The 57,006-nt window shown below is 38.3% G+C and overlaps 3 protein-coding genes across 3 annotated transcripts; all 3 read left to right on the top strand.

Annotated features, from left to right (window-relative positions):
• Window positions 1-3,335: 3,335 nt before the first annotated feature.
• Window positions 3,336-14,169, top strand: LOC124155864 (phenoloxidase-activating factor 2-like). The gene is made up of 5 exons (XM_046530018.1): window positions 3,336-3,626; window positions 5,268-5,606; window positions 10,449-10,720; window positions 12,624-12,787; window positions 13,693-14,169. The coding sequence occupies exons 1-5, from the start codon at window positions 3,472-3,474 to the stop codon at window positions 13,885-13,887; spliced, it is 1,125 nt and encodes a 374-aa protein (XP_046385974.1). The 5' UTR covers window positions 3,336-3,471; the 3' UTR covers window positions 13,888-14,169.
• A 4,422-nt stretch (window positions 14,170-18,591) lies between these two features.
• On the top strand, window positions 18,592-42,651 carry LOC124155190. The gene is made up of 11 exons (XM_046528908.1): window positions 18,592-18,695; window positions 18,794-18,982; window positions 21,271-21,606; window positions 23,193-23,464; window positions 25,579-25,742; window positions 26,820-27,031; window positions 36,498-36,704; window positions 38,351-38,686; window positions 39,356-39,627; window positions 40,807-40,970; window positions 41,955-42,651. The coding sequence occupies exons 2-11, from the start codon at window positions 18,813-18,815 to the stop codon at window positions 42,156-42,158; spliced, it is 2,337 nt and encodes a 778-aa protein (XP_046384864.1). The 5' UTR covers window positions 18,592-18,695; window positions 18,794-18,812; the 3' UTR covers window positions 42,159-42,651.
• A 3,769-nt stretch (window positions 42,652-46,420) lies between these two features.
• On the top strand, window positions 46,421-55,619 carry LOC124155863 (phenoloxidase-activating factor 2-like). Its single transcript, XM_046530017.1, has 6 exons — window positions 46,421-46,518; window positions 47,306-47,514; window positions 48,718-49,083; window positions 50,645-50,916; window positions 52,350-52,513; window positions 54,772-55,619. The coding sequence occupies exons 1-6, from the start codon at window positions 46,462-46,464 to the stop codon at window positions 54,976-54,978; spliced, it is 1,275 nt and encodes a 424-aa protein (XP_046385973.1). The 5' UTR covers window positions 46,421-46,461; the 3' UTR covers window positions 54,979-55,619.
• The last annotated feature ends 1,387 nt before the right edge of the window (window positions 55,620-57,006 follow it).

The raw sequence follows: 57,006 nt of genomic DNA, 5'->3' as shown, positions 1-57,006 counted from the left end.
TCCAAACCGATCGGTGCGGCACCGATTCGTCGGGTGCGACGTCACACCGACTCCCGGTAAGAAGTCGTGCGATTCTGTACGAACCCGGTCGGTGCCGCACCGACGAGAGGACGGGAGATCGTCGGTAGCCGTACCGACAGCAAAGAGGTGTCGGTACGGCCACCGACTAGTGGGTTTCATGAATTCCCCGGTGCGCATTGTACGTTTTATTTTGTTTTTACCTCATCACCGAGTAAATAATGAGGTTTTCTCCAATGTTATCTTTTTCTGCCCCTTCGAATACGCCTCTATAATTCACTGTGTCATCATCTATATTAATTACCTTGACAGAAATATAAGATAATGGTTAATAAAAATGAGGTTTGCTAACATATAATGACTTTCTCTCATTTATGTTACCGCACTTTCACTCGCTTGTAATAGGCTTTATTTCTCTCTATCATCATTTTTTTGCTCCTTTGACATAAAAAAGATATTTTTGATTAAATATGAGTTTTGCCGCAATGTTATCACTTTATATCACTCTGAATAGGCGACTGTTATTTCACTCAATCATCAATTTGGCGTTTCTCTCGGCATAGAAATAAGATCTTTTTATTTAAGTATGAAGTTTGCCACAACGGTATCAGTTTCTTTCATTTGTAACGGGCAACTATATTTCATTTCATCGTCAGCCATTGATTCCCTTGACGATAAAAGAAGATATTTGTTAATAAGTATGAGGTTTACCGCAATATTATCATTTTCTCTCACTTGGAATGCGCAACTTATACATATGTATTTCACCCAATCACAATTTATTTACTTCCTCGTCATTACACTTCTTTTAATTGCACCCAGCTCCATATTTTTATAACAATTTCCTAACTTGTTCCTCTAATATTACATTTGCATTTGAATCCTACGTTCACGTTCCATGGTATGCTATTTTCGTCTGCTACGGTGCCAATGGCATAACCTTCCGTTGATAACATTTATACGGAACTTACTTAATGACAACTATATTACCAAATCGTGAATAAATAGCATTATACGGAACCAATATTTAAAAAAAGAAACTACGATCTCAAGGATAGTTTCAATAATTCATTCCAGCAACAACAATCTCCATCACATACAAACTTTATTGTGATGTTGTAATATTGTTTCCTTCGATTCTGTAGGTACAGCATTACTACCACACATTATATAAGCATTGTCAACAACTTATCCAATATCGTTTATCTTAATCTAGCAATAAGTCGTAATTTCCGCAAATAAAAAGATTGAGAATGACGACAACAAACTGTGCCAATGAGTCTTCACTTGTTTTTACCCTTCTTTCATTGGTGGAGACACGTCAAACTTCGGATATATTCGGATTTTCCCTGTTTGGGAAGGAAGGGGAACCGTACCGACTGGTTTGAAACCGACGACCTTACAGAATCGCTGAAAGTGTCGTCGTCGGTGCGGAATCCGTTGTCGGTACGGTTTGATGTCCAGTCGGTGGGCTTGAAAGGGAAACCGACCGGTGCGGCACCGACGAAATACAGAATACGGCCCCAGAGCATATACTCTTTGACTAGAGACGATGGCGCATACCGCGACGCCATGGAATATTTACCAAATTTGTCGAAAGATACTTTATTTGACAACCTGATTCGCTATTTTTTCTAAGTATTTTAACACTCCATTACTCCGTTATTTCCTTGTTCTTTGTGAATTTTTACACCCAAAGCTATATGTAAAACTCAAGTTCAAAAATTGTTTATTCAACAAATAGATATAAAACAAATACATATAATGTTGTACTGAGCAGCAAAATAAATTTAACAGCATTACCCTCGCGGAGATGTTTAAGCTGGCGCCTCTTCAGCATTACTGGGTTGAAACATTGGTATCGCCCCGATATTCACCGAAGGACGGCGGAAAACCCGTAAAACCACCGCCAGGTCACCACAGTAAAATAAAATATAAATATTAAAAGAGTAGACTGAGGATAAGAGCAATGTATAAAATTTAAAATACATAACTAGAATATTTTTCCCACTACTTGAGAGCTTTATCTTCTGAGGTATGCGATGCGGTATTTTCCAAATGTCTATTTCCAATAGTTCATAATAGCTCACATGTTCTCTCACAATAATGGTAGAAATCACAATTCCTCAATTCGCTTGAAACGACGTCCGAGTCAAAAGTTTTGTGGGTGGACGTCATCTCAAGGGTACAAATGCGTCACAGAATGGGACGCGTGCTTTCGCGTAATGGGGAGCGGGGAAGGAATTGTTTAGGGTGAACTGTCGTGACGCGGATCCAGGTAATTAGCGAGGAAAGGCGATGGCTGGCTTAGCGCTCCTCGTCCACTCTCCCAAGAGGATACACATACATACCGGAGGCCGTAGTCCATCCCGCTGAAGTTGGATCATTGTTGCCAATTCGGGCGTACTTTCATAGGTTTTCAAAAATGTTTGCGCCGCTGCTATGAGAAGGTGCGCATAGTCAAAAAGCTGAGACAGCTCGCCATGGTACTGAATTTACCCCACATGCAACAAAATTCATAGTTTTATACTATACACTGAAAATTTAAATATTAGGTCAATATGATTTATTCTTATTTCGCAAGAGATGAGAAATATCATGAATATTGTAAATGGAAAATTTATTTATCATGCTGTGGCCATTTTAATTATGATAACGCTAAATAAAATTGCATTTTTATTATTTATTATTAATATTTACAGTTTACATGATATTAAAAATCGCGAGGGATAGCACAGAAAAGTTATGAATGTGATTGATCACATCATAACGATTATTTTGTCCTCAGATAACTATCCAAGAAGGGAAACTTGTCTCTTAAACAAATTATTGTCAATTAATATACCCCAAACTAACCTTTACCTACCTATTTTCACGGCATCATCGTCCTATGAATCGTGCCCTTTGACGTCAACAAGGTCACCGACGGTGCTTGTCTGCTGAAGGTCAGTTCCTCCAATATGCTGCAAACGTCAAACAAATTATGACCGACCCTCAATCTGTGAAGCTGAATGGCTGTGGAAGTCACCGCAAATTTTAGCTAATTTGACCAGAAATATTCGACTGATGAAGGCTCTTAGGGGAGAAACCTAATGTATTTAATGGTATATGCCGCAAATGAATGCTTCCAGTCTGGAAAACCAATGGGGTAGTGGGTGAACCTTGGGGAATTCTTCCTGTGTTCTCGAAACATTTGGGGCCCATTGAAAGTTGAGGGGAATAGGAGGGATTAGAATGACGTGGGAGGTAAAGGCATGGGGGTGTGAGGGGAGGGGACTTCAAACCTCTGTCTCGTACGCCGTACGCGTTCAAAATCGTTTCGTAAATCCTTCTCCTACCCCAATGGGCTGGATTTCACTCCTGAGCAGCTAGTCTTGGGCGACAGCTGGATACCTTCCTGCTCCCGCAGTGACGTATCGCCGCTTGCTTGGGTGAGGTGCCTGCGTTGCGAAGATGAACAGGATACTTCATTTGCTGTGTTTTGTCGGCCTCTTGGTACTTTCGGCAGCGGACCAAATTCCAAAGACGGACGACTGCGAATGTGTCCCTTACTACCAGTGCACCAACGGTAGCATCATCGAAGATGGAGCCTCTCTCATTGACGTCAGGTAAGTCTCATTCGAAGCCTGTGGTTATTGCCAAGTCTTTATTCTTATTTCACAAGAGATGAGAAATATCATGAATATTACGGATGGAAAATGGGTTTATCATTCTGTGGCCATTATAATTTTGATAATGCTGAATAAAATTGCATTGCTATATTTATTCTTTATATTTACAGTTTATAAGATATTAACACTTGCGAGGAATAGCACAGAAAAGTTATGAATGTGACTGTGTTAGTGACTGAAATTCTTTTTGTAGTGAAAAAACCTAGCATGGGTGTGAAGGAAGTTTGCACTTGACGTGAGCGCACACGGAATATTTGGCAAATATTGTGGTTTATTGCGTAGTGCATGTTGGCAAGCACGAAAAGATGAAAATTTGTTATCTTAGAATTTCCCGAATTATTAGATTCAAAAATGTTTCTCGGGTTTTCCAACAGTTCTCCATGTCTCCCGACGTTTCGAGCAGCGACTTGCTGTTCATCCTCAGGGTACCTTCTGAATCAAGGGTATCTCCTGATTCAGAATTCAGGGTATCTTTTGATTCAGAATTCAGAAGATACCCTCAGGATGAACAGCAAGTCGCTGCTCGAAACGTCAGGAGACATGGAGAACATTAACCGGTGGAAAACCCGAGAAACTTTTCTACAGATGAAATTTTTGTTCACATCTTTTAACGTTACTAAAGAGGGAAAAATCTCTCATCCACTGCCTGTAAAAAGGAATTTCATCGAAATTTTGATTCGTTGGAATCGTATTAAAGACACAATGTAATTCGGAAATGTCATAATTAAGATGGGCCCGGCATGATAAGCACATTTTCCAATAATAATATTCATGATATTCAATTTCTCTGGCGGAAAGGGGATGAAGCAAGTTAGCCTAATATATAAATTTGCAGTTTATAGTATAAGGTAGGCATTTTGTTTCGGCTGAGGTACATTCAGTGCCATGGCGATCTATCACAAGATCCCTGCGTCATCAGTTGAAACCAAAATGATTGAAATGGTGCGACATGATGAAGTCTGCTATCCTACTAAAGCATATTTTTAGGAAATCTTCATTTTGCCGGCCTCGGTGACGGCAGGATTTAGTACTCGCCTGCCAACCTGAAGGTCGTGTGTTGAAGCCCCGCCTGGGATTATTTCCCCTAACCAGGGCATGGTTATTTGCTGTCTTCCATTGTTAATTAATTTATTTATCAAATTGTCCACATACAGCATAGTTTGCCATTTTATAGTGGCACAGTATAACAAACTTTAAAAGTACAAGCACAATCAAACATAATAAATTCAAATAAATAACAATGCATTGAAAGTAAACATATTGACCTTAAGAGTTTCTATTGAGGTAGGAAAGAGCGCGGTTTGTAAAGGAGTGGTTTGGAAAGGAGAACGGGTTAATGTGATCTGGAAGGGAGTTTATGAGGGAAGAGAGGAGGGAGAGGATGGAACGTTTGGTTGGTGACAATCTGGGAATGGGCATATGGAGGAGCGAAATTGCTGAAGCTAACATTTTAAAGAGAAAAAAGTGCTGTTTTTGGGGTAATGAATATTAATAAATAAGTAAAATTTTTGTTAGTTAACGTCATCTAAGGGATGTAACCTGTGTTGGAAGGCCTTCTCATGTCTTCTTTGTTTACAGGAGAAGGGTTGTTGGGTGTGAGAACTACTTGGACGTGTGCTGCAAAACCCCCTCGATCAAGCACGAGCCGCAGGATGAGGGTCGCGAGGAAGAGGCGAATGATTTCGAGGACAGCGTGTACGACTGCATAGGGCCGTGTGGAGTGCACCGCCCAAAAGGGGTGGCCTTCCGCATCCAGGGGGCGACGGACGGCGAGGCGCAGTTCGGAGAGTTCCCGTGGATGGCGGCGCTGCTGCAGAAGACGGAGGGTGCCCCTAAGAAGGGCCTCCGGCGGTACCTGTGCGGCGCCTCGCTCATCCACCCCCGGGTCGTCCTCACAGGGGCACACTGCGTCCATGGGTGAGCAATATCGGTATTTATCTATAGTGTCCTGATTACGAAAATGATAATTTTTTTGTGGCGGAAAAACCAGCAAATTACCTAAAGAGCGAAAAAATTGGGGGAATAAAATTCTTTGAAAAGTGATCTTTTGGGTATTCAAAATATTTGCATGATTGCGTTTTCCATAATATTACAAACATTTTGAGTACCCAAAAGATCACTTTTCAAAGAATTTTATTCCCCCGATTTTTTCGCTTTTTAGGTAATTTGCCGGCTTTTCCGCCACAAAAAAACTATCATTTTCGTAATCAGGACACTGTTATGAGTGTATTGGACTAAAAAAATCGTAAAAACACGCGTGTCCGGAAAGTACATAATTACTGCAATATCTCTGAAGTGATGACGCTTTCTAGATTTACTCCGCGTGTCTCCATTGTGTCGGCCGTCCCGTCCGTTGCTGTTGGCAGGGGTGCCGATTTATAAAAAATATTGGGGGTATTGCCCCGGGAAATTTGATAAATGATGAGTTTTAAAGTTTTTTTAAAGCATTTAAGAAGAGTCATATGATCAACAGTAGAACCCTGAAAACTCGACTCTCGAAAACTTGACACTCCGGGGAAAATCGACAAGCCTGACGCATTTTTTCCTCCCCCCCCCCCCAAAAGAAATTCCTGTGCCCCGCGTATTTGTTCGGTTTTCTGTGCAATTATATTTGAGTTATAATCGGGTCTTGAACTAGGGCGGGACAGAGCATAGACCTTGAATATAGCTAGATGGCGCTTTCCACTACTGAAGCATAGGCGGGCGGTGAAGGAAACATGAGGTCACGTGCTATGTGGCAAAAAAAGTGGCGGCGTTCAAATCTTTTTAATCGCATCGGCATAAAAACCAAGAATATTGTGCTCAGCGATATCAATATTTACCTTTAATATGAAGAATTGCTAATTATACAATAATAAAATGTAGCATTTCGGTTAATGCGGATCAAAAAAGTTTCTAATTACCTTAAAATACCGATTTTTTCGCGGGGTTTAAAAAGAAACTCCTTGCCGATAACCTCATGTCATAACGTAGTCTCACATACAAAAAGGATAACGGATTCCCATTAATGGTGAAATTTATTCTTTTCCAAGCATATTTTACTATATTTTTGAGCGTAGAGAGGAGAAAAATGGATAACATGGCGACGATGATTATGACCTGGGCAGTATCTGCAGGTGAAATTATGAACTTACTCCTTCTCATTCATAATGCTATGCGAGTACCATCAAGTTACGCCTGAGAAAAGGGTATTTAAGGCTGGTAATATTACGATAATAGGGACTAAGCAGTCCTAAATTTAATGAAATGTTAGATATGGAAATGACTCATACGTAAAGAAAAGCACCACTTGTACATATTATGACCACCTACCAGCTGTTTCTCATAATGGTTCCTCAATCAGAGGCACTGAAGAAATTTACCTTCACGTATTATCGGAAGCAATGGCGCAATGCGGGGGGGATACAACCCCATCCATCTTTTCACACCTTCTTCACCTGTTCCATGCTATATTCAAGGTCTATGGGACAGAGGGCACGTGCCTCGGGTGGCAGATTTCACGGGGCGGCAATATTAAAATAGTTTAGTTTTTTAAATAATTTAATTCTGCTAATTAAATTATTTAACAATAATCATTAATTTATAAAATATTAAGCAAATACATTAATAAAAATCCTTTGTAGCAAACATGCGGTGTATAATTTAGATCACCGCATCTCAAAAAATAGTCAATGTATTACATTTTAGTGGTGGGGGGAGGTGGTGAAAAATAGTTAGGGGAGGAGACGGCAAACTGAGCAAACCCCCCCTCCCCTGACCACAGTGGCGTAGCTAAGGGACGTCCGGGCGGTCTAGACTCCCCCTACGAAATATAAAAAAACGATTACTTTGCTTCATTATAAAAGGAAACAAAATATTGAAAAATCGTGAATTCTTAAAAGATTTCTTTGAAAAATGGAAGTTATTTTGATTGTGAAAACTGTAAAAAATTAGTTTAACACCCATTAATTAGTACCATGTTTTTCAAAAAATTTTCCTGGACCCACGTGGTTTTGGACCCCCCTCCGAACGAAATTCATGACTACGCCACTGCCTGACCAAACTCCTAGATCCGGCCCTGGTTTTCGTATAGAGTTGAATGGAACGATGGTTGGGGATAACGGATGGAACCTTGGTGGGGGATAACGGATGGGACTTCGTTGAAGTTCTCGCGGGCCACTGTGGCTGTTGGTGATGTGTTTCGGGTGCACTCCGTGTATTTGTTCGGTTTGTTGCATGACGTTTCGCGGCTTTTGCTAGTCCCTTTTTCATAGGGAATGAGGATAGTCTTTCTGTGGAGCGTATTTATATGAAAAAAGGTTGAAATGGGAGAGTTTCAAAAGGGGCTGTGGTTTAAAAATCAGCCACGAGTGGGATAATATTTAATTTTTCTTATAAAATAATTAAACTGTAATAATTATTTTATAAATTATTAAAAAATATTATAAATAAAAATTATTTATAGGAAACGTGCCGTGTATAATTTAAACTACCGCATCTCAAAAAAATTGCTTACCCAGTACTACTACTCCGGAAATAGGTGCACGGAATACGGAAGGGAGAATTTTGAGAGGGAGTGTGGCGTAAAAATCGGCCACAGGTGGATGATGCTCTAAAAGTATGCAAAATAAAAAAAAACTCTTACACCCCTCACCTTTCAACCTCCTTCCGTATAAATACCCTCCACAGAAAGACTATCCTAAATTCCCTATGTAAAGGTGACACGCAAGGGCCACGAAACTTCGCGCTGAAACCGAAAAAATGCGCGGGGCACACCCGAGAAAAACGTCGCCAACAGCCGCAATGATCCGCGGGAGGGTGTATCGTTCCATTTACTCGACACTAACACTCGGGCCTGAACTAGGAGTTTTGTCAGGGAGGGCAAAGATCAGTTTGCCGCCCCACTCCCGTTATCATTCCTTCTACCTCCCAGGATTTTAAGAACGGTCCGTGATCTAGTGGCTACGGCGTTCGGCTACGGTTCCCAAGTGCCCGGGTTCGTAACCCGAAGGGGGCAGTTATTTCGGTCGGCCTCGGTGACGCCGGAGTAACGTCCCCGACAGCCAGTTCGTGGGTTCGAATCCCGCCTGGGTGGGTTAACCTCCATCCAGGACATGGGTCTTTGTGATTGTTAAAATAAGTAAATTGTAAGAAAGGACTAATTAGTCCAATATTCGCTTGAAATAAATACGACATTATTATTATTATTTATAGTATATATATTATTTTATTAATATTATAATTGTTACTTTTCTCCTCCTCCTCCTTAAAATTAACACAACCGTAAGCTATTTTTTAGATGCGGTAGCCGAATTTAACCATTGCATGATTGATATACCTACAGAATGTTTATTGATATTATAGTTTATCAATTTGTATACTAATAATTTTCGTTTAATTTTGATGCGTAGTTTTCCGCGGCGTTGTCTAGATGATGTCTCCATGTTCCTGGGTTTCACCGCGTGGATTTTCTTTGTGACGACAGTTTCGGAGACGCCGCGCCGGTTGGAATACCGGCGAAACTGTCGTCACAAAGAAAATCAACGCGGTGAAACCCAGGAACATGGAGACATCATTTTCGTTTAGTAATTCAATTTAAAAATTTAAGTAATTTAATAAAAATAAATTTTTCAAATTTTGCCGCCCCATGAAATCTGCCCCCCTGGGCAAGTTCCAGGTGTTCTAGTTCCGGGCCTGACTACAAATCAAATACATCTGCATAGAAAGCTAAATCTAATGGTTTTCCCATAGTAGAAGTATATTATTATTATTATTATTACATAAATTGATACAAGTCGACCATGAAGTCGGGTGGTAACATAAATCAGGAAGTACATTAAGGCAAAAATATAAAATGCAAAGAACCAGCTTGGTTGATAGGTTACATCACACACAAAAATATACATAAACCAAAATACAAAAAAAAATATATCAATGGAAGGATAAAAAATATACCAATATAAACCCTTTCAGCGGTCACCCCATATTTTTTATGTTTACCCATTGGAGTTTCATTTTATGTTCGTCTCTTCCCTACTGTGAAAAATTACTCCAGTCAACATAATGAGATACCTCAATGTGCTCAATTAAATTTTGTCAGGACTCATTTATGCTCCTTGCCTTTAGGTGAGGCTTTTGCGTAATATGTAAAGAAGATAATTTCCCCCGGGAATTTAACTACAGTTTTTACTCTTAATGCATGCTTTTAATAATTTCCACTAGACAGTCCAATAAAGTATACAAAATGTTTTATTTTCATCAACAGTAATGTTTCTTGGTGTATTATCGTCAGCGCCACTAAAGTGCCCTTTGCAATTCAGGCCAATCGAGTTTTTTAGGGAATGATATGCTAAAAGAAAATTTTACTGGTCCCAAATTCTATGCAAAAGGATATGTATTGATATCTCTTTGCCGCGTTTCCTAATTATGGATACATTTTCTTTATTGAATATTTAATCCGTATTTAAGAATATCGTGGCTAGCCACGGTGATACCATTACTGAGTTGCGCGCAACATTAGCAAAACTGGCTAAAGCATTCGACCGGGAATCGGGAGATCCGGGTTCGAATCCCGGTCAAGGCAAGTGATTCTTTAGATTTTTCGCATAGCTCATATTGTATGGAGAAATAGTTGTAATTAAGTTTCCTCATAACTATTCCATGAATTATTCTATCGCTAATTTTTAAAAAGCCCCCAAATATGATTAGACAATTTTATAGGACTGAGAATCTTTCCGTTCGGCATAACCAGCTCAATTTTTCCGTTTTCCTTTTTTACAGCCACAATATCTCGTCGTTGGTCGTGCGTGCTGGGGAGTGGGACTCGCAAACGAAGAAAGAGATCTACCCGCACCAAGACAGGGAGGTCGCCAAGGTGATCATCCACCCCTACTTCCAGAAGAAAAATCTGTTCAACGACGCGGCACTCGTCATCCTCTCTGCGCCATTCAAACCAGCTAAGCACATCGGATTCATCTGCTTGCCCCAACAAGGAGAGGTGCCCCAACCAGCGACGCATTGCATTGCAAGCGGATGGGGGAGGGAGAACTTTGGTAAAGGAAATTGAGTGGGTTGGAGGCCGAGGGGTACAAGTGATTTCTCTTTTCTATACAGAGTTAGGTACAGAGTTTAGGTATAGATAACAAACGAGATCAATTACATACTTAGTAGTGCATTCGATTTTCTCCTCGATGTCAGCACAGAACAAAGACTCACTCGCTTCCTTCGCAACCAGGTTTTTGTGTATTTATTCTAACAATTAAATTTACCAAACTCTGTTGAGAAAAAAACCATTGTACCCCTTGGCTTCCAACCCACTCAATTACAGAGGAAACCAACGCTTAACCATGTATTTATGTATACCGGCATGGTGAAAACTTTACGGAGTCACCCACAATACACAAATTGTGCGAAAATTCCACCGAAAAAAAAAAATTTGCCTTGACCGGGATTCGAACCCGGATCTCTCGATTTCCTTTAGAGTGCTTCAGTGAGTTAATCCGTCTTCCCCTTCTGTGGAATTTTCGCAGAGCTTTGCGATGGTTCGAATTAGGCTGAATTCACACGGAGACGGAGTCGAGAGAATGTTCGGCAAGGCATCTGGTCAATATACATCAGGGAATAGCAAACGTGTGGGTTAAGGGTGGATTGAGATTGCTAGATGCTTTCAGCTCGTGGAAATAGTAGAAGTATTTAGTTTATAGGGTGTGTCTGCGGCTAAGGCCACTTTGCACCATTTACTGATAGGAAACGAAAGAAATGGTTGTAAAAAGACCACTCTGGTCTTCCAATATGGAAAAAACTAAAAAGAGTAGCAATTATATTTCATTAAAAAGTTCGGTAGAAGGTAAAAATCTGACGAGTTGAGTGACAGCTTTCAGCTCTCGTTCTCCATGCAAATCCTGCTGTATGTTCGATTCGCCATACGACCTGATTTTGCGATCGTTTTTTTATATTTAAAATTTTACCGATTGTCACTATATATTTATACGTATTGTTATTTTTTATCAACTATAATCCATAATATTTCATATAAATTAGCACTCGCGGATTGGATAAGGCAGATCTTTACACATATAACTCGTCAGTGAATAATTCCGACCTGATTTTGCGATCGTTTTTTTATATTTAAAATTTTACCGATTGTCACTATATATTTATACGTATTGTTATTTTTTATCAACTATAATCCATAATATTTCATATAAATTAGCACTCGCGGATTGGATAAGGCAGATCTTTACACATATAACTCGTCAGTGAATAATTCCGATTCAAAATGCAATAGAATTCACTTTGCAATTGGTACCTAATAAGGAATTAATTTTGTAAAGCAATAATACTCGGTTTTACATTTTTCTAAAAAACCTGATCGTGTGCCAGAATTTTACTTAGTTCTCACAATATTTTTGTAATCAACTCTTCCCTACCTAAATACGTCTCCTATGCCACGGTCTTTATCTCTTTCACTACTCCTTTATACCTCATAATAAAAGTAAAAGCTGCCTGCTCGGTCTATCATAGGTGTAGATTTGAGTAGATAACAAATGGGCTAAATGAGCGTCTCTAAATGTTAAAGCAAATACTTATGGTATGTGTAAGGACGGAGCCGATAAATAGGTCAAAGTACAGTCTATTAAACAGCCAGTGATGTCTTATCTTTCTTTACACTGTCTGTCTTTCCAAATTTTTCCTTCTATTAATGTTTCTATGATAGAAAGGCCTTTATATAATTTCCTTATTTGTTATCAATTGGTTGTCTGTCAGCACTTAATAATATCTCATAAATATATAATTGAGGTATCTATTTCCTGTTTAGTGCTCGCCGTTTTTTGACTCAATCTCGGCAATAGTTGCCTTCAGGAATACTGTCGTTTATTATTCCAAACATATCAGCAAAAATTAAATTTCATGATGGAGTTTTTTTAAAATAAAAATTATTGATTTGTCTTGCAGTCAAGGAGGGAGGCTACAGTGCAATCTTGAAGAGAGTTGACCTTCCAGTTGTGGAACGTAGTAACTGTCAGCGCAATCTCCGTACGACTAGGCTTGGAGCGTACTTCAAACTTCACCAATCATTCATATGCGCTGGAGGAGAGGAAGGGAAAGACACATGCAAGGTAGGTGATGTGAGAAATGAATACAACATGTTTACCACCTTGATTTTTTTGTGGGAATAGAATGCGCTCAGTATTTTTGCTTAAAATGAAAATTATCTTTAACGGGTGGAAAATGTTTCATCTTCGCAATTCTTGTCGGCTCTTACAATTAGCTCTAGATAAATCATAGTTTTTTCAAATCGCAGCTTTCTAATCTCTTGGTACCAAACTCGTTTCCAAGTAGAAGACCTGTAATGTTTTACTAACTTCCTAAATTCAATAACTGTAGATGTACCTTTCATAAGGCAAAAGGGATAAAATTCATAATTATGACGAAGATTAGAGTTACAATTTAACTATACACTTCTATTCTCTTGTAATCTTAAGGCACGTATGGCCTTTGTGACTCCATTAACCATACCAGGATCGTCGATCAAAAGTTGAATAATATCGCTGGCGAAGGCGGTGCTACTCAATCAATGCATTGAAACATGCCCTGATAGCCACCTCGGTAAATCACTCCTTTTTTGTGCAAACTACGAGTATCATCTCCCCACCTCCCTGAGCAGCCAAATCTTGAACCAGTGCCTGATGATGAAGCGACGAGCCTTTAATCTTTACTTCCACGTAACTCATTTGGATATAGTAAGAGTGTTGCTTAAATATACTATGGAAGACCTACGTTATAAAACACGTCGTTCCACGATAACTCTCTACATCTCTCGATTGCTACACAACCGTCATAAAGTACTGTACCTGATGATGATTGTATAGCAATCAAAACACGCGTTGTAAACTGTTAAAAAAATAGTGGGTAATACGATATCGCTGTTTATCATTCATAGATATTATTATATAGAGATTTTATAGTTGTCTAAAAATTTGTAGAATGCTGATCGAATTCGTCCCATTTTTTTCCTCATTAGGGTGACGGAGGTAGTCCATTGGTGTGCCCGCATCCGGATGAACCAGAGCGCTACGTGCAGTCCGGTATCGTGGCATGGGGGATCGGCTGCATGAGTAAAAGCCCTGGCGTTTACGTCAACGTGGCGCTCTTCAGGGATTGGATCGACGAGCAGATGCACGAAAACGACCTAGACACTACTTTTTACTCTCTATGAATCTATTGACAGTGGACTTTGCTGAAGGAATGCAGTTTTGCACTTCTTACTCTTAAAAGTCTAATTAAGTGCCAAAAAACTTTTTAGTCATTTTTTTCCATGCCTGAAAATTATCTTAAAGTGCTATTTTATGCCATTGATTTCCATTTTTAAGTGTAGAATACATTAGTTTTTACCAGAAGCAGGGAAATTTGAGAGCTGAAGACTAAAAGACGAGCCAATTGTTTATAAATGTAAATATTATCAGATCTCAAGGATGTTTAATAAACTACTTAGATATTATATTGTTATTTTTATTTACTTAAATGTTGGATATATCAGACAGCGCCTTGTGGGCGCACAGTCGAGTTTTGTTTAATGTTAAATGGCCTTTTTCGTTAAAATAACGTAAACTTCTGGAGGCATCTTTCGCAATAAGTATTATTTTAACTTCTAATCACTCTAATTGAAACTCTTTAAAAGTGAGAAAACTTAAGTTTATAATGAATGGATAATGGAAAGGGTAACATGGTAGATGATGTAGACAGTGAAAGATTACTCCATTTTGTAGAGGACTTTATTGTCTGAGTTAAGCTACTTTAGGAAATTTCCAATGCTTCGTTAAAAGTAATAAATAATTTATGGTAATTATTAATATTTCATGGTAAACCTATTAATTTTAGGCTGAAAATAATAGATAGGAAATGTTAGCGGTGGCGCCCATTCGTTTGAAGGAATTGATAACGTGTAGTTAATGAAAGTTCCACCAAAAATAACAGCTCTTCTTGAGATTCCACTTATTGTTGAATTTTATTTTCCTTTCCATTAAATCATCTTTACTTCTAAAACATTATTTCACTTCACATAAAATTCAAATGTATCTATAATAATTTAAGTTTCATTCTCCCATTCAGTGACAAATAACGTGGTTGTCCATTCCCAGCTGCGCGATGTATTGATTGATGTCTCTCTCCATCAGGCGCCGCAGAAAATTTTCCTTCGCTCACAGCCCTTTCGTCCAATGGTTTTATTCGATTGATTTATCAAAGGTATACTTTAGCGAGACATATTAGAATTTTTTTAGCTAAATTGTGTTTTCATTTAAAAGGGCATTACGAATACATTGCTTTTATGCAACGCTATCTGAGCATTACGCTGCGATTTTTTTCGTATCCCCTGGAGTTTCCCTCTCTCATCAAAGAAGTTGTAGTGGTACAGCGTCAGTAAGTAGCATATTTTCTTCTAAAATGCTAATTCTTCTAAATGCTAATTACGTTTGTCACGCATTTTGACTGCTGAGGAAAACGTACGGGGAAGAGTGACACATCATTAGTAGTTTTCGGCATAGCTAGAGAAAGCGGAGATTTTGCTGTGTACGGCCTATGGGGGCAGATTATATATCTTGAGCCTTTCAGCCATTTAAACTTGTTAATTAAGAACTGTAATGCGTATTCCTAAATAAAAATATTTGTTCATTGAATATAAATTTCAGTTATGCCTTTAAAACATGTCTGGATTAAATCCTAGGGGAAGGTCATCCCACTAATGAAAGGACTCCCTTGTAACAGGCAATTAAAGTTAGCGTCTTGACCAACACATTGGGTAACCCACATTACATCTACGTATCGACCTCCTGGATATAAGAAGACTTTTGCCGGTCGGGCGAATCTTGACTATTGTTGGCGACTATTTGATTGGCTAAAACACATGCTATCATCTTAAAACTGTAAGGATACATAGTAGGCCATTTTCAATATTCGCCTTTTTCCAAAAAATAAAATATCAGCATTTGCAGTGAATTCAGATCAGATCCTTTGCAGTGATTTTCTTGCGAAAACCAATCGCTTTATTTAAAATCACTAACAGATATTGAATTGCGTGATATGATGCGTGAATTGATTTTCTTTTACCAGAATTCCGAGTGCAAATATTCCGTAGCCAATGGGCATTTGTCAGTAATTTAACATCGCCAATATTATCGAATGGTCTCGAGAATAATTCGGCCTTTTTTCATGAAGTATGTTAGCGCTGGCTGATTACACGCAGCAACATCGTTCGGGCGTCAGCAATCGCTGCTGTCGAGAAAGGTGGGGTAGACCCGAGGTGAGGATATCCGTTGTCCTCGCCGGAGCATCAGTATGATTCTTGATCATGACTCATGGTGACTATGGCTCGTGGGTCACTGCAAATGCCTTCTATTTAACTCAACTTTGAAAAGTGACACAGACCAAGCTTACGAGTCAGCCAATGGGGTGGGAGAGAGGGTTGAAAGAGCAGGAAGGGGATGGGCTGGGTGTGGTGTCTTGAGTGATGGCTTCCCACCCCGTGGACTCCGGTTCAAATCCCGAAAGTGGCAGAGAATATCAGACTGCCCGATCCCTGCTTGAATGTAGTGTGGAGGGAATTTCAAGCGCAAAACTCCGTCCGTTGAATTGGCCGTTATGTTGTAGTCCCCTTGGCGCCTTTCGTCAATAGCAGGCTAATGCCGACGCCGGGTTTGTCTCCACCCTTCCTTCCATACCCTCTCTTCACGGCGCAAATAACCTGTCGGTCGTTTCCTCCAAATATCACACCAAGAGCCTGAGAGTGGTTATTGAATGAGAGGAAGGGGGGATATTACATACTGGGGAATAAAGCTTTCACGGACACCCTTTCCATTCATCTTCTACCAGTTTCATTGAATTCTTAACCAATACTTATTTTGGTTTTAATGTGTGGTGAATAATTTAAGCTTTATGAAATATTATCCGGCTTGACTCCGGATGTATGATGTATTAACAATAAAAATTTTGAAAAACCAATTGTGGCGGAGTTGTTTATTAAAGTGTGTAAATAACTATTGGTGTTTTAAATTTTATCATGGATATTTAAGCATTTATTAACCCATATTAGTCTACCGATTGGCTGCATCTCGCCATTCTAAGCATATCAGGCTATTTAAGAAAATCCTCACTCCCTTGTCAAATAACCACCAACGATACCATTCAGTGTAGGCTATATCGGTAGAGTCATTCCGAGGAAACACATTTATATATCACCAAGAAAGTTCAGGTTAGCTGATATGGTAATATCTAAACTAAGGATGACTGTGGGGCAGTATAGGAAAACCTTAATCATAAAGCGATGATAAAACGGAATAGAAAGTTATGCTTTGCCGAAAAGCCCTTCAAATATTTTAACCAATAAGCATTTCGGTGTTAGTGTGCCATCAGTCGGTATTTTTGAACGAAACATTTCCGAATATACACACGAGAACGTAATGCCTTTGACCGGGGCTGGATAGGTATCTCTCACACTTCTTGCGGAATTTCAAAAAGGAAATCGGTTATGGAAAATGTGGACTGAATAAAGGGAACGTTCTATCTCTGGATGAATATGTTGCACGTAAGAGCATACCAAAAATTCGAATAGGATTTTTCTTCCACCTCTAATTACAATTTCGGGGCCTCAGAGGAAACTCTGACCTTAAATCACAGAATGAGAGCGATTCCAAAAGGTAAAAGCAGATGTTATCTAAGTACGTGACGCAGATCAAATCGCATGTCCGAATAAATTTACGAGAGAGGGATTTCTTTGACTGGTTAGACATATCTCTTACACACCTCTTGCAGAAGTACATAGAAAATCAGTTAAGAAATGTGAAGACTTAGGAAAGCCAACATCTTATCTCTGTGTAGGAGCGCATGGGGACAGAAAATTCGAATATAGTCTCTAATAACGGTTTCGGGGCACCAGAAAATCTTTGGACGTAAAGCTTAGGGTAGGTGCGTGTCTAGATGGAAAATTTTAGTCAAAAAGCATTTACGAAAACAGACGTGAACGCGATTATTTTGACGGCAGAAAAAATATCTCCTCCCATCGTACCACACCAATTTATGAATAGCAATTAAAAATGAGAGATGATTGAGGAACTTTGGCCTCTAATCCAAAGATATTGCAATAGATGGACCCCCAATGGACCTCTTGATGTGCTGTGATCTACCGCGCATTTTAATCGGTTTAAACACTTCGCCATTACCGTCGCTGATAGAAGAGCGATTCATATTTCCACAGAGTAAGTATGTACATACTTACTCTAAGGTATTTCACATGAAAATAAGCTATCATTAGAACCATCAAACGAAATTTATATTAGATATCATACATTTATCCAATTCATAATTTTTCAATGGAATTCCTCGCGAGCTCGAGTACTCTATTGCAAACATTGATTGATTGCATTCCGCTCAGATTTGGACTGCGAACATTTTTGAACACCGATTTAAATGTGCCCAATGTGACAACACAAATCAAGGTTCCCTGGGATGGAATTATGTAGTGATTAGTAAGCCAAGAGTCGGCATTTTTGGACAAAACATTTCCGTATGCACACACAGTAGAACGTGATTTCTTTGACGGAGGATGGAGGATCTTCCACGCACCTTGCGATATTTCAAAAGGGAATCAGTCATGAAAAAGGTGGATTTTGAATAAAGGGAACGTTCTATCTCTGAATGAATGTGATGCACGTACGAGAATACCAAAAATTCAAATAGGGAAAAACTCGAACTCTCTCTTCCATTTAGTCCCATGAGTATTATGTCTGCCATAGAGAAAAGCGATCTTCGTGGTTCATAAGAATTTTAATGGAGCAAATGGGGAAATGTTCCTTTAGTGGTCACCGGGAGGACCTTGGTCGTGAAGTATAGTGTAACTGCGTTCCCATCACTCTATTCCACCCCCTCTTCCCCCTTATTCCTTCCACCTCCTCCACCCTTGAGGGATCACCAATAAATTCGCCCACAGTTTACTCCCAGTTTCTTTCGGTGTGCAGGAGGAGATCGTTTCAGGTGAGAGGGTATGAGCTGAGGTAGTTTTTGGAGTTGAGAATTCTGCGTCGCTAATTCTATTCGTACTCGTGATATAACTGAATTATTCTCATTAATAGAGTTCCAGGTTTGTCTACAATGGGTACTACGACGAGGAGTATTTGCATTTTGGTCGGATTGGCTGTTCTGACTAGGATGTCCGTGGGTTATGTTACGGTTCCGACTCCCGATGGCTGCAAATGTCTTCCGCATTACCAGTGTGCGAACGGAACTGTCATTGAAGACGGTGCAACTCTTATCGATATCAGGTATTACTTTTTAATTTGTTATTCGTATTTCACGAGTTTCTCACATTAATGTGTTTTAATTGTACTCCCTCATAGAAAGTATTTTGCCTTGCGAATGAAGTTTGTTAAATTCTTGTCGCGAAATCGATAGGGTATGATTTTAGTAACTGTCAATTTTCCAAATAGCATGGTGCTATGTAAATGACAGCCAGCGATGCAAGATAATATTAAAAGAATAATGTAGAATATAGTGGCCAATTAAAGACCGTTGAAGTCATCCATATCGAAAATGGAATGTTAAGGCTAAGTGTTTCGGTCTTACTTTTATAATATCGTGCGTAACTATTAATGATATGTGCACATGTAATTCTGATATATCATGGGTTTAACTTTAGTAATTACATTTCTCTTATGGTAGCTTTTCAAATAGGCCAAAGTAGGGAATGTTCAGCACTACGGAATATCCATCGGCTCTAAATTTTCGGATTTGTTCTTGAGGTATATATAATTGACTGTTAGCAATGGTATTTACAATTTGATATTGTGCAACCGATTCCAACCTTACAATATGCAGAGAAGATGAAACCTTTATTCATTAAGAATAAGTTCTCATTGTTGGAATTTTGGTGAGTAGTTAATTTTGGATATCTATGTAATATCTGAATTTTGAATTAATTTATGCATCTTTCATCAAAGCAGCGATTACTATTCACACATTTTAGACGGTTGTCCCTAAAAGTTTTTTTTTGTAAATTTTGGCTTTAGAACTGTATTTTCCTTTTGCACATGAAAACATTTCTGGGATTGAAATGGATTTTTCCTCTTTTCTCGTCCCCTTTTATGTTTCACTTTCACTTTACTCTCTCGTATCCATCGGAAATTCAAATAATGTCCACTAATCTTGTCATATCTGATATTGATTAAACACGCGTTAGTTTTTAACTCAGCATAGTGTCCTGTGGTATTTCCAGCGTATTTATATTTTATGCTGAAATGATCCCGTATCTACATCTGAAATGGTTTTTTTTAGAGGAGGAATTACTGCTCGACCGCTCGTATTTTGTATTTATTCGTGCATAATTACTTGATCGACTCGGCTCTGAGCTTCAATTTGCTAGAAATTGAATATTTGAAGTTAATTCTACGACGTGGAGTCAGTAAAATGCGTTAGACAAGGTGAAAATCTCTTTAAAACTTACTATGCCATAATACTACTCCAACCTTCATAAATACGTAGAAGACAACTTGTATTGAAGACGGGTGCTAATAATAATTACAGGGGTGTACTCCATATACCTTGAGTTTCACAAGCATGGTTTTGTTATTAAAAAAATCAAACGTTGGAAATGAAACACTTCGAGGGGCAGTAATCAGTGATAAAATCAGATTCAATTGCAATAAGGCTGTTGAAATTTTAATTTAAACTACAATTTACTCTTTGAAAATGTAACCAGCAGGATTACAACTAAGACGACAATTGCTTATAATTTTGCTTTTGCTTATGATGCATCGTTGCCAATATTTTCTTCAACAAGGAGTGCTATCATGCATACAAGCATTTTACTTACTATTTTATGCGATTGCATAAAATAGTAATGCAAATTATTTACGTAAAAATAAAATTGTTCTGCCAAAAATTATTACCCGTGTATGAAGTAAGTGTGTTGAACTTCCTTACGATCAGCACGCGTGGAATACAAATTTTCTCTTTTGATTACTTTAATGTAACGTTTACTCGCACAAACTTTGGAGTATATAACAAGTAAAAATTGTTTTATATTTCATCGCTTCCGAGTAAAAAATAATCAAAGATGTAATCTTCAACAGCAATTCAAATATTTCTACTGCGTTACATCACATTACTGGCAGTAATGCTCCTTTCATTTCTTACGTCGGCGTATCCAGCGGGGGGCAGGAGGGGGCAGCTCCCCCCACCTAGAAGCGAAAATAAATTTAGTTCAAATCGAAAGTTTTGAACAAATTTTCTTTGAAAGAGAAATGATTTAAGTATTAGACATCGAGACAGGGATCTTTAAAGTAAAAATCATTATTCATCGGAGTAAATAATAGTAAAAACTAATAAATTACTGTCATATTTTCTTAAAAATTTCATTTCATTAACCTTCTCTGTGCTAAAATGTTACATGATGGCTTCCCCTCCCTAGCTTTGATCATGGGTAATCCCTTGATTTCTGATACTTCTATCCAAGCCTTTTTTCTTACGTCAATGTTATGCTGTTTCGAGCCACCAAAGCGAATCGTTCGTTTTTTCCAATTCTAATTTAAATATTTATTTTTCTCTCATTTAGGATCAAAGTTGAAGACTGCGAGAACTATTTGGATGTTTGCTGTAAGGTTCCCAAAGCAGAGAATCCGGATGATAAGGGTAAAGTGGATTACGGAGAGAAGGACTCGTGGGGGAGCTGTGGGGTTAGACATCCGGAAGGCGTGGCTTTCAAGATCACCGGAGATAAGGACGGCGAGGCGCAGTTCGGAGAGTTCCCCTGGATGACCGCAATTCTCAAGGAAGTCGAAGTGGAGCCTGGGAAGGGCGAAAAGACGCACAAGACCTCTCGCAAATACATTTGCGGTGGCTCTCTCATCCATCCAAACGTAGTGATGACAGGTGCACATTGTGTCCACAGGTAATTAATTGGCTGCTTCGATTTTACTTATGAGATCTGATGTACTCGTGAGTGAGTGAAAACTTTATTTTTTATTTTACCCACCGTGGTGATAGATCTCACTATTGTTTTTAATAGAATATCGTCATCAAATTACTTTTTCTTTAAAATTACGGAATATTGCAAAAGGGCATATTTTATTGGATTGAGTCATTAGATGTGCACATTGAAGAAACAGTGCACATTGTCTTCACTGGAAACTGAAAGTTTATTTTTTCCCTAAAATACTTCTATTTCGTGAGGAGTAAGTGTTTGAAAAGCAGTTGGTAGATTAGCTATGGTTAAATAGGTTATAATTTTTCGTTAAATCCTTCGCCGGTACCCGTCATGTTAAATAAAAACTTTTGGGCTATGTCGCCGCGACGCGTCTAGTGACACTTGGTATAAAATAATAATAATATAATTTTATTTCTGTTGGTTAAATTATGCAACATAGAAATCGTCAGGCATACATACATACATAAATATATACAAGGCATAAAATAGAGGGTCACATTTTACAACAATCAGTCATTATCAAAATATTCTGCTAAGGTGTAGTATGCTTCCTTAATTTGGAGCTCCTTTAGACATTTTTTAAAATTGGATATGGATGTAATGGATTTTATGTTCGGTGGTAAGCTATTGTAGATGACTGAAGCTGAGTGAAGTGGACCGTGCTGAGATGAGGACAGAGAGTAATGGGGCAGGTGAATGTTATTATGATTACGAGTGTGGTAGGAGTGTACTTTGTGGTGAGCTGGGAAATCTTCTGGGTTTTACTTTACAAATAGGGCACAGTTTAGAATGTAGAGGGATGGAACAGTAAGAATTGACAGTTTTTTGAATAGGGGTCTGCCAGGGGTACGTGAGGGAAGGTGAAGCATAGCTTTTAGGGCTTGCTTTTGGAGAGAGAAGATCTTTCTGGAGAGAGAGATTTTTCTGGAGAGAGAAAAAGTTGGTTGCGCGGTATTGAAACCCGAACGAGTTAATTTGTAAATGTAAGAATGGTTTTTGTGGACCGGAACAGATAATGTATGAAAGTATAAACCAAGTTAGTACAAGTAGCGTTTTCTGTGTATACTCACGCACATGTTGTTTACTTGCGAATTTTAACGTTCAATTTAGAATTCATACATTTAGCTTTGATCGTACTGCCGGAGATAACAAAGGTTTCCCGATAAATGAAATTGCGTCACTCGCTAGTGCTACTCGTTTGCATGTTTATCTTTTTACATTGTTCTAATCTTCATAGATTTATTTTATGAATTACTGACAGTAAGCAAGGTCTGCTTTTAAATGAATGTACACGGATTTATTTTAACACACGTAAAATATTTGTGACCGTGTGGTGTGCAGATGGCGATTTTTTTGCATACTGATGAGTAGTCAACCCTTTCGGAAACCCTAGAATTAGCTTCCAGGGTGTTTTTTTATTTGTGGAAGGATGAGGTTACGCTATCGTAAGATTTTTTCACATCAATCCAGGCAATTTTTAGGCTAAATTTTATTTGGTGCTCGTGATGTCTTTAAGCCTAATTTATCTTGTTGTCTTGTTCTAACTATAGCTACAAGGAAGAAAAACTAATTGTGAGAGTTGGAGAATGGGATTCTCAGACTGACAAGGAGATCTATCATCACCAGGAAAGGGATGTGTACAAAATTATAGTCTACTCCGGCTTCGTAGACGACTCGCTGCATAATGATATTGCTTTGCTGTACTCCATCGAACCCATCAAACCAGCTAAGCACATCGGAATCGTCTGTCTACCCGACAAGAAACAATCACCACCTCCGAAAACCAGGTGTTTGGCAAGCGGGTGGGGCGCAACGGAATTCGGTGAGTCACAGAAATATGGTGAAGTTCACAAGGGTTTTTCACCCGGTGAGTTGATTGTAGGCCGACGTTTCTACGGCTGCCTCATCCATCGTCTTTATGTTCTGAAGACGATGGATGAGGCAGTAACATCACCTATGTTCTCAAAGTGGAGTTAAAGTAAAGCTCCAAAAAAATGTCCTTCACAAACGAAGGCAGATAAAAAATTGTCTGTCATTAATTACCGATGATATCGATAAACCACAAGAAATGTATCCTCATTTCCAGTTTATTTACTCTCAGCTGGTCAATTAGGTAACACAACACTGCAAATTTGAATGTATTGACTTATTTCAAGGACAGCAGGGGAGGCCTTTTGAGGGCCCTAAACCATTATTTCCGAAGCTCATATCCCAAGCAGCAGAAGATAGGCCTCGGATATCTAAATTTGATTGATGTATCCGAAACATGTTATTATTACACCATGGATATTTTGACCACGTTTCATGGATATTCTATTTTTAACATCTACAACGAGTTGTAAAAATAACTTTGCATAAAAATCAAAGTTGTAATACCTATCAGATATTAAAAATTTGCAGGCCTCGGTGGCGGTGTCCTAGCCTGTAAACCGTAGGTCGCGGGTTCGAATCCCGACTGGGTAGGTGGTCCCTATACAGGGCGTGGATGTTTGTGTCGAGATTTTTTAATCCTTCGTTGTAAAGGCCCCTATGTTCTGTTTACGGGGAAGTTGCAAAAAAAATTGTTTCAAACAGTGTCCATATATAGCATATGTTCTGTATAGATTTGAAGATCCCAGATGTTTTACTTGTATGCCTGGGGATTACAAAAAACATTATACAAGCACATTCACTATCTATTCATTAGATTTTGTGAAATGGACCTCCATTTCCATTGTTGGACATACCTGCAATGTTGTTTGGTGGGTTCTTTGGATATTTGACAGATATCCATACAACGTTAAGTGGATTAACATGGATATTGCATGGATGTCATATGTTAACGCAGACAATGTTGGGTGGATGTTGTTGGGATATTAATTGCTGCTTATTGGTTATTCATTCCTTATTATTTTAATGAATATATTTTGATAAACGCTAAGTAGGTTATAACTGATAACTTCAGGCTTGACTATGTGAAACCTCGCTATATTGGAAATAAAATGAAAACTTTGCAAGGTTCACTTGTTTATTTAAATAGGCACGACCCAGGTTTCGAAACGTAGTTACACCTGAAGATGCGACTACATTACGAAACCCGGGTCGTGCCCATTTAAATACACAAGTGCACCTTTCAAGGGGCAAAGTAGGTTGACAATAAGGGAGAATAGACTCGGAAGCCAGAATATCTGTTCCTCTGTTGAAATTATTCTATCGTCATCGATCATGGTAGACCTCATTTCGAAAGTCTTTTCGCTCTTGTAATTACATAATCAATCCAAGAATGGTTTTTGTTAATCTCTATCGTATCAGATTAGAATCTATATGGGGCACAGATCAGAATCTATATCGTATCAGATCTATCATATCAGATTTCCCAGCCACCCCTTCCACCTACCTTCTTCCTCCCGATACCACATGATATATAAGGATGTTTGTTTCTTTGTAGCCTTTGTACCTGATGATGACGCCGCTGCGTTGAAACTAGTAGTACCACAAAAATAAATTGGTGGATTTATACATAGTTTGTTCGCTTTTATTTATTAATGGTTTTTGTATTACTCCGTTTCTACTTCATATTATTTTTTTAAACTTACAGATAACAACTTCCCATGTCCTTATTGCTATGCTTCATCATTATCACATTACCTTGCAAACCTTAAAATGACGGTGCGTAGTAATCCCGAATGCTCAATATTTAATTATCGGGTGAGCCCTCGGTTAAGCGTCGGATTCAGTACCGAAAAGTTCCAACACTTTCTCCTGGAAAGGGTTCTTCTGTTGTGGTTTCTGCTTATTTTTTCCGTGGACTCGGAGGATAAATTACATATATTTCACGAATACGGTATTGTGCACAGTTGAGATGGTGGAAGCATAATGTTTTTAACTTTAGGCCCGATGTTCCTCTTCCATCTTGGTAATACATCCTTCCATTAAAGTTCTTCATATGCTCTTCAGGAAAGGACGGGAAGTACAGCAGCATTCTGAAGAAAGTGGAGTTACCCGTGGTTGAGTTCGAAGAGTGCCAGGACTATCTACGCAAAACCAGGCTGGGATATCACTTCAAACTGCACGAGTCCTTCATGTGTGCCGGTGGCGAGAAAGGAAGGGATACCTGCAAGGTGGGTAATCCTGAATTCCCTTCCATCCCGTCTCCCTAATTTGATCTCCGTTGGCCAACCACACCTACCCTGCATGACCTGTTTAGGGGCATTGGTACAATAAAATGTTTCTTTTTGCATTATTGACTTTTTTTTAATCACTCAAACTTAGTTTTTCTATAAAATTTATTATTTTTATTAAAACACAACCATGATTTCGGCGGTTAGAGTCACCATCTCAGAATATGACGTTAATCGTCGAAACCATGGTCGTGTTTAAATAAAAATAAATTCTGTGGGAAGCCAAAGTTTAAGTTGTTCACCGAAAACGTTCAGCAAATTTCACAAAGTATCGACAGTAGTACTATACCAACTTTATATCGACGTTGTATTTTAATACTAGTCCTTCAATCATGCATAAGCCTGGATTTTTTTGTTATTCCCATTAAGTGCATACACTATTTAATTTTCGTGGCACGTTCTCGTCGCTATCGCTTGCTCTCTAGTCATTTTGATACCTGTTGGCTTATTAAATTACTTTTTCTAGCATTCACTTCATTGTTAATTGAAATTTTTAATTTCTGTCCAATGAAATCTATTACCCTTGTCATTCTAATCCCTTCGGAATTTCCTAGAGGTGTTCCATAATAAACCTCACTAAGGGGGAGGATTTTTTATTAAGTTATATGTTTATTTACGGAAATAAAATGTGTTACCCCAATAGTGAAGTAAAATTCACGTGAAAATGTATCAGGGAAGATCTCTTTAGGAAATGCTGTAAATATCGAAATGAACATAGGACAAAACTAATAATAGGACGGATAATAATACCTATATGGTGTATTGTAACAGGAAAAATTGAAAAATAAAGGAAAAAATCAAATACACTACAATAATGAGTGGTATTATGCTTTAAGTGTGTTACCCCAACCATCTTTTCGATATACAGCATTTCTTAAAGGGGCGTTCCCAAACACCTTTTTCGTGCAAATTTCACCTCGCTAATGGGGAATAAGTTTCACCAGGGCACTTCTTATATCCCGAATATGTTAATCCATATTAAAGCTTATTTAGTATTAAATTTTTTCTCCTGCACAGGGCGACGGCGGCAGTCCTTTGGTGTGTCCTCATCCATATCACAAGGACCACTACATTCAGGCGGGCATCGTCGCATGGGGCATCGGATGCAACGACCCTAAAGTCCCAGGCGTCTATGCAGATGTCTCCAAATTCAAGGAATGGATCGACGAGAAGATGAAGGAACTTGACCTGGATAGCTCTTACTACTCCTTGTACAAGACTCAGTTCACATGAATTTCACCAAAATATTTTGCAGAATTCGATTTCATACGAATTGTGGATTTCGTGCTAAATTTACTCATTTTTATATGCGATTTGTGTTTCATACATATGGTCTTATTTCTGTCCCTCGCCGACAGCTTGCGTGGTTAACGCTGTGATACGGAATGATTTGCCATGATCAATCGCTGTTCCTCGAAGATAGTTTTTATGTACCTGAATCAAATTCTTCTATGGCTGTGTATATATTTATATTTTAGTTGTATCATACCATGACATTGAATAATAATCACTTTTTACGAAATTTCTTGTTTCTACCTCATTAAAACTCATATTTTCCTTTTACTGAACTTTTACGTAATCGCCTTACTTGCGCTATCCCTTGTTACTTTGTGAAGATGCTGAAATTACCGCAGATTCTCAATATTTCTGTTGTAACTGCCTCTCCAATCTCTGTACGTAATTTTCTCTTTAAAGTAAGAATATTTTCAATGCTATTTTAGCACACTAAATTTCCTTATCTTCACGCCACAAGTCTGACAGGAATGGCTCATTTTTACTCGGGCAGGTTGACTTTTCGAATGAATATTTTAACGTGTTTTAATATAATCTACAATACCTTTTCGTCTGCTGACTTGAATGTAATACAATTGATAATTCAAATTTTTTACTTCAAAAATAACGACTGATTTACGAAACACGAATGATCTGGGGATTATGATAATTTATCATGCTCTCGTAAATTACACATTAATTCCAATTTCTAGAGTGAAAATATGCTCAGACTCCTCACTGAAGGAATGGAATGGAATCGCGCCGGAGGTAAACCGTATCAATAAATCCTGAAAATAAAGGTAAATTATCTTACCATATCGTACGTATCGTATTGGTTTTCAACGAGATTTTGAGGAATAAAAGGCAGTTAATTAATGTAGTTAAAGCTAATTTTATTGCAAGAAATCACCCTAAAATCACCGTGCAAGTTCAGATGAAAACTTAAAGGTTTACAAAACGGAAATATTTTCTATTGTGATTGAAAAATGACATTATTTTGGTTGAATACTGAATGGGTTTCGAATTGTGGCAGAAGGATTTGATTTGAAAATTTGAATTGTTGGCTTAAATTGAAAAGCAGCTATCGAGACTAGCGTTGATAATATTAAAAACCCAGTAGAGCATTGCAAATTCATTTTCAATCCAATAGAGTTTTGCCAGTTAAATGATGTTGATAAGACTTAATTCCATTTTTGCCTTGAAGAAATAGAATCCACTTACCTACGGTGAAAATACCTCGATAAACCGTTGAGAAAATTGTTAGAAATTTCAAGGAGTGATCCATATTTTGAATTTTCCGAAGGCTCAAAGTTGAAACAGAGAGTGAGAAAAAATTTCATCTATCCACATTAAAAACGGTAAGAATAAACACATTCAGGACAATAATAAATTCACTCTGCTTAAAATAGAAAATCTTTTGATCACGCCATATCAATCAGTATCCCTAAAAATAATTCACGGTGATACGTAACCATAGACAGCTTTCCGTTTGTCTTTTTGTAAAAGTGCGGTATAGCTTTGAGATACCGATAAAGCTTAAATTTGCACAATTATTTACTATGCATAAATTCGGGTATATCGGCTCAGATAGCTGAACTCGTGAGTGTTGAACATCATGATTGTTTGTGACGTGGAATCCCTGTTGCCAGTCATTGAACAGTGGACAGGGAAGCGAATATATGAATCATGTTAACGCTAGTTTATTTTAAATCGAAACAAATGAACTGTGTGGAGACTCGTTCCACCCACTAGCTCTCCCTACTCCATCAGCCTATTCCCAGAATATCCCAGACCAATCGCTTACATTCATACCGCCTCTCTTCTATTCTAAATTCGCTCCCTCGTTCCATCGATTCTTATTACCTGTCATGCAAGACATTCACCGCACAAGCTTCGTCTTATCTGTCGGCCAATCGAATTATTTCGCGTCATTTATGTTCCTTCCTCAACTGATTAATGCTTTGTTAGTTTTTAAATTGTTATTGCATTGGGTCTCATTTATGCTATTGTTAAAAATTTTCACTTTAAATTGGCGTCACGGCTGTATGTGAAAAATAACTTAAATAAATAAATGAAAACAATTACAGTGCAAACGAGCATAAGAAAGAGTGAATAGTGGCTTAAGCTTTTACTTGGCAAATTATTGAAAAGGGTGGTTCAGATTTGTACTGCAATTTAGCGCGGAGAAAATCATCAAATAAAAAAAGTGAGTGGAGCTGAAATAACACCCCTGGCCCTTGATATGCAATCATTCTATTCCGGCACAAGGAAGAAAGTGCATTTATAGCCTTTCGCTCGCCTTTTTAGAAAAAAGTGAGTCCGGGTACCGGGTACTATAGATGCGAAGCTTTTTCTCCTTACACGGTTAAACTCTCCTTGTATAACCGAGCAACCGTTTCAAAACCATCTGTCAACTCTGACAAAAAATTCGACGACATGGAGTCGGAAATGTAGGAAAAAGGGTACGGCTCGCCGAATTGTATTTCTGTTTACATCGAGCAAACCGGGCGAGGAATATGCAAAGGAAAATGTAAATGTTTGGTGTGAAGGTATTTTCAACTTAAATTTTGCAGATCATTTAATGAAAGAAAATCATCATCACACAATGACTTCAATTCCAGTCTCTATACTCACTATTAAGGCAAAAAGCAAGTTTCTTGGATAAATCGGAAACCATGTGTGCCGCATTAACGCGTAAATCTGGGTGTTGTAAATGACCAATTCCACTCCTACTATTCCCCGCAGCGAACCACACTACTTGACAGCGATTCGAATCCTTCACCTTCCTAGCTCTACAGTGGCACGCAATATCCCACCCGTTTTCACTAAAAAACCAACCCTCTACCCCCCCCCCCTCTCCCTTTTGCGTCATGCTAAGGCACCATCACTCAAACCCTAATCCTTATCTAAGAAGTGTTATGAGAAGTTGCGAGAAGTAGGCTCAACCACCGTCAGAAAATATGGGTCGTGATTGAAATGAACTCTTTTGCATTCATCATAGCCATCAACAGCGTCTAAGCCGTAGCTTGCCCATTTGGATCACGGGGTAAAAAACGGTGGAAAATAGGGAGATGGGAAAAATGGGGGACATATCTAAAAAAATTGTGAGAGTCATTCAAGCTTACCTCATCGGATTTATCGAGAAAGGGAAATCAGTAACGTCAATTATAATGCATATGCTCCGCTGGTATCGTAGTTTGGAGCTTACCCAACGAAACAGGATAATATAAACGGCTCTCTCTGGTTATACGCAGTGGCGCCGACTCCATGGGGCCTGAAGGGGCCCGAGCCCCCTCAAAAAATTTCATTATGGGGGAGAGGAAAAAATGTGCCGGGCTTTTCGATTTTCCCCGGAGTGTCCAGTTATCGAGAGTCCAGTTTTTAGGGTTCCAATGTTGATCATATGACTCTTCTAAAGTGCTTTAAAAAAACTTTAAAACTCACTATTTATAAAATTTTGTGAGGCAAGGCCATCGGTATGGGCCCCCTAATATTTTTATAACTCGACAACCCTGGTTACATGTATGTAGGGTATTGGTGTTGGTTCCGTAGTTTGTTTAAAGTATCATCGTAGGATTTTCCAGCAAACTAGCTGAATATTTTTTTTTCGAGAGGAGGGGGAGCATATATTATACATTATTTATCTTTGTGACGGCAGGTTTGAAGACGCCTGCTGCAACGAAACTGACGTCACGAAGACGAATCGACGAGGAAGACAACTCGGAAACCTAGATGCGCCTACTGCACCGCCTTGCGGAAGCCTCCATCCAAATTTTCACGGGATTTTCATCGTATCAAATAGTTCATGGATGACGCTCCGATGTCCGAGTCCAGCATCGAAACATCAGCCATGGTGGCGTCAATAGACTCGGTGGTGAACGCGAGAAAACTGTCTACATGAGAAATAAACTTTGGCTGGTAGCTCTGCAGAAGGTACCAATTGACCCTCGAATTAATAACTCAATGTTCACTGCATTGCCATTGACAGGTGACACAGTATTTGGTTTTCATATTTCACCAAGAAAATAAATTCTTCAGTGCTTGAAGGGTATCGTAGTTTGGAGCTAACCCAAGGAAACAGGATAATATAAACGGCTCTCTATGGTTATACGCAGTGGCGCCGACTCCATGGGGCCTGAAGGGGCCCGAGCCCCCTCAAAAAATTTCATTATGGGGGAGAGGAAAAAATGTGCCAGGCTTTTCGATTTTCCCCGGACTACAAATCAAAAGTCGCCATGCAAATCTATTTATGTGCCCGTGAAGGTGTTTTTTTTATAGAAATTGGGATTACTATTATTTTCTATGCTGTTTATTACACAGGTACAGTGTTTACTATTCCAATTCGTTCTGAGTTTTGTCATTTTTTTCGGAGAAGTTTTTCTCTGCATTTCTTATACGTGTACCTGAAATCGATTCCTTAATGGCAGAGTTACGCTTTCACGTCCTATTAATAGTAAATTCCCCACATCCATTTTATCACCTATCGATCAATATAAAAATATATTCCTTTTAGTCATTCTTGTATAAAACCTCTTCGTTCCATTCCGTCCATTCCACCTTCTCTGTTTCCCTTAAAAGCCTTATCTCGACCACTTAAATCACCTACTCTCGTCCTTCTCTCCCTTGGGCCACTATTCAGCGGCGTTCTGTGCGAAATAATTACCTCTTCGCTAGACCTTACTCACACACAGAATCTGCGCTAATGCGATGCATGTAGCTCAGTGGATAACTAAATGAACTCTTTTTGAACTAATGCGTCGGAATGAAAAGATATGCTACTATGTGGAATTTGATCGCATAAGTTGGCATGTTTGCATTATACTATTTCGATATTGGTTATGCTCCCACACTAACATGCGCGGGACAATGAACTTATAATTTATTAAACATCAAAACTTATTTCATGCCTAAGGATCCATATTTTCAATGGCCCTATGTCGTATGCCGTGGTCGTTAGTCGCCCGCCGTGAGGATGCCGCGTGCGTATTTGGAGCGACAAATTTATTACGAAGGATCTAAGGTTTTCCCGTCGAATAGACTAGAGGAAGAGTTCTCGGGTTTCCAGCCAGGTCCAAGGGTTTTTCTGCACCGACGTTTCGAAGGCTAAGTCTGGCATCGTCTTCAGGGTGAATGAAACTGCAAAGAAAGAGCACAATATCCTCATAATACTAGTCCGTATCTCTCTGTCCTTATCCTTCGGCCTTTCACTTTCCAAGTAAAAACATACCTTAATTTTTGGCGTGAACGTGAAGCTATACTTCTTATTCCATCGAAAACCGTGTTATCTTGATAGAAAATAAAACTTTGTATTCATATTTCCCTTGCTATTGGCTGAAACGAGGATCCTCTGGATTCACTCTGAGCGATTTAATCATTTGGGTCGAAATAACCGAACCATCATCCCCACGAGAGAAATTTTCAGATAACCTCTTGGTAATTTCACAGGTTAAGAGGACTTTCACTTCCTGTCGGTCGGTGTTTTTTTTGCAATGAATAATTCGTTTAAAATTTAAGATATCATCTTGAAATTTAAAGAGTATGTAGAGTAAGCCTTACTAAACATTTACCTGTGTGTTAATTAAAAAAAATGCACCTCGGAAAATGTTGACGCAAAATTCTCTAATTTGAGAAACTTGTTCCTGTTGTCAAAGGTCAAAACGTCACTCTAACCACGTCATCGAACTGTTATAAGCACCCGATGGTGGTTGCCAAGGCAATAGAAAACACCGGTTTCGGAGATATTGTCCTATTTTTATTAGATTTAGGAGATACACTTCTAAATTTAATTTCAGCCAATTGGCAACTTCACCCTATTTTGTCAACAGAATGAACCCGAAACTTTTTGACATGACAGTATAGAGAGATTTCTAATACCCTTGTCTCTTAATCAGTGGTTTTTTTGCCATGATCAGATGACTGGTCTTTTCCTGTGACTTATAAATAAATCTGATTCATTTATAAGTCACGGAAAAAGACCATGCTAACGAGAGTGATTCATCTATTTAAAGCCATCGAATTGAATGTTCGGGATTCAGTTTCGAGTCCAGTTCACGATAAAATTTTCCCCGTGATATTACCGTCCTTAGAGTGCTCTTGTGCGTCTCCGTTAGGATTCGCCTATGGCTAGTCCACGGGTATTTCCTGAAATTTGACTGTGCAGGTGCTGGTGGAGAGAATTGGAGAAAGGTTCAATGGACGTAAATGGAAAGGAACAAGGAAGTTCTGGTGAAGAATGGCAAGAGGAAAGGGAAGGAGGAGCGTGGTTGCTTGCTCGGGCATCTACTTAAGATTTTGCTGCGGCGAACTCATGAATGGGGTTGCTACCACGGCTGTACCACTCGAAACAAATTATTTCCGTGCATGTAAATACAAGGAGGCAATGCAAATGTGGTTTTGTTAAGCGTAACGAGCAATTAACGTGAGGTCTAACGTAAAAGTAGATGGAAAAAAACTAGGGCAGAGGGAGCAATTCACTATTAGGGCAGCAAACCGGAGGAAAACGAATACATGTACATCTACATGATACCCTGCGATCCACCTCTAGGGTGTTTGGCAGGGGGTGATCAATCACCAGCATGCAATTGGATTCCCACATGCACATCACACGGTCCAAAAAACGTTACGTATACTTAGAAATAGATATACATAGAATACATACATAGAATAAGCAGTAAGGATATTTAAGGAAGATAATTTCGTTAGCAAAAAAGCGTTTATAAATGGTAAAAAGCTTACGAGATTATTGCAATGTATGGGTGGCATGGCATAAAAGGCCTGGATAGTCCAGGACTTTACGAGACAAAGTCCAAGAGTTTTGCCACGATTATGCAATGTCGTGTTTAGCGTACGTGTTGCGTATTGCATGTTAGGGGAAGTACAATTAAAACTTCTGGGACATCTTCATGATGGTTCACCCCCTACCAAACACCTCTGTAGGTGGCTTGCAGTGCGACATGTAGATGTATGCTGCAGCTACGGCAAGTTTTGATTCGTCGAAAAGGTCAAGCATATTTATTTACAGGCACTTACATATGGGACATAGCATCTCAACTGAGCTTAAGTTTGGCCCACAGAATCTCGGAGTTCAACCAAATTTTTAATTGCGTAAAAAGAACAACAAGCAGGTATGCCATTTCTATTCGATAGCTTCAGGGAAAAGATTCATTCTTGACTTTAATAATATAGATGCTCTATATTATTAAATTACTTGATACAACGGAATAAATTCACCACAAAAACTGCCACAACCAAAATTTTGAATCTGGGAAGACAAAATTCAGTGGGGATGATCGAGATTTTCATGCTGGATGCCTCAAGCTGACAATGACCACTGAAATGCGCAAATTTTAATCGCAATTGTCGATATTAAAATAGTACTTCTAAACTAATCAAATTTTCATGCAAATAATATTACGCGAATAATCGTTGTGACAAATCATTATTAAATTCATCGGGTACTATCAGGTACTGTAACTTAAAAATACTTAGTCGCTGAAAATTTTACAGAGGTATGATAATAGTAATCTAATGTTTATTACTTCTTGGTAATACCATTAAGAGGACAATAATTTACAACTCATTATACATGTGAATTGATGTTTACTCTCTTAACCCAAAATATCAAATAAAATATGAACAAAAGTATCCTAAACGTAAAGAATATTCGATTCATGGGAAGGAATACACGTAAAATAAACCCCAAAGAACAATGCAATAAATTTTAAACATCACAGATAGATTCTATGCTTTTAAATTGGCAAAATTAAAATTCCAAAAAAGTGAATAAAATCATATTTTATTGAATTACGTAAATGTCATATATAAATCTAGCTTGACAAAGTAGGCTTAATGACATTTGGCGGCATTATGTGAGGGGTAATGTAGGTCTGTTTGGGCACTCCTTGTGTAAAGAAGTCGAGAGGGGGGAAAATGACATCCGTAAGATAGAGGTTCAGAAACATACATTAAGTTCAACAGGAAGACGCCGAGCAAGTACTTTAGGATTATATAATTTAGGGGTTGTGTAGCCGCATTAAACCCCCTCCCCACTGGTTTGACATAGTTATTACCATACCCCTAAATATTTTTCAGCAACATAGTAAGTATTTTTGAGTTACAGCACCTGATATTAATTTCTTTATCGATTTGTCACTATTATTATTTGCGTAATATTATTAACATCAAAATTTGATTAATTTATAATTAGTTTTTTCAATTATATCAACGGTTACGATTGAAAGTTGTATATTTCAATGGTATTTTCCAGCATTCGGCATCAAGCATAACGACCGGCCTCTCGCCTCCTATATTCGCCTTTCTCGAGAAAACCGTTAAGATTAGCTCACATGGCTCTTACTATTTATTCAGCCTTCCCTCATTCTGACGTCGGGACTCGTCGGGACTCGTTTAATACCCCCTGTTTTAATTGTACGAGCTGCATCTTTGACGCCATTAGTGTCTATGACGGATACAAAAGAGTTCATTTCGACTGCGACAGGTATCTTCTGACAGCATATAGTTGACGCAAGGGAAAATAAAAATCCTCTGCACAAATCTTAGAATGCAAGGAGGAAACCTCTGAGAGAGACAGGGCCTGAGACTCCTTATCTCGATGAAAGAGGGTAGTGACGCACGTGGGGTTTAAAAATTCGGTGTTTAGACGAATGGGGTAGAGCTTCTGTGAATAGTTTTCATGCGGATAGTCAATCGGGTGGGCATTTCCCACGGGCAGTGCATTGGCCATGCTCTATAGTACCCCCTATTCCTTCTCAGTAACCCCTTCCCCATCCCATCCATACTCCCCTCTCGGCCTGAGCCAATATAAGAAGATTTCGCCATAACACCGAGGCATTCCTCTTTCACGCGCGGGCGAAGTTCCTTGAGGTGAGTATTCGGAATCGTCTGCTCTATGTTGCTCGTTAGTACAAGATCATCTCTTAAAGGCTTCAGGAAACTAGAAAAATAAACTAAAAAATCGGTTGCACACGAGCAGTAGTTGGAGTATAATTTGAATCAATGTGTGTAATACCCGTTAATAGGGATTAACACTTCGTAAATTAAGTTTCCGTTCTTTTAATCGGTATCTGCCTAAGTTTTGACTTTTCGGTTCTTTATTTCGACATTGCATTGGCATATATCAGTGTTACTGATACAATTTCTGCAATACCCGTTTTTATAATGACCATGGTTAATTTATTTACTTCATTGATAGTATCTTGAGATGAATATTCGAATTTCGATTTTAAAAACGCCTTTTTGAATTGTCTAAATTATTTTTAATATCTTTTCGAACGGTGGCTAAGTTTTATTCCTTTATGTACGCCTTCATGTGAGTCCAATGAGGGGTGCATTCAAATTCGGCCACTATTTTAAGTAATTAGTGATTATTTTGTTTTCATATCATTATCATCCATTATCCTCTAGATTTTCTAAAATGCATGCTGAGATGGCGAGGAACATTTGCTTGTTTTTGGGTGTAACTACCCTCCTGGTGCTGACGGCGGCCTATGAAGATCCTTATCTGAAGGGATATGAGGTGATTCCGACCCCTGAAGATTGCAAGTGTCTTCCATACTATCAATGCTCCAACGGGTCCGTTATCGAGGATGGATCTACTCTCATCGATATCAGGTGAGTTCTTTAAAATTTAAAGGTCATTTTTATTAGTTAATTTGTTAATGGATATACATTGCGAAGTGTTCAGCATGAATATGCGAATAGATTTGATTTTATGAGTGTGCTAGCGATGTGATGAAGTGTAATTCCTTCTCGAGGGTTTTTTAAAGAGCTCCTTGTGAATATTCAGAGTAAAAGTACGCCTGAAATTCATGTATGAAATATATTAAGGGTCCAGCTGAGAGTTTTTCTACTAACGGAATTAGCGGGTATTTCAGTTTCTTTCGGTCATACTTGAGGCTAAAAAACTATGCTGCTCTTTTGAAGAGTAAGTCGTTGGAATAGCTTTTAAAGTTGATAATGAAGAGTTTTTCCTCATTTTTTCTTAATAGAAAGTTAGATTTTCTTATTTCAAATGACTAGGGCTAAAATTTTAGTTAAGTACTTTAACGTCCGGCTGACGATTTTGGGATTTGGAAATGGATGTTTTTTTGGGACAGCCTATTGTGTGTTGTGCATGTGGGAGTCCATTTGCATGCTGGTGATTGATCACCCCCTGCCAAACACCCTTGAGGTGGCTCGCAGGGTATTATGTAGATGAATTCGATGATTCGTGATGATGAATTGAATATTCGATGTAGATGAATATTTTAATTAGGATTCAACTAGAGATCTCATCATGCCTTCAAGAAATGACCGAACTTTGCATTTTAACGATAAATTAGACCTTTCGTGAAGCATCAATATATTTTACTAAGTAGTAGACGTGGAGTGTTCACCATTAGTTTCTTCCCTCCTATCATACTGCACTAGTTATCTTATGATGGTGCCTTTTGAAATTAAATCCTTGCAAAGGATATAAGAGCTAACTTAAGGATGAGAAAATTTTATTTGGCAGACGGAATTTCCATTTTACTCGTGTGCGAATCCACATGATAGTATATTAATAATGTTTGGCTTGACTCGAAGATTTTTGAACTTTCTGGTGGCTTATTTGATTTCCTTTACGGCGTTCTCGATGCAATAATAGGTATTCGCTAACGTTACATTAAAGTATCCTAATATTTAGTTTTTTAAAATGCCTTTCGCAAAGAATTGATCTAGATGACATAGCCAAATAAATTCGTAAGAAGGTCTAATGTCCCCAAAATCATTAATACATTAGCTGTGGTATCACATGAGATCTTATATTTAAAAATGCCAATGGCTTTTAGTTAATTGCTCTTGTTTTAAGAGCTAATTTTTTCGTATTCGGCACGCTTGGGGGAAGAATAAAATGGTAGTATAAAATGGTATCGGGATTGACTTAGTGGAAAAACGATATATCCATGTTAAAAACGGGAAATGCTGATTTCTACACTTTAATAATAAACTCTACTACCGACAATATTTTCAACTATTTAAATCGTTTTTAAAGTTGAAAAAGTTTTCCTTGGAAATAGCATAGAATGTCGAAGCCATGGTCCGTATTGGAGTTTATCATAAATGGGTGGAAACTACCAATGTTAGTTATTATCATGGTTTTATTAAGAATTAAAATGTCTGATACTGGTGATTAATTCCTAAATAAATGTAACTAAAAGTTATTTTCTATATCTTAATGTTGCTTCAATTTTGGCATGCATTAATCTCATTCCTTTAACTGTTGCTTCCATTTATAGGATAAGAGTAGAAGCTTGCGAGAACTACATAGACGTGTGCTGCAAGCTTCCCAACGTACTGAAGCCGGAGGATAAGGGCAAGAGTGATTACGGAGAGGAGAAATCGTGGGGACGCTGTGGCGTGAGACACCCTAAAGGTGTGGCTTTCAAGATCACCGGAGATAAGGACGGCGAGGCGCAGTTCGGAGAGTTCCCCTGGATGACTGCAATTCTCAAGGAAGTCAAAGTGGAGCCTGGGAAGGGCGAAAAGACGCACAAGACCTCTCGCAAATACATTTGCGGTGGTTCACTCATCCATCCAAACGTAGTGATGACAGGTGCACATTGCGTTCACAGGTAATTGGCTACTTAATTTTGACTTTTCAGAGCTAATGGCAGCGGGAGTTGGTGAAAACTTTTAAGTATTTTTTATTTTTATATCCACCGTAGTGACTGCTCTCTCACTGTTATTCCTTAAGGCTGTTTTACATGGGGCATGTAATTACGCTGCTTTGCACTGTTAAAATTTTTGAAATTACGAGAATGCGAGCTTGGAATTCTCGCATGCGTTCTAGCAATTCACCGCTTTACACGACGCGATGTTGATTGCGCCTTCGTACACACGTCAGATTGCGCAATGACGTGCCCCGTGTAAAATGGCCTTTATAGAATATCTTTGTCAGTAGTTTTTTTTTTCTAATTAAGAAGAGTTAAAAAAGGATACATTTTATTGGATCAAGTTACCTTAGGTTCCAGTCCGCTATGATATAGATTTTATGTCGTAATCTTGAACACAAGTTGTGCGAGAATATTTTATGCCGTAAAGGAAAAAAAAGGTACATGGTATGAATGGAAATTTACGAAATTAAAAAGCTTTCCTGCATATACACTCGCATTGAAGTGAACCAAGGGCGTTGTATTATTTATAATTCAGCTTAATTGCCGATTTCTGCTCTTAGGGGTAACAGAAGCACACCACATCCGTTATACATAAGTATCAGTTGTTCTTCAATTTTTCGCCTGCAGTTACACTGACGAGAAACTGATAGTGAGAGTTGGCGAGTGGGATTCTCAGACGAACAAAGAAGTCTACCAGCACCAAGAACGGGAAGTTTACAAAATAATAGTCTATCCAGGCTTTCAGAAAGACTCTCTCCACAATGATATGGCTCTGCTGTATTTCACTGAACCCATCAAACCAGCGAAGCACATCGGAATCGTCTGTTTGCCCGACAAGGATCAGTCACCACCTCCGGAAACCAGGTGTTTGGCAAGTGGTTGGGGAGCAAAAGAATTCGGTAAGTTTTTCTTATATCAATATAATCATTAGTCAGTAAGCTGCCCATAAAGGTGTTCGATGATAGGTGTTATGACATCGGATTCAAATAATAAAAATTTTCAGGGTGAATATCGAAATAAATGAGAAATCGTGCGCTTCTGTTAAAGATACACAACTTTAAATCAAAAAATACAAACAAAATACTACCATACACCTATATTGATCGCAGCGTCTAAATTTCAATTTAGTTGCTATTATATTGGAACTACGTATTTAATTTTTATTTTTGAAAACTACTCGAGATAGTATTCCGATAGAGGTAAAGGCGTAATAAAATTGCAGTTTCCTTCACTTAACAGCTATTTTGCAAATTGTAATGCCTAAGCTAGTCAATTGTTTAGTTGCAATATTTTTGCCCGGGAGGACAAACAAGACAAGTATAATAAAACGTGGTAATAAATAGTAAACCAATTGATATACGCGCACAGAGTCCCACCCAGAATTTCTTTAAAAGCTAATTTTTTTCGGGAATAAGAATCCCTGTACCAATCAGTTTAGTAAAAATATCACTTATAATTTGATTAGTCGGACCTCAAAATAAAGTGACGTTATAAGGTGATGTTTTCAGTGTCGGAAAGCAATCTATTCTTAGATACTTCAACAATCTAATAATAGGCCGAGATAGTTAAATCTTGATTTCTGACTGTTGACTGTATTATGTCCGCAAATATTTTCTATGAAAAATGATAATAAAGGTACTCCTTAATCTTTGTTAATTTTTGACACTTGATTTTAATTATTTGTTAAACTATGAATTCACTTGTAAGCAAAGTAAGTATAGGTATAATGTGCAGTGGAGAGCATACGTTGACTGTATATTATGTGCAGTGTAAGTAAATATCATACCATTATTACCAGTTCATAAAATGATTCCTAATTTGGAAGAATATTAATGTTAACATTGACGTTCTCCGAAATGCCCGGTCGGTTACGTTGACTCCTATTCAAAGGTGAAAAAAAATGTGTACCTTACCATTACATTCATTATTTATTTATTTTTATTTTAAAACATTATTTCTCCATCGCAAATAGCACGCTGGTATGTTGCCCGCCCATGATATGACCTTGGTATTTTTCAGCCTTTCATTACATACTTATGGACATTTTTAATCGCTCAAATACTTTTTTTCTCTAACAGAAAAAGAAGGAAAGTACAGCACCATTCTGAAAAAGGTTGAGTTGCCTGTGGTTCATTTCGAGAAGTGCCAGGACTCTCTCCGCAAAACTAGACTGGGATATCACTTCAAACTGCACGAGTCATTCATGTGTGCCGGTGGAGAGAAGGGGAAGGACACTTGCAAGGTGCGTAACGATAAATCCCCTTCCATCCAGTTTCCACGATTACACCCACATATTTTTTCTATTGACCAATTGGCTTCGAAGTTAGAGGTTTGCGTTGCTAACACCAAATCCGTGAATTTTATTGGTATAAACAATCTCTATGCTGAGAATTTTTAGTACGAGATATATAACCTCGTATAAAAATTCCAAGTTATTGGAACAAGAACTACGGGAATAAAAACGATGAAAGTAGGTTACCTGATTTTACGCGCAAAAACGTAATTTTTAGAAAGAAAAATTCGCATGCTTTTTGTTGCATTAAAATTCGGTGTTTCATTTAGACTATATAGCTCCTCAAACTCGCGAGTCTTTTTTATCGCACTTATGCCATAGTTATTTAAGAAAATGTTTTTTTCAACTTCAAAGCACAATATATATATATATATATTATATATAAGATTATTTTTTAATATCTCAAGTCACTGAAGCCACAACCGTGGATCGTGCGAGGTGTACCAGCCAAAGGAACACTCCCTACGCTTGCTATGGTATTAATTCCCCCAGAGGTTTGGGTAACGCACTGTCCTTATGGAAATATATACCTTTAAAATGAGTACTTACCTGCTTAAAGTGAGTGCCCTATCAGTGCTGTGGTCTCTCCTCTTGAGCGACTCGTGTAAAACCTTATTATTCTCCAAATACTTTAGGAATGACATTTTGAGCTTAATTTCTTCATGGCAGGCTGTCTATTAAATAAGAAAACATTTCTTAAACCTAATTAATTTTTGAAAATATATAGGGACAGTAATTGTTCAATATACATATTTCAAGATGATTTCATTTCTCTGTGAAAGTGTAAGTGCTCGCATGGAATATTATACATTGCACTAAACTTTCTATTGACTACTTGCTTTATTTTTATCATTGTCTGTTAAGTAGCGACCTGCCTTCATTCTTTGCTATGATGCCACTTCTCTGATATCGGTGTACTTTATTCTCTTCAAGGGTGATGGTGGCAGTCCTTTGGTGTGCCTTCATCCATATCACAAGGATCACTACATCCAGGCGGGCATCGTCGCTTGGGGCATCGGCTGCAACGACCCAGGAGTCCCCGGAGTCTACGCTGACGTGGTTCACTTTAGAGGATGGATCGACGAGAAGATGTGGGAGCTCAGTCTGGATAAATCATATTATTCACTGTCCAAATGAGGGAACCGTCCACATCATAATCATCGTATCCTGCGTTTCCTCGTTAACTTCTACCAGGAGAGTTGATTTGCGTCATAACATGATGTAATTTCTCCCGTACTTCTGCTTTTACTAGCTGCCCGTGTGCCCATCGTGTAAAATGAAATGGAGGAAGATTTTCATCATGCGGTTTATTTTAATAATTTTGAAAAAAAAAAACATTGTTGTAATACATGAGGACCATTAGTTTTGGAAACTCGATCTACATTGTATTTTATTACTTGTGACAGATGTTTCTCCTTTGTAAGATTTTTTAAATTATTTATATCTGACAAGTATTTTAAAGTTAGTCAACAATATCAGGCAGTATTACTCTGTCCCTTCTGTGAAGGGCTCGAGTTAATACGACACGAATTGAATTAATACACTTCTGATACTTGTTTATTGCGTGTTCATGTTGATATTGTAAAAAATGTCTGAGCTCTTGAGATAAAATAAAAGTTTTCTTAGATAACTCATCTTCTTTCCTTCTTACTGGGTTGTGAGTGTTTACGCTCTCTAAGCTACTTGCTAAGTGTTAACCTTTCAATACCAGCAGCACTAAAAGACTCTAATTGGCTGAAGAAACACTTCTACGTTTCTTTATTAGATGATATTGTGTACCGCCGATATTTGGAACTATACTTGGCCGTTATTTGAGCTGCTGATTGCCGCACTTGGTTGTCTTACCGCGTAATATAGTAATCGCGGAAAGAGTAGCTCGCGATATTGTTCCAGAATCTGAGTTGTTTTGCTCAGTAGATTTCTGTAAGATTAATTTATTCGCAATCGATAGTAGTTCATCAGTTTTCATCCAACAGTGCTGATGATCTCTTCCTGGAGTTATTAATACAGGGCGAGTAATTGATACTTTCATGTAACTTTTCATAAATTACCCAGGTGCTAGCATAAGTAGTGCTCGTGTTGTGAAATATTGATGTGTATGGACTAGGTAGTATCACGGTTTATATCTAATGATTGCGAAATGATAGATCAGGAAACGGTAAACATAGCCGCCCTCAACGTAATATCAGAGGTGATGTGTTTTTAAACCCTTCTAAATTATAAGTCTTCTATCGGTCATGCAAAAGTTAAATTCTGCTCTCAAATTTGATGCCTAAATTTTGTCGTTAATGCCGTGAGTTGAGCGTTTCAGGTGTGGCAACTGTTTAATCCTTGATGAGTGGTTTTTAATGGAATGATGAATTTTATTCGGTAAAATTTTTCGACACCTCGGGAATAGATAACTTGCTACCGATGGCTAAGCAATATACTTCCTTTTTTGTAAATTTGTAGACTTAAGATAATCAACTTGACTCGAATTCCTTTGTTGGTCCCTTATCGTACGCAGAAAAATAAGTAGCCTCTCCTTTATATGAAGTACATATTTTTTCTAATTTTGATACGATTTGCCCAAATTTTATGACTATTGGTTCTCAACCTTAAATTCCTCACTCTTAGATCAACGTTGACATACGCCAGCGATTCGGGTTACTCAAAAGGAAACTTTCATGCCACAAATATTTCACCGAAGCTTCAATTTAAATTAGAGGAAAGAAACATTTCCATTCGTTCATATTTCAATCTAAATTTTTTCAGACCTCCCGAAGTACGATCAGAAATAGAATGAATGCATATGGGAAAAAATGTAGACAGAAATGAAGTGGATATAATAACAGAACTATAAATATATTTGTGTTAAGGTATCTGAGCTATCTTAGTGTTAACAGGCATTTCACTAGCGACCGGGTTTAATTCAAAATTGTAATGATGAATTACCAATAGCGGTCAAAAATTGCATTAACTGAGCCGAATGTGCAATACGTAATTTCAATACCTACAATAAATCTATATGTACTTGGTAAGATTTGGCCTTTGCCTTAGGAAAAACGCAGAACACTTTTTAAGAAAATTGTAATGCTCGAAAAGTCATGCAATAGAATGGTCTCCAACTTGTATGAAAATATTTTACAGTAATGCGTTAATAATTCGATAAAACAGTGGACTATATAAAGATGTTTAATTTCAGATAAGCTGTTGAAGCATTAATAAAATACAAGAAAAATAAGTTCGCATTGGTATTCTTTACTGTAGATATGCATTAATCAATGGATACTATTTTAATGCATAGAAAAGAATTAATATTTGTAGCAAATACGTGATATATTTCTTTTTGAGTCCACAAACTACCGGAGTGAATTTTGAAAAACGAGAAAGGACGTCTGTTCGCATTATCCTCAACGTTACTGCTAAAGTGAATCTAAAAAAATGATAACGTAATTATGTATTCAAATATCTTGTGCAAAGGCCTGGTTAAACGGTAAATTTACGCGCACGAGTTAATGTGTGAAGGTAGTGACGACTTTGGTGAACCGGAACGGAACATCTACGAATGAATGAACAAACTTAGAACAGGGACAGGTAATCCACTAATCCCATGCATGTGGGAGTACAATTGCATGCTACATGCTGGTGATTGATCACCCCCTGCCAAACACACTAGAGGTGGCTCGCAAGGTATTATGTAGATGTTAGTAGAGTTCATTCGATGGATGTGTGTTTTGTAGTAAAGATGACCGTCAGGTATGATTTGGATCATCGAGGAGAAACGTGATTAGTACTATTAGATAGACTGCTTGGGCAGCAGAAAACCATGTCTCAGTCACCCCGAAGCGGGCCAAAAAGTGAGTATTTCCAGGGAAGAAGATTAAATATCCGTTTGACCTTGTGTTTAGCACGTATTCAGTTAGAACTTTAGGTGGAAGAGCCGCGAAATATTTGAGGGTGACACCTTAAGTGCAAGAAACTAAAGTTTTGAATAGCACAGTGTGGGTTTTCGAAATGCTGACGTTATAATTACGTACAGACAGAACAGAGTTGAGCCTATGGATACATACCAGGATACTATCCTCAATCAACGAAAACTGTTCCACGCCGCGACGCCTGTTCTGCTAAAAATCGATTATAACTTCCAAAGTGTGCTTATTAAATGTATGAATTTGTTATCTTAGCGATGGATTTAACCTTACGTTCAATGGTGTTATTAGTAACTTCTAGATTCTTTCTGGACCAGCATAGAGGATCATATTCTATGCGTTATGAGACAATGCCAAAACTGACTCGCTCGCAAAACTTAATTTCACCAACTTGATACCATTCGCACTTTTTCACGATGGAAACTTAATTTTTAGTTGCAAGTGAAGAATCAGCGTGGAAGCTGCGCGCCGTAGCATGCCGCAAGAAATACCTTTCATTTAATTGTACAGTCGTCGTACAGGTCTACAGGATACGCATAATTAGCGCTGAGTGTATTGGCTAATTAATCTATAATAGCAGCCTTTTTCCTGACATATTTCTGGTTCACTATAGAGCGAGATGATCTGATAGCGTAGGGCGTTAGCCCATAGCCGAAAGCATATGGGCTATCTAAAATGCATATTGGCGCACCATCTCCTACAAAACAAGTTGCCAATCGGAGGAAAATGAAACTACTGCTGAAATCTTTGGATTTAAAAATCAAGTCAATGCCAATTTCGTGAAAAGTATTCGTTTTTATCGTATAAGAAATAATTTTAACAAATAAGTGCTCTTTTAAAGTTTTTTACTTTATTAAATAAACCATTTCAAACAAATCCGAGGAAATAGGGAAATACCTACCCATACCCAAATCTGAGAGAAATGTTTTTTTTATTCAGGCTAAAAATTCTGCACTTAGAAAGCCATCGTCATCCATTTATTAACCGTCAAATATGCTTTCAGTTACAGATCCACTAACTTGTAAAATATATAATTGACTTAGACAGACATATCAGAGATAGCTTGCTAACAAGCAAGCCATCTGCGCATGTCAAAGTTAGCAAGCCGCACTACAAGTAAACTAATATATTTCTAAGACCTGAATGTTGTAATTAGGCATTCGGGAGAACGCCGTCTTATTTCGAGCTCACATATGGTGTTTGGAGTGAGGGTTCCTTGGGAATCCTCTCCTCCGTCATGAGGTGGTTGAGCTGAGTAATGACGGGGGTGAAGATAGCGGGTAAAGATAACGCACGTGGTGGCTAGAGGGAGGGAGGCGGAGGACAACCATGACGGAATCGGGAAGTGTGGAATGGGCCAAGTGAGAGAAAGGGATTATTTCCTCCTTTTAGAAAGAATTCGAGGGATGTTCCTTGTGCGTATGAAGGCCTTGGGCTTCAAGGGGTAGAGTACTTCCCAACCCCAAATGTCCCCCTCCCCTCACCGAATATTCCCCTCGCGCCCCTTCCCATCACGGTCATCGCTATATATGCCAACCTCAGCTGATGTCTCGGTCATTTGCTTCTTGGCAGTGAACTCTGAGGACGTAAGTATTATCGATGTGAATGTTTTGGGGTGATTTTTCTGGTGCTGATCTATGTTCTTAAAATTGTGTGTAATTGTGCATGTTGATTTTTTTCCTTGAGCGTAGCTTAGTGAAAATGTTCTCAATGCAATTCGATGTCTCTAAAGGCCTGATTACGTAATACATTAACTCGTACGGGTCGATGTCTGATTGCATGAATGATTTTGGTGGACCGGAGCGGAACATGTACGAATGCATAAACCAAATTAGAACAGGTTCTATTTTCTGTTTATGCATTCGCACAAGTTGGGTGGTTATACGGTGCATTTTGGCATTCATTCACGCGTTCATATGTTTAAAAATTACCTTGTGCGTGTTAATGTATCGTAAAACCAAGTCTTAAGGGATTACGTGTCTAGACGCGGTATAGTATTACTTTGACTGCTGATAGGGCGATTTCGTATTTTAGTCACTGGTAAATCCCTTCGCTACCCTCGACTAGCGAGGTTGCTGAGGTAAATGAGATCGCTGACGTACCGTGAGATTCCGAAGTTCACTTGATTGTGGCTTTGTCTCGGGAGAGCCCTACCCTTTCGTATCCTAACCATTCATGAGGTTGTATCACAACCAACGTATTTTTCACTCGAGAAGCCTTTGATTATGGCGTTAATGTCATTGAGATGGATACGGAAACTAAAATTAAAGTCGTGGATTCATGCTGAGTATTTTTTGATTTTGCATGGTTTTTAGTAAAAATATAATGTTTCTTTAGTTATCCTTCGCTATTATTTGTCGTTGTTTCTATCAGTCTGTAGAACTGGTGAGGATTCTTCTAAACATGAGGTGCCTGTACGGTCTGCTGGCTATTTTTGCCATCCGGGTGCTCTCAGTGGGAGGACAAGAAGCCAAAGAAGTGAATGAAGTGATCCCACCAATTGGAGACTGCAAGTGCCTACCGTATTATCAGTGCCACAATGGGTCTGCCATTGAAGATGGAGCCACTCTTATTGATATCAGGTAAGATTTTTTCTTCTTTCTTTTGAACGGAATGAAGAAAGTATTTTTTTCATTCAGTTTTTTTTAAATATGGATACTAATAGAGTAATTATTCTTTTTGCTATTTTATTTAATGGGGGTCTGTAATCTTTCTGTCAAGTGCACGCTAGTGTTTTATGTGATTTTGGAGAGGTTTAAAGAAGTGTTTGTGATACTTTAAGTCGGTCTATTCACATTGTATTGAATGATAACATTCTGAATGTGGGATACTTCAAAGTATGTTTCGCGGAAGGTGTATTCTTTCGTGGGAGATTAAAAAATTATTTTCATTAGTTAATTAGAAAGCATAGATGCTTGAATTGCGCTGATTCGGATAGCATATTATTATCTCCTTCTGCTTTATCAACTTAGAGATAGTATCGACAAAAGCGATAAAATTTAATAGTCAAATAATCATTTCACTTAGCCATAAAATCGCATATTTGTTAGTAAGACCTTTTCATTTTACGTCTTTTTTCTTATCATACGTATTATTTTTATGACAGTGTGGTGTGTATGTTGGGGTTGTCTTGAACTTTAATTGTCGGTGAAAGGCTACGCCCTTTCCAAGCACCCTAAAGGTGGCTCGCAGGGTGTTATGTAACCTACGTTAATTTTCCAGTCGCTCCCCAAAACTACATTGCGTTTATCTTCTGTCTACTTACTACATATGGATTGCGTGTTTTGAGAATTATGTGAATATGCTCGTTCCGCAATTTCTACAGTTTTTCTTAATGCTCCGGTAGCAACAAAAAAATCCGTGCGGATATATTTTCATTTAAACAAAAATAAGGATAACGGTAAGAAATGAAACTACTGGAAGAGTCATAGCTTCATTATGTAGCATTAATTACTGGTGCACCTCTAGAATAAACAGAATCTACAAACGTCATTAAGGAATTCGACGAATTATCGCCGGAATCATGTTGGAATCCCCGTTGTAAGGGCTATTCGATACCTCCACTGTAATAGCGCTCAACGATCGTCCACCGAATCAAATCCTCATCTAGAAGCCCTAGTAGTACTAGATGAGTGGATTTGATTGGATGGCCGATTGCTGAGCATTTGTGAAGAGGAGGTATCGTATTGTAAGCTGTTCACGGGGAGGTAGGAAATAAATTAAAAAGAAATTCTTCTAGAAAACACAATGCGTTACGTCTTAGCAATATTTGGTTTGTCTTGCAGGATCAAGGTCGAGACATGCGAGAATTACTTGGATGTGTGCTGCAAAGTTCCCAAAGAAGAGAAACCGGTACACCACGAAGAGGATGAGCACGAAGAAGGCGAGACTGCATCTTGGGGAAGTTGCGGCGTTCGTCACCCGAAAGGCGTGGCCTTCCGCATCACCGGTGGTAAGGACGGCGAGGCGCAGTTCGGAGAGTTCCCTTGGATGGCGGCCGTTCTGCTCCCGAGAGAGGTGGCGCAGCACACAATCGATGTGAGGGATCAGATCACGGAGACTCCCAAGATGGTGCCCCTTCTCCTATACCTGTGCGGGGGCGCCCTCATCCACCCTCACGTAGTCCTCACGGCTGCTCACTGTGTAGAACGGTAACATAATTTTAACATTTATTTGCTACTCCATATAAATATGTTAAGCTTGCAGCGTGCCACTGTATTTGCGCAGTCACACTTCTGGGTCTATCTCAGTACTACGAATTGCTATAGAGATAGAGTTAAGTGCGTTCGATGAAAAATCTCTGCGCGCACATTTTAGACTTTGTACCAGCGCTGTAGCTTGACATTGTGAACTATGAACGTATTGCGATCGGCTACTGGCCTGGTCTGGAGTCAGCTTTACATTTGTCTGTTCAAATCAACCTTTGTGTGGAGCCTTTTGCTGTCTCAAAGGCATATACGCTTAGTATATTCAACACACTTCTTTGTAGAAATTCATTCAATTAATTCAAAATCCTCGCGTCTTCGCAATTATTTGACCTAATTAATTTCCATTTATTCTCTGCCAGAAGTTGAAGCAGAATTTTGAAAGAAAGATGGATGAACAGCTGTTTAGAATATTTTGCACATAATATATTCATTCGGTTAATTGGATTGCTTGCTCAAGTTTTTTTTCCAAAAGGAATTCCAGCAATGAGATATTCCTTGGGATTGTGCTATTTATTCAGGATCTTATTGAATGTATAAAATAATTTAATGCTCTAGTCAAGGGAAAGAATTTTAAGTTTAACTTGTTGTTTAATTGGCATTCATCGTGAACCTCCAGAAAAGCCTTGCAAGAACCTCAATACACTCTAAAGATAGTGGTCGTCATTTAAAGTTAATAGGCATGATAGACATGGTGTGTCTAGGCAAGAGTGCCTTGTAGCTTGGTGCAAGGCTTCCCCCAAAGCCGCCGCATGGTGGCTCGCGTATCATGAGAAAGTCTATAGTCATTCCGTGACGATAGAAAAAACAAACTCCGATCTCATTTTGTTAACCATATCTTGCTGACGCCAACGTACTACGGAAGAACAGATCATATAAATAAAATAAGAGAGATAGATTGCAGAACAGACAGATTCCGAATGTCATTTTTTCCACGATCAATAAGAGATTATAACGGCAGCAATAGAACGCGTAAATAGATTGCATGACTTGTAGTGTAGCCTACTAACCTATGTAAAACTTACTGCATGTTTCTGAATTTCTATTCTATATTCTATTTCTAACAGCATATAGTAGTATAGTTTGTTATTATACGGGACGTTTCTTGGACGGTGTGGTGTGCATGTGGGAGTCCAAATGCATGCTGGTGATTGATCACCCCCTGCCAAACACCCTAGAGGTGGCTCGCAGGGTAATTTGTAGATGTAGATGTAGATGTAGCGTTAATTTTTGATGCTTGAATGTTTGAGTCACTTTATGGAGAGATTACCTCGTAAAATTTTGAATTATTAAACTTATTTATTAAATTATTAAATTATTTGGCCTATATTATTGTTTTAATCTCATTATTAGGCTTTTCCAGTAGTATTTAAGTGGTCTGTCCCCACTTAAATTACACGCTAGATTACAAAGTAGAGTGTACGGAAACCATAAATTCGAGACTTCATTTCTGTCATCGCATTTTATGGTTTTTATTTCACCCATGACTTGTTTTTTTTCATATTAGTCATGCAGAAGACACCATCACCATAAGAGTGGGCGAATGGGACTCGCAGACCACCAAGGAAATATTTCCCAATCAGGACAGGATGGTCTCTAAAGTCGTGATCCACGAGTTGTTCAAGAACAGCACCCTCTTCAACGACGTGGCACTGCTCTTCTTCGACGAAGCGATCAAACCGGCCAAGCACATCGGGATCATCTGCCTCCCGGAGAAGGACCAAGTCCCTCTCCCGGCGACCAGGTGTTTGGCCAGCGGGTGGGGCATGACTGAATTTGGTAAGGTCCTCCCTTTGCAAGCCCAATTACAATTACAGTCCCTAGGTAGATTTATTTAACACTTATCGTGCTGATCGTGACATAGATCTGTACCTCAGTGCTGGCCATTTTCAAAACTTTTTTTATTTCTTAACAACCAACCTTTGATGCTAGGAATAACTGTTTGGCATCTTTCCATAGAATGAATTTTTTCATTGTTATTTAGAGGTTCGTAACGCTTCGTTAAAAAAAGCAAACTATGATTTTTCAAAATACGGATGGTGTAATATTACTCCCGTAGCAAAAATTGAACTATTCCACCTGGTGGAATATTATTAAATGTATTATAAATATTATGTAAGGTTATTACTAACATAATATTACGCCACGTAAAATCATTTAATTTTTGTTATAGGCGTAATATTACGCCATCCGTATTTTTTTCAATACTTAGTAAGGATGGCATAATATTACGCCATTCGTGGTTCGCTACGTTTTTTAAACAGAGTGGTACTAACCTAGAAATAAACTTTATAAATACGCCTACATTATGGAAAGTGCTAAGCCTTAAATTTTTCCCGGTTTGAGATTTCCACGAATATGGCAAGTATTTTCCAGTCGACCAATTTTTTTCACCTTGCGCGCGTTACAGTGTTTACTAAGTCTCCATTGGCGTCGCCTAGGGTCAGAGTGCTCAGATTTAGCCGAGAAATAGGTCCCTTTTGACTGTTGATCCAAATTTATGATAGAGATGTTGTGCTCCATCAAATTCATAAATTTTAAATATTATTCATCGCAATAGCAAAAGCTTGCTTGCATATGATCTGTACTCATCGCCGTAGAGATTTTTTGAAAATTGATTTAACTGCGCCCGAAGTGGCAAAAAAATAAAGCTCCAATGGGAGTGATTACAGTGATTGTAGTGGCGCCTGTGTGTTACCCCACAGGACTGGTACTACTTCTCCCCAATCTCAGCTCCGCTACATTTTTCTCGACCTGCCACAAGTACTCAAATATCTAGCATCCCATGCGAAGCATTATATCAATTTTTCCTTTTAAGTCACTCTTGCCACTTGATTGCTTTCTCTCCCGTTACATGGCCACCGCACCGGGAATGGGAACAGCGAATGGTTCTCAAATGTAATTTTTCTCTTAGTCCTTTGCATATTAAATTTCTCAGAAAAACTGATTTCTTTGTTTCAGTTAATTGGATTTGTTCGTTAATAATTTACAATCAAAACCTGTATATGCTAAAATATACATTCCTAGTATTTGCATAATAATAATTGGCCTACTGTAGTTCTCAATTCTTCTTTTCTTGTCCCAGTTTCATAATTTTCCCAGAGTGGTTCTTCACTATGCCTAAGTGCTCATGGTCTTCCCTTAGAATAGTTCGAGTACTAAAATATACTCTTACTGGGCTTTATATCCCTATTATTAACGTCTTTTTTCAGGGAAAGAGGGAAAATACAGCACCATTCTGAAGACTGTTGAAGTTCCAGTGGTGGGTTCTGACAAATGCCAGGCGTATCTTCGTAAAACAAGGCTGGGAGAGTACTTCAAACTCCATAAATCCTTCATGTGCGCAGGTGGAGAAAAGGGAATAGACACATGCAAGGTAAATACAATTTAAGAGGACTTCTTTAAAATTTAATAGTCGATAAGCATTTAACAATAAGTGTATGAAAGATAATTAATGTAAATGTTTCTCAATATATCTGTAATTGCATATATTTAACTGCATTACTGTTTTAGAGAGAGTCGTGCTTGTAACAGAATTTTCAGTGATGAGAATATGAAGTAGGATAGTAATGAATTTCCTTTGTTTCGGAATTTACTGAGAATATTAGATTGTTTAGCCCAGTCCAGAAAGATAGTTAATCACTAAAACTTTAAAAAAACTGTTTGCTTTCTTTATTCAATTAAGTTTGAATTTAAATCTATATTTAGCTGCATATTTTTCAGAACCGGACCATATCATTAGTATAAATCAGCTTCTGCGCTTACGACTAAGATTGAAATAGCAAAATCAAGGATCGTGTAATGGTTGAATGAATAAACGGAATGATAGCGTTGATTTGGCTGTAATTTTTATTGATATTTTATTTAATAAATACTCTGAGCATCATAATTGGAGAATAAGTATCAGAATTAGAATAAAATCAATTAAGAGATTTTTTCACTATCTCGTAATATTTTTATGATTATAAATTGACAAAAATTGTTCTCCTGCATCCCAGTGATTGGTCACACCTCCCCCCGCAAAACACCATAGAGGTGGCTCTCAGGGTATTATGTAGGGCCGTGTTCCAATCCACCGTAAATGCACTCTTGCGCTCTTTCCGTCACGTAGTGCGATTCCAATCCGCTCTACGTTCTGCTCTGAAGAGCGCATAGTCGAAGAGCACGAGAGAGCGCAAGGATCCACCCTTACTCGCTCTTCAGCCCGTTCAGCCCTTCGTCTACCGCCGTTGAGGTGGAATTTCCGTGGGTTCGGATGGGATTTGATTCGGAGCAATGATTCGGTTCTTTAAATCGTTAATAAGGAATCGAGTGAATATCGAATCCGAATGAATCTTGAATAGATGTGAATTTAAGGGTGTCCAGCGACCGGGAAAGTCGGGAATTATGCACGAATTTTTGATCCACCCCGGAACTGTAGAAACGTTTATATCAAATTCATTTCACAGATAATTTTTCCAGTTCAACGCCCATTTTCTGGTTAAAACGTGTTTGTTGTAGATTTAAGTGCAATAGCTAAGAAGAGTTTTTTCAGCTGCAACGAAACGTGCAATGTCAGACGAGACAACAGAACCGAAATATACTAATATATGTACTCTATCTGAATGAATGTAAATATCTAACTATGTACTCAAGTAAGATTAAAAAACACGAAGAATAGAATGCCAGGTGACGTCGAAATGTTAGGAGCAGCTCGTCAGCCTTACTTTGAATAATGTCAATGCTAACGAACGTATTCAATGTGTTAACTAACGTATTTCTTTTCCTTGTAAATGCATGAATATGATAATGATATAACATGAAATCACTTCAATGATTTAAAGTCATGTAAGGGATTCGGGTAAAATCATGTAAAAAAATTCGTATATATCGCAGTAATCACGTAAGATTAAACTGGGATTTGTAAAATTTCCCTAGAGAAGCTGGAATTATGCATGAAGTTTTCTGCTTTGGCTGGACGCCCTAAATCTGTCGACTTACTGCATTTAAAATATTATGACGGGTACCTATTTACAGTGATTATAATTTTTCATTTTCACTACATATTTAATAAATTGTTTTCAGATATAAAAACCACTTACATTTGTCTGAATGTACGAAATTGGTTGCCTACACGAAATTAGTAGCCTACAATTGATAAATATGTCGCCTATGCCGTATTTTATTCGTTATAACTTCTGCAATATCATTTATAAGTACATATAAGCATATATATAAGTACATATATTTATAAGGCAATAAATTATTGCAACCAAATTGCAACACTCACTTCATAACAACAACAACATTGCACTATTTTCTTACCCTCCAAATTTGTTACTCAAATTTTTTCAGTTTCGAAATCTGCCACTTGACAGTGGTGGCACTACTTGCAATAAGAGCCGGAAAGAGCGAAAGAGCCGTTTAGAGCGTAAGAGCGCAAGAGCGTAGAGTGCACCCTATGGATTGGAACACGGCCTAGATGTAGATTTCTACTAAAACTGGGGTTTACATTACCCTTCCATTAGGTTCTATCAGCCACCTCCATCGCTCTTCCATATATTTACTCACGAAGGTTGAAAGGTCAAATAGACTTTGACGGTTCTTGCCCTTATTTGTATCAGTTCCTAATAATTTTTATATTGTTTTTTTAAGGGTGACGGTGGAAGTCCCCTGGTTTGCCAGCATTCTCATAATCCAGACCACTATGTGCAGTCGGGAATCGTCGCTTGGGGTATCGGCTGTCAAGAGCAGGAGGTCCCAGGAGTGTATGCTGACGTGGCCAAGTTCAGAGAATGGATCGACGAGAAGATGAAGGAATTCGAACTCGATACGTCCTTCTATACCCTGCCGAAGAAATGAACCTCTTACCAAAGCTTTTACAATGGACCTGAGAAGCAGTATTCTCTTTCATTAGCTGAGAGAGCATGATATTTCCTAATGCATCCGTTTTCGTCGATGCTAATAATTTTTAATCGTCACAACCTCTTTAACTCCCTATTTTTTTACAATGGATTCTTTACACATACCCCCTAAGGCTACTCGTAGATTGTCATAAGTTTTGTAAAATTGTGGTGCTAACATATGACAGTAACTTTGCATTTTAATACCATTATGCGGTTTTAGCAGTAGATGGAATGTGATAAGACTTATTTTAAGAGTAGTAACAAATGAAAACTCACAATTATCACAAAGAAACTTGAGAAAACTATAAGTGCGCGGGGCATTCAAGAAACTTTTTGCGGACTTTCAATTTATCTCGTGTGCATTTTAGCATTCCATAGTTTACGATAGTGTTGCAGGCGTACAGATGCTTTTAGATTTTAAGGTGCTTTCATGTAAAGCCACAATTCTTTGAAAGAGTATGATTTGGAATGTTGTGACTTGATTGTACTCTAATAATTACCGAACTCCACCGAACTCCTTGATAATTTTACAAACCAGTTTTTAATATTGTATCTGTATAATTTGAATTGTGAAATAAATGTACTGTAAAGAACTTAGTACTTGAATTCCTAAAGTTAAACCCTATGAAAATACCTATCCCAATCTAAATTGTAGTTATGGCGCGTGATTTTTCTCAATATCGACACAGAATAGCTCTCAATTCAACTGCAACCAATCTTACAGCCAGACTTCAGCAGCTGGAAACTGCCATCTTCACTAACTCAATGAAACCCTGGGAATGCATTAGAAAGAAAAGGAGAGCGTTAAACACTCGCTTTATCTACGGTTGCATCCTGCACTTGAAGGTAAATAAATGTTTAGAGGGTGCGAGTCCTCGATGATTCATCAAAATTTCCCCAGGAACAGAGGAGCTCAAGAAATTGAGCAACCCTTTAAAAAGAGATGAATTTTCAGGACTGAAAAAAATTGCTTCGATATCATCCTTGTCATTAGCCAAAAAACGAGTGAATGCATTGGAGGAAAAAATTGATCACATCCCCTATTTGTTGTCCTGGATGTTGTTGGTTAGTCAATGAGTAGAATTGCATGTGCGCCCCGGGTGGCAGATTTCAGGGGCCTCCAAAATTTTAAACGTTTCTTTAAAAAAGTTATATAATTTTTCCCATCAAATTATGTAATAATCCTGTATATATTAATAAACATTGACATTAATAAAACTTCTTGAAAGCAAACGTGCGGTGCGTAATTTCATGCGTACGGTTCGTAATATTTTGAGTAGGGGGAGACAGGTCCGAGGGGGGGATCAGGAGAGGGGAGGCGGCAAACTGATCTTTTTTCCACAAAACTCGAAGTTACGGCCCTGGTTACGCAATAAATGTAACTCGTCATTTCTCCAATATGAAATATGTAATAAATGACCGTTAAAAATATAATAAAATCTGTATTTAATAAATGATTATTTGTATTTTGCCATTTACCCCGTCGTCATTGTCACTGGTCAACAATCAAAATATTTGTTTGACGCTGCTCTCCACTCAATTCTCTCATCAGGTAATCTTTTCACTTATACGCATTTCTTCTCTTTGACATCCTCCTCTATTTTTTCCATATGTTTTATCCGCGGTCCACATTTTCTATTCTTGCCATCTCCTTATCCCTCGACAATTGTCTTCATCAGGTCAAAATTCCCCTCTAAGCGGCCATTTATTTTCCAGGAATCAGCGGAGGTCACCGTTTATTTCCATTTTTATTTCATTTATTATTCATTCGTTTATTTTCCATTATTTTTAATTTCTCATTTACTTTTTTATGGATTCCTGTATCCTTGACGACGATGGGCGAGTCGATGTTGAAAAGTTGGAAAGTGTTGCCCTCTGCGAAACACGAGATATCTTCACTGCCGTTATTACTATTCTCTGAAGATGTATTTCCATAATTATGATACAGTTGATTGCATGTGAAAGTATGCTCTATATAACCTGA

This window comes from Ischnura elegans, chromosome 3 (genome assembly GCF_921293095.1).
Source record: "Ischnura elegans chromosome 3, ioIscEleg1.1, whole genome shotgun sequence".
In the NCBI taxonomy this organism is placed as follows: domain Eukaryota; kingdom Metazoa; phylum Arthropoda; class Insecta; order Odonata; family Coenagrionidae; genus Ischnura; species Ischnura elegans.
The sequence above is the reverse complement of the archived record's forward strand: the minus strand, read 5'-3'. Positions and strand labels throughout refer to the sequence as shown.

What these genes read in the sequence shown, in the direction of transcription:
- LOC124155864 (XM_046530018.1), top strand. Translation starts at nt 3,472, where the DNA reads ATGAACAGGATACTTCATTTGCTGTGTTTTGTCGGCCTCTTGGTACTT. An exon ending in GCCTCTCTCATTGACGTCAG is followed by an intron (nt 3,627 to 5,267) that starts GTAAGTCTCATT and finishes CTTTGTTTACAG; the next exon opens with GAGAAGGGTTGTTGGGTGTG. An exon ending in ATGGGGGAGGGAGAACTTTG is followed by an intron (nt 10,721 to 12,623) that starts GTAAAGGAAATT and finishes TTTGTCTTGCAG; the next exon opens with TCAAGGAGGGAGGCTACAGT.
- LOC124155190 (XM_046528908.1), top strand. Translation starts at nt 18,813, where the DNA reads ATGGGTACTACGACGAGGAGTATTTGCATTTTGGTCGGATTGGCTGTT. An exon ending in TTGTACAAGACTCAGTTCAC is followed by an intron (nt 27,032 to 36,497) that starts ATGAATTTCACC and finishes ATTATCCTCTAG; the next exon opens with ATTTTCTAAAATGCATGCTG. An exon ending in AGGGGAAGGACACTTGCAAG is followed by an intron (nt 40,971 to 41,954) that starts GTGCGTAACGAT and finishes ATTCTCTTCAAG; the next exon opens with GGTGATGGTGGCAGTCCTTT.
- LOC124155863 (XM_046530017.1), top strand. Translation starts at nt 46,462, where the DNA reads ATGCCAACCTCAGCTGATGTCTCGGTCATTTGCTTCTTGGCAGTGAAC. An exon ending in GCCACTCTTATTGATATCAG is followed by an intron (nt 47,515 to 48,717) that starts GTAAGATTTTTT and finishes TTTGTCTTGCAG; the next exon opens with GATCAAGGTCGAGACATGCG. An exon ending in GTGGGGCATGACTGAATTTG is followed by an intron (nt 50,917 to 52,349) that starts GTAAGGTCCTCC and finishes GTCTTTTTTCAG; the next exon opens with GGAAAGAGGGAAAATACAGC.